General features: G+C 43.7%; 3 protein-coding genes across 4 annotated transcripts in view; 1 reads left to right on the top strand and 2 right to left on the bottom strand.

Annotated features, from left to right (window-relative positions):
- The first annotated feature begins 3,662 nt into the window (after nucleotides 1-3,662).
- Nucleotides 3,663-21,115, top strand: CCT2 (chaperonin containing TCP1 subunit 2). The gene is made up of 16 exons (XM_082742900.1): nucleotides 3,663-3,810; nucleotides 4,559-4,633; nucleotides 4,736-4,801; nucleotides 5,405-5,516; nucleotides 6,048-6,124; nucleotides 6,236-6,348; nucleotides 7,160-7,362; nucleotides 9,457-9,557; nucleotides 9,749-9,876; nucleotides 11,906-12,009; nucleotides 14,979-15,098; nucleotides 15,461-15,589; nucleotides 15,789-15,892; nucleotides 16,177-16,276; nucleotides 17,255-17,396; nucleotides 20,832-21,115. Exons 1-16 carry the CDS (start codon nucleotides 3,808-3,810, stop codon nucleotides 20,860-20,862), a joined length of 1,608 nt encoding a protein of 535 aa, XP_082599026.1. The 5' UTR covers nucleotides 3,663-3,807; the 3' UTR covers nucleotides 20,863-21,115.
- Nucleotides 21,116-25,194: 4,079 nt separating this feature from the next.
- LRRC10 (leucine rich repeat containing 10) lies at nucleotides 25,195-26,294 on the bottom strand. Its single transcript, XM_082742919.1, has one exon. It carries the CDS (start codon nucleotides 26,234-26,236, stop codon nucleotides 25,397-25,399), a length of 840 nt encoding a protein of 279 aa, XP_082599045.1. The 5' UTR covers nucleotides 26,237-26,294; the 3' UTR covers nucleotides 25,195-25,396.
- Nucleotides 26,295-52,804: 26,510 nt separating this feature from the next.
- Nucleotides 52,805-63,011, bottom strand: part of BEST3 (bestrophin 3) — a 68,995-nt gene continuing 58,788 nt past the window's right edge. For both annotated transcript variants that reach the window (XM_082742878.1, XM_082742879.1), the window contains one exon: nucleotides 52,805-54,898. In XM_082742878.1, coding sequence (XP_082599004.1) covers nucleotides 53,956-54,898 — 943 coding nt within the window. In that variant the 3' untranslated portion in view covers nucleotides 52,805-53,955. The remainder of the gene's footprint in view (nucleotides 54,899-63,011) is intronic.

The raw sequence follows: 63,011 nt of genomic DNA, 5'->3' as shown, positions 1-63,011 counted from the left end.
GTCCTTGGCTCAAAAGTTTAGAATCGCTTTTCTAATGGGGGCAGTGCCCTTCTGTCCTGCCCCCACCCCAGAGAACTAAGCTCTGAGACAAATATAATAAATTCTTCTGATACTTCTAGAATGGTACTAGCTGTATACCTTAGGAGAATTAAAAAAAAATAGTTACTCCAATTATTAATAAAAGTGGTATGATAAAGACACACAAAGGAAGGGCATCGAACTCAAAGAGCAGAGATTTTCTTTTTTTTTTTTTAAGATTTTATTTATTTATCAGAGAGAGAGAGGGGGAGAGAACAAGCACAGGCAGACAGAATGGCAGGCAGAGGCAGAGGGAGAAGCAGGCTCCCCGCTGAGCAAGGAGCCGGATGTGGGACTCGATCCCAGTACGCTGGGATCATGACCTGAGCTGAAGGCAGCTGCTTAACCAACTGAGCCACCCAGGCGTCCCAAGAGCGGAGACTTTCAAGAAAAACCTAGAGAAGATAATCCCTAAGGTGTTTGATGAGAGTCTTCGTAGATTTAGAGCAGGAGAGGAAAGAATGTCTTAGGGAGAAGGAATAAGGTACAAAGGCCCAGTTGTATATAACTATACATAGATCATGATTGTTCATTGGTGACAAGGGGTTCCGTATGGAGCATAGATTGCAAAGGCAGGGTGGGGGATAGAGGAGGAGGAAGAAATGAGAGCACAAAGGTGTAGAACAGGAAGGAATTTTTGTTTTAATCTGAGGTGAGAATTTGGAGGATTTTAATCATTGGAGGAACAATAGTTTAGAAAGATGACTCTGGGGACGCCTGGGTGGCTCAGTTGGTTGGACGACTGCTTTCAGCTCAGGTCATGATCCCGGAGTCCCGGGATCGAGTTCCGCATCGGGCTCCCACCTCCACGGGGAGTCTGCTTCTCCCTCTGACCTTCTCCTCGCTCATGCTCTCTCTCACTGCCTCTCTCTCAAATAAATCTTTAAAAAAAAAAAAAGAAAGATGACTGACATCAACATAGAGGAACACTGGAGGGTGTGACATTGTAATGAAGCAGGGAGATTGAATTAGGCTCTTGTAAAAATGGAACCTAAACTGGATAAATGCCTCTTAAAAGGCATTGTTGAAAGAGTACAGGCGAGGTACTGCTGTGCAACAAACCACCCTAAAATATAGTGGCTTAAAGCACCAAATCCTGCTATTTCTCCCATTGCTATAGCTATAGATAAGGGTGAGCAGACCTTGGAACCCACCCAAAGTTACAAGGCTAGTAAACAGGAGCTGAAAACCAAACCCAGGCAGCCTGGTCCCAGAAGCTGAGCGTTTAATCCCTCGGGGACAAGGGTGACACCAAAGGAAGTTGGAAAGGTGGAAGAGTCAAAAACACATGCAAAGGGGAAAGGACAGATTGCCTAGAGTCCCAAAATAAGAGGTCTCCTGGTTGTTTCTGTCCTAGCTCCAAATGTCCTAGTTCCTAGTTTCTGTCCTTCATCCAAATGCCCCCGGCTTCGCTAAATTCCAGAAGGGAGGGGCATTGATTGGTTTCTCCATCACTCACAGTCTCAGGCTTGGGTAAATCTCAGGCCTGTGGGAGGAGATAATGTTTCCAGGTTAAATGATTTGGTCCACAATGAAAACAACCCTTTTTGATATTGTGCAGGCATCTCAGCTTCTCACTGTGACTCTTCTCAGTATGTGCTTTGGGATCTGCCCATTAAAGTGCATTTCCTGCAAGAAGAGCAAGTTTCCAAAATCTTGGTTTATTTAAAACAGCAATTTGTCCAATCTGAACACCACTTTTCATGATGGACCTTAAGAATAGTGTAAACCAGGGTCAGCATATTTTTTTCTGGAAAGGATCAGATAATAACTATTTTAAGCTTTAGGGGCTAGACAGTCTGTCACAACCACTCTGCTATTGTATATAATTCTGTATCGCGCTGAGTGGGCTGGGGCAGCTGGCTGGCTCAGTTAGAAGAGCATGTGACTCGTGATCTCAGGGTCATGAGTTTGAGGCCCACTTTGGGTGTAGAGATTACTAAAAACAAACAAAAAAAACAACTTTAGAACTATATATATTAAACAAAATGGGTATGCTTGTGTTCCAACAAAGCATTATGAACACCAAAATACAGTTTCATATAACTTTAATGTATCATGAAATAGTCTTTTTTTGCCCCAATCATTTAAAAAATGTAAAACACAGGGGCGCCTGGGTGGCTTAGTGGTTAAGCCGCTGCCTTCGGCTCCCGTCATGATCTCAAGGTCCTGGGATCGAGCCCTGCATCGGGCTCTCTGCTCAGCAGGGAGCCTGCTTCCTCCTGTCTCTCTGCCTGCTTGTGATCTCTCTGTCAAATAAATAAATAAAATCTTTAAAAAAATATATAAAACATATTCTTAACTCTCCAGTCAACCCCTGATGTAAACTAACCCTCTTAAAAAATATCTGAAGAGCTAAAACAATTAAAAATTGTAAACATCTACCCATTTTTAAAAAATTATGTCACCATACAGTACATCATTAGTTTTTGATGTAGTGTTCTATGATTCATTGTTTGCGTATAACACCCAGTGCTCCATGCAATCCATGCCCTCTCAATACCCATCACCAGGCTCACCCATCCCCCCACAACCCCTCCCTTCTAAAACCCTCAGTTTGTTTCCTGGAGTCCATAGTCTCTCAGGGTTCTTCTCCTATTCTGGTTTCCCCCTTTCATTTTCCCCTTCCTTCTCCTAATGTCCTTCATGCTATTCCCTATGTTCACAAATAAGTGAAACCATATGATAATTACTTCCTCTGCTTGACTTATTTCACTTAGTGAAATCTAAGAATTACCAGGAAGTCCAAGCATTTGCTAAGTGATCAATTATTCAGAGGGAGAAAAGAGTATCAGTAGATGATATAAATTTTTTTTAAAGCACATTTTACTGTAACCGTCCTAGGCAGTCAATTTAGAGTTAAGTAGAAAATTTTGTTTTTAATAAACTGAAATATTTGGAATCAATCTTGGTCTCTACCAACACATTATGTAAAAGTATATTAGTCATCTCTACTAGTGGAGGGGAAAAGAACGAGTGAAATGTGATACATGAAAATGAGCAAGCAGGGCAAAGATAAAGTAAATGTCTCCATCAAAGTTTACAAGACTTTGTCCTAGACAGTCAACGTCCAGTTAAAAGACACTTTTTAAAGTTCAATGAAAGGACTGTAACACTTCCTCGTAACTCAATAAATAACGTTTAAAATTAAAATCGCAATAGAAATATTCAGTAAGGTAACCGTAATCCCAGAACCTCCACAAACTGAAAAAGCTGAATGCGCTTGCTTCTGAGGAAAGAAGTGGTGAGGTCGGTGAATTGTTTTTCGTTATTAGCATATAACACTTTAAACTGTGTATATGTGGTACTTTAAGGCAAATTTTTAAAGATTAAATTTAAGAAAAATTAAACATCCGAGCAGAAACTCCGTTGTTATAGCAACTCCGCGGCGCAGCTTCCCTTTTGTTCTTGGGGGGGGGTTCTACTCCCCGGCTCCACCCCATACGTCAGATCCTCCCCTCCCTCTCGTGCGGAGCGGATGCCGCAAGGGGCGGAGCTTTCCGAGTCAAAGCTCCGCCCCCCAGCGTGATGAGCGGCGTTTCGACCGCGGTCCTCCACTCAAAACCGGCTCGCCCTCCCTTCCCCCAGAGGGCGGTGCCAGGCCGGAGCTGCGCGCCCTCCGGGGCTCCGCCCCATGCGGAGAACGTGTGCCGTCATTTCCGGCTTCTCTTCCCTCTGGTCCCGGGCGTGAGCTGAGGAATTCGCGTGTGTGCCGAACTCCTCGGAACCATGGTGAGCCCGGCCCCGCTGGCCATATCTAAACCCTGCCGCGTCCCGCCGCGCCCTGCCTCCCGCTGCCCCTTCTGTCCTCCCACGGCCGCAGGCTCCTCATGTTTGTCCCGGAGACCGTCGCACATGGCGCGGGCCGCGGCGTGAGGCCTGCGCCGGGCCCGCCGGCGAAGCCCTCCACACCTAACGGGGAGGTGTGGGCCTCCATGCCAGTGTCTTGTGCCGACTGGGCCTCTCCATAGTTTCAGGACCCCAGGCCCGGGGGTCAACCTGAGAGGAGAAATTTCTAGTGCCGCGGGCGGGTCGGCGCGACAGGCCCCGCCCTCACTCCCGGGGCGGAGCCTGCGGCCGCGGGGCTGAAAGAGCTGGAGGGTGAAGATGGAGGCGAGTCGGCCGCGTTGCTTCGTCCGCCTGGCGGTTGTTGGCGCGAGTGGTCTGCACCTCCTGCCTGTCTTATCTTTAAAGTCATCTTCAGTCTTGCCGTTTTTAACATTCTTCTTGGTGTATAATTTTTACTCATAGAGTACTTGTAGACCCAAAGGCAAACCCTCCTTGCTGTACAAGTTGTATAAGTCCCTCACGCCCCCTTAGTGAATGAACGTCCCAGTGACGGAGAACGTCATTTCTTTGAAAAATTACGCTGTGCTATAAATTAAATTTCTTTTAAATATGTACGTGTATTTCTGGCGGAATGTGTCTATAGGCGTTAAATAATCGGTATTCAAACGGACTGTTGATTTTTCCCTTTCAGGCGTCCCTTTCCCTCGCACCTGTTAACATCTTCAAGGCTGGGGCTGATGAAGAGAGGGCAGAGACGGCTCGTCTGGTAAGCCTTGTTCTCCCATTCTTTTAAAGAGCCAGTTGAACTTTAGGAATTTTAAGACGGTAAAATTGATTTTTACTTTTCAATCTCTGATTTTTACTCCAGTCTTCTTTTATTGGTGCCATCGCTGTTGGAGACTTGGTAAAGAGCACATTAGGACCTAAGGGCATGGTAAGAAAAACAAAGAATTTTTGTGTTTTGATACTGATTTACAGCTGTTTTTGGAAATCTAGTTAATAGCTCACTTTTTTGGGATGCCTGTATGCATAAGACATGGGTATGTTCTCATTCTTAAAAATCAAAACAGTACTCCTACAGCTAAAGTCCCCTTGGATCACCATCCTCAGTCCCCTCCCCAGTGACAGCCATAGTTATAATTGGATGTAAGTCTTCCTAATACTTGTTTTTATGTAGATATGTGTGCAAATTATGTATTAGGTGTTTTTTTAATAAGTATTTTTACTGTAGGTACTTGTATTTTTCTGTAGGTTGCTTTTTAAAATCCCTTTTGCTGTAGATTTTTATATTTTATATTTATTCATTTGTTTTTGCTAGTACAATGCTGAAAAACCTTGTTAGTGTCTCCCTGTTACAGTGTTTTCAGGGACAGACACCAGGGTTTGCTTTTGGAGTGTATGCATTAAAAAAGTCTGAATGGATACTGCCAAATTGCCATCCAGAGTATTTACACATTAGTAAATGAGAGTACATATTGACCCATGCATTCTTGACATGTATTTATATCTTAACTTGAATCACGTATGTTCTTTTTAGGATAAAATTTTGTTAAGCAGTGGACGAGATGCCTCTCTTATGGTAACCAATGATGGTGCAACTATTCTAAAAAATATCGGTGTAGACAATCCAGCAGCTAAAGTTTTAGTTGGTGAGTCTGAAAATGATAAGATTTTATTAATATTTTTAAAACACATTTTTAAGTAGGCTTTGTTGACTGACTACTTGCAATTAATTGATGTCCCCTTTTTAATTATTATTATTATTATTGTTGTTATTATTATTAAAATATAAGCCTCTGTGGTTCCATGCAGTTTTTAATGATAAAACATGTTCAGAGTGAGAAGTTCCAAAGAGTTTGTCAGGTGAGGAAACCTAGATAAGTGAGATTCTGGTTGGTAGTGGGTATGTTTGGAGAATTAGTTGAGCTATGGAGAAGTAATTTAGAATGTATTTAAAAGATTCTATTTATTTATCTGTCTGTTTGTCAGAGAGAGAGTGCACAAGCAGGCAGAGTGGCAGGCAGAGGTGGAGAGAGAAGCACACTCCCTGCCAAGCAAGGAGCCCGATGCGGGACTCGATCCTAGGACCCTGTGGTTTAATTGACTGAGCCACCCAGACGTCCCTAGAATGCATTTGTATCAAATATAAATGAGTTAACTAACTAGCTTCTTTCTTCTAGATATGTCAAGAGTTCAAGATGATGAAGTTGGTGATGGCACTACCTCTGTTACTGTCTTAGCAGCGGAATTACTAAGGGTAAGAGTATCTGAGAAACTTTAACCTCATTTTATTGTTTTTTTACTCGCGTATCAGAAGTAGTCTGTTAGTGTTTTCTATTGAAGAATGTTTTCTACTATTTATTAATAGGAAGCAGAATCTTTGATTGCAAAAAAGATTCACCCACAGACCATCATTGCGGGTTGGAGAGAAGCCACAAAGGCAGCAAGACAAGCTCTGTTGAATTCTGCAGTTGATCATGGGTTAGTATACCAAAATAATAGTTTTAAATATTTAACATTCTTTTAAAAATAGGCTCAGTGCAGGATGTCTGAAAAACAGTGAAAAGCATACACAAACATGACTCTATTGCCTCATCCTGCCCCAATAACAAACCCCCACATTACACTCCAGATATAGTTTGGGTTTCCAGCTTTTTGTAGGTAAAAATCACGAAAAAACAAAACAAATAGAATCATTGCATAATCATTCTAACTTAGTTGATCAATAAGCATATATTTGGGTGTCAGTATTTTCTGCAGTAGTTTAATAGGGGTATGCATTTGTTTATGTGACTGTAGTGTAATTTACCTATCTATAGTCTGTTTTAATAAGTTTTAGATTTATAATAATATTTTTGACAAACTTCAAGAATGTTTCAAGAAGTATAATTGCTGGGTATAATCACATGTATGTATTTTATGGCATTTTTATTTACAAGTAATCTTTATTTTCATTCTTAATTGCATTCTTAATTCTTTATTAATTTCATTCCTTTATTTTCATTTCTAGTATCTGTAGAGCAATACTTATTTATCCATGTCCTTGAAGAATTTGGTATTTTGTTTGCTTGTGTTTCTCTTTTTGTGTTTCTTTTTTTTTTGCCTGATTGGTGGGGAAAATCGTTTCCTTTAATTTTGCATTGTTTGATTACTTGAACTTTAATTTTTTTGCTATGACTTTGAGCCCTGACTGGGGTGAAATTATCTATTGACAAATATTTTCTTGAAAAGAAAATTAGGATTGATACCTTTGAAGAAACAGGCACGAGTCTTTTTGGTTTTTCTCTTTTAGTTCTGATGAAGTTAAATTCCGCCAAGATTTAATGAACATTGCAGGAACAACATTATCCTCAAAACTTCTTACTCATCACAAAGACCATTTTACTCAGTTAGCTGTAGAAGCTGTTCTCAGACTGAAAGGTTCTGGTAATCTGGAGGCCATTCACGTCATCAAGAAGCTAGGAGGAAGTCTGGCAGATTCCTATTTAGATGAAGGTATATATATATGTATATATATGTTGAATATGGGAAAACAGGCTTTGATCAGACATTGAGGGCTATATAGTGAATCTTGGGTTTTAGCTAGTCAGGATTTCAGAAAGAAATCCTGGTTTCTTTCTTTACAAAGAAAATTTGCCTTTAAGAATACAGATGGGGGGGGGTGCCTGGGTGGCTCCGTGGGTTAAAGCCTCTGCCTTTGGCTCAGGTCATGATCCCAGGGTCTTGGGATTGAGCCCCTCATTGGGCTCTCTGCTAGGCGGGGAGCCTGCTTCCTCCTCTCTCTCTCCCCCTGCCCTCTCTGACTACTTGTGATCTTTGTCTCAAATAAATAAATAAAATTAAAAAAAAAAAAAAGTACAGATTAAGGGCACCTGGGTGGCTCAGTGGATTAAAGCAAGCCTCTGCCTTCAGCTCAAGTCATCGTCGGGGTCCTGGATCGAGCCCCACATTGGGCTCTCTGCTCTGTGGGGAACCTACTCCCCTCCCCTGCTTGCATCTCTGCCTGTTTATGATCTCTATCAAGTAAATAAATAAAATCTTTAAAAAAATACAGATCATATTGCAACTATTTTTGTCTTTTTAATCCATTTATTATACTTTGTGCTTCTTTTCACACCATCCCAGCATTTCTTTGATAATCTCTAGGTTTTACTTAATACCTTGAAGTTTGTGCAGTCTCTAATAAAGAGAAATGGTGGTTTTAGTAAAAGTCAGCTCTTTTCAAATGGCTTTTTTCAGGAAGAGTTTGTGTAAATCCTATCATTTATTGGTAGGTATTGAGATTACAGTTCTTGGTGTTCTTAACAAGTAGTAATAAGTCTTAGTAACTGCTGTTTCCTTAGTAACAGTGTCTTTTGTTCTTATAATTTTTCAAAACATCTTTATATTGCGTTTACAAAATGGCTTATGGAGTGGAATGTGTAAATGTTCTCTTTTATAGAGGAGAAACAGGAACAAGTTGTGCTTTACCAGTGGTTTGTACTCTAGGTTTTGCTATATTTCTATTTTGCTTCTTTTAAAGATTTTATTTATTTGAGAGGAGAGAATGAAGGCTGGAGTGGGGTGGGGGTGGAGAGAGGAGGCACAGAGGGAGAAGGAGAAGCAGACTCCCTACTGAGCAGGGAGCCCAGTGCAGGGCTCCATCCCAGAACCCTGGGATCATGACGAGCTGAAAGCAGGCACTTAACCAACTGAGCCACCCGGGCACCCCATTTGTCTCTGTTTCAGAGGAGTAACAATTCTAAAAACACTGTTGATTTTACATGCAAGGGCTGTGTAGCATTTTTAATAGAAGCTAATGGTAAGGTAAGATAATGAGAACAAGGATAGCTACCATCTTGAATGTTCTGTGCAAGCATTCTAATGGGAATTTTACTTAAAATCTCATTTATTCCTCATGATGTTGACCTAGTGTTTGAAAATTAGGTTCATCTGATTAGAGCAGAAACCCAAGATGATAATGTCTTAAAAAGGAAAGCGTTATGTGCATCTAAAAGAAGTGTGGAGAGAGAATTCTAGATAGGCCCGTATGCTGGAAACTAGTGCTGTGATTAACTCTTGTTTTACAGATGAATAGCTAAGGTTAATTTGTGTAGGGTTCCTCACCCACCCTGTAAGCAGCATGGGCAAAACGGGTTAGGTTCGTTTGACTCCATTGTACATATTGGGGGGGGGGGGTTGTTTTTCATTTTATCACCAGTGTCAGTTCTTTAAAAAGTTCAGTACTCTCTAGCAATACCTCGTTTTCCTGAATCTTCATCAGTTTTCTGTTGTTAGTTTTAAGCTAATGAAAGTGGGCTTACCAGCTTTAATTACAGTCCACACCTGTGTATTGTGTATGTATGTGAAATAAAAGTTTCACATGAAACTTTTATTCTTAAGGTTTACTCTTAAGGTTTATGCTGTGCCCTTAGATTTCTGCCTGCTAAATTGATTTTTATGGTCACTTGCATTAGTGGAATGCTGTATAGGTTCTAGGGATTTAGGTGTATTGGACTTAAATGGATTCTTTGAAAGAGTAATTTGATAAAGCAGAGATAAGGATTTATCAATATAGTTTTGAAGTATTTACTAAAATCTGTATTGTAGGCTTTCTGTTGGATAAAAAAATTGGAGTAAATCAACCAAAGCGAATTGAAAATGCTAAAATTCTCATTGCAAATACTGGTATGGATACCGACAAAATAAAGGTATGTTAACTACATTTCTTAGAATTCTAATTGTTAGCTGCTTTATGAATTCAGGCTGTGAAGCAGTTGCACTGAAAAAACCTAGAATATATTTAAATACATAATTTTAGTGTCTTTACATAAAAGTATTTATGTTGTGGGATTCAGGAGTAATGAAAATGATGCTATTTTTATTCTTTCCTTTGTCTTAGATATTTGGGTCCAGGGTAAGAGTTGATTCTACAGCAAAGGTTGCTGAAATAGAACATGCCGAAAAGGAGAAAATGAAGGAGAAAGTTGAACGAATTCTTAAGCATGGGATAAATTGCTTTATTAACAGGTCTGTATGTGCTTTTGCTAACAATATTTGTAATAATCTAATGATTTTTGTCTACAAAGGCATTTGCAAATAGTTCATTTTATTAGTGACTTGTTATTTAGGAATGGTAATTTTCCTACCATTCTACAGCAAGGCATTTGCATCACCATTTTGGTGATGTTTTAGGTTAATACACTTGATCTATTTATATTAACAATGAGTTTTCTGGTCTGGCAGTTACATTGTAGTTTTGGGCTGTTATATACATATATTTGGTGGAGAGCTTCAGTTCCATATTTAATGGTGGGACTTTGAAATAGCAAAAAGCTAATAGCAAAGAAATAAAATAATGAAGAAATGAAAAGTAATAGTTTTAGGGCTTTAATTTGTATGAAAAAGTATGTATAATGTTTCCCATGTTTTCTTTCTTAATTGTTAGTATCAAAGGTGTTTATGGATTTTTTTTCCAAAGGTAAAGCAGTGGAAAATTTTTTTCAGTAAAACTAGAAAAGGCTCTATAAAGTCATGACTGTATCCAGTCCAGTAGCCTGAGGCAGCATGATGTGGAATCACTGTCTAGGTGGCAGGCAGTCTGGGCTCACAGCTTTCTTCCATGGCTCTCTGGCCATTTCCTGCCTTTGGGTTCCTGATATTACAGGGTCAAGTACCTAGGATCCAGTGGTACTGTGTGCTACCTCATATCAGGGTCTAGAGTGGGCAGCAGAGGAATCTTGTTTGCCCCTAGAAGCTCAGGCTGGAGTTCTGGCAAGAAGCCCTGACTGCTTTGAACTGTTTGCTCATTCCCACATCAGGGACTTTGTGTCTAATTTTCTCTCTGCTTAGATCTCTCAGATTTTAAATGGTGAAAATACCAAGAGGAACAGCCTAATTCTAGCAATGAAATGGCAGTGGTTAACTTTGACAGTTAATATTTGGTGAAAATCAAATATTTGCGGGGAGATGGAGAGAGAGTATCCTAAGCAGGCTGCATGTCCAGCATGGAGCCCAATGGGCTGGATCCCACGACCCTGAGATCATGGCCTGAACTGAAATCAAGAGCTAGAAACTTAACTGACTGAGCCACGCAGAGGTCCCTTACATTGATTAAAAAAATTTTTTGGCCTTTTTTTAATGTCCCATACTTTTAAACATGTCATTTTTACTCTTATTAAAAAATAAGATCTGGGGCGCCTGGGTGGCTCAGTGGGTTAAGCTTCTGTCTTCAGCTCAGGTCATGATTGCGGTCCTGGGATCAAGCCCGGCCCCCCCGCACCCCCCCCCCCAGCCCCCACATTGGCTTCTCTACTCAGCGGGGAGCCTGCTTCCCGGCCCCACCTCCCTGCCTGCCTCTCTACATACTTGCGATCTCTCTGTCAAATAAATAAATAAAAATAAAGTCTTAAAAAAAAAATAAGATTGCATTTTGGAAAATAGGAAAGTATAAAGAAGGAACAGAATCTGAGGTCTAACCTTCCTGAAATTCTTTAATTAAGCTGACTTGTGTATGTATGTATGTATGGTGTTCAAGTTTCAGTTTTTCACTTAGCTGTGAACACGTTACTAACTTTTGTAACTTGCCCTTTTTTTAACCTAACAATATAAATTTTTACTTAAAATTAGTTTTTATAATTGGTAAACTCTGTGTACACCGGCACAGTCCTAGTGAACATTGAAGTCATTGGCAGGTTTTGCCATTCTCTGTAAAATTTTTATACATACTTTCACTAAAGATTTTTAATATCTGAATATTCTTGCTGTAGAGCCTTAGGAGTGGAATTAAAGCTTGGGAACATTTATATGATTTTTGATGCATTTCTGCTACATTGGTTTTCAGAACTGTGGTCTAGTTTACTGTATCAGTAGCAATATAAAAAAACAACTTGCTTGCAGTGCTAGCATGGAGGCACTAAGTTGTGTAATTTATGTATTATTGTATGTGACATTTCTAATTTGTATTTATTTGGTAAGTAAAAATGGTTACATGTTTTTTAGTCTGATGTATTTTAGACTTGTGAAATAACAATTGCAAACGTTTTTATTTTATTTGTAGGCAGTTAATTTATAATTATCCTGAGCAGCTCTTTGGTGCTGCTGGTGTCATGGCAATTGAACATGCAGATTTTGCAGGTGTGGAACGCCTAGCTCTTGTCACAGGTATGGGAAAAAAGGCATTAATTTCTAACGCTAAACACTCTTGGATTTATTGATGGTTAGTATATGTAACTTTTGAGAGTACAAAGAAATACTTTAAGGGACTTTGAATAAAAATATTCTGAATTCTGATTTACAGTTTTTTGACATCCTTAGATACCAAATTATCTGTCGTATTTGCCATAGGTTATGGTTACCTTTGTTACATTGTTTTAAAGATAGCAGATCTTTTCTCACAAACATACAGGACCAGTGTTCCACTCCTAGTCTAAAGAAACTAACGCTTGAAAAAGGACTCTCTTAAGGTTTATCTAGTTTATTCGTTTATTTCTGGTGCTGAGTAGTTGAATGCCTTGTGCCTTTTGTGGTAGTAAGTTGTAATAATAACTTCATTGAACACTTGTTAGAGAATGGATCAAGTGCTTTTAAATATTGTTTTTGTTAAATTTTTTTAAATTTGTGGAAGTAATGTGGTGCCTGGGAGGCTCAGTGAGTTAAGCATTTGCTTTACGCTCAGGTCATGATCCTGGGGTCCTAGGATTCAGCCGTGTATCCCATCTGGCTCCCTGCTCAGTGAGGAGCCTGCTTCTCCCTCCTCTGCTTCTGCTACTCGTGTGTTTCCTCCGCCACCCATCAAATCCTTTTTAAAAATTGTGGAAGTAGGGGCGCCTGGGTGGCTCAGTGGGTAAAGCCTCTGCCTTTGGCTCAGGTCATGATCCCAGGGTCCTAGGATTGAGCCCCGCATTGGGCTCTCTGCTTGGCAGGGAGCCTGCTTCCTCCTCTCTTACTGCCTGCCTCTCTGCCTACTGTGATTTCTGTCAAATAAATAAATAAATAAAATCTTTTTTAAAATTTAAAAATAAAAATTGTGGAAGTAATGTTGAAATAGTGTGAAACAATCCAGCAGTGAATAATGAAAAGTTAGTATCCTGTAATTTTCTTCAGTAGAGGTATGAGTTTCCTAATCCCAGTTATGTGGAATAGAAATGTATTTATAAGTAAGAAATGTTTACGCCAAAATGACATAGTGTGCAAATTGATTACTTTTTTATAGTAATAGTTTTTAAAGTAACTGCTAAGTAGCCCTTGAAAGACGAAGTTTTGCAGCCTTTATTTAATTTTTAGGCCCTTGATAATGAATGAATGGGTTGGAAAGTTGACTTGAGATCTTGCAATGAGAACTAAGGAGAGGGGTTTGAGATGTAAAGCTACTAGGAATGTTAAATTCAGTTTTCAAATGCCATAAGTATTAGAAATAAAAAGTATTACTAATTACTGTAAAGAGTAGAATTGGTTTCATCTCAGAATAACTTCTGAATCCACTTTTAATATTTTGAGAAGCGTGTCTTCTGACCTAAAAAGAGGTATTTTTCTTTGATCAGTTACTTTGAAGTGGGTTTACTTGGTTTAATTAAAGTTCTTTAAGAGCTATTACATACTTGATGCTTAAGGTGATAAAATTTATGGTGTAATTCCTCCCTTAAGGTGACAAAATTAAAGGTAATGACATAAATGTGAATGATAGCACATTAATGGGATAAGTTGATACCATAAGAAGTTGGTACATGAATTGCCATGTATATTCAGAAGAAAGAAAATTCACTGTACCAAGAACAACCCACTGCAGAGTTGACCCCAGGGTGCCTCTCATCCTTAGTGTATGTGTTGTCAAGGTGTATGAAATTGGTTCTTATAAATGTCTAGAAATACATTGTCAGCAAATTCTACATAAGTGAGTGAATTTAGGATAAGTGAAAATTCTCATAAACCAGATCAGTCTCATTTGGGGGTATGGTGTCCTAAATATCTCTTGTGTCTCAATCTAGAACACACAGCAGTCTTAGGTTCAGGCCAGTCAGAAGTCAAAAAGTCAGCTAAATAGATGAGTATAAATCAGTAGAGTTGGAAAGACCAGAGTTTTAATAAATTTTTTGGAAAATAGATACATAGTACCAACTCTTCAAATTTACCAATAAAGAGTAGGAAAAGAGGGATTGGTTGTTGATGGTGGAGGGAATCTACTTTATTAAAAAAGAGTAAAGAACTAGAAAAAGTGGAAACTGAACTTTGGCAGTTAAGAACCAGGGAAGGAAATGGCTGAATCTTTCAGCTTACACTGCGGGAGATGCAGAGAAAATAGGAATAGAAATAAAACCTAAAAATAAAAAATTTGCTTTTTGTTTTAAAAGATTTTATTTATTTGAGAGAGTGCATGGAGAGCAGCAGAAGGGGAGGGAGAGAGACAAGTGACTCCATGCTGAGTGTGAGCCTGGTGGACCACTGGATCTCACCATGACCTGAGCCAAAACCAAGAGTTGGATGCTTAACTGACTGAGCCACCCAGGCGCCCCAAAATAATTCACTTTTTTGATACCTCATTAGGTTTGCTCTGGGGTATTCTCAGTTACATTTCCCCTTTTCCTGGGCCTTATAGGGGCATTGTGAGAATTCAGTTAGGATTAGCAGGTGTCAGGTGTTCCTGTCAGCAGTTTCTAATGGCTATATCTGTTGACTTAATAGAACTAGTCAAATGCTTCATGTTTTGGGAAATTGAATCATAGGGGTACTGGTCTTGTACTAGATGAAAAGAGAATTTGAATTTAAATTCAGACTTAAAAGTAAATGTTAAAGTCCTAATTTAACCTTTGGGAAATAGTATTATATAGTGTGCATTTAAATCTAAAGATAGACTACTTGGATTTGAATCCCAGCTTCACCATATATTTGTTTGAGTTGTATAACCTTGAATAAGAAACTCTAATATCTCTTTGTCTCAGTTTTTTTACTTCTGTATCAGATAATAGAGCATCTCTTACCAGGGTTGTTTTAAAGATTAGTCAGTTTATATGAAGTGCTTCAAAGAGTGCTTGGCATATGGTAAGCAGTCAGCTTAAAATCTGTTCATTAGTTCTCTTTAGAAAACGAATTTTAAACATACTGTGCATTTAATTAATATGTGTTTATGTTCATAGGTGGTGAAATTGCCTCTACCTTTGACCACCCAGAGCTAGTGAAGCTTGGAAGTTGCAAGCTTATTGAAGAAGTCATGATTGGAGAGGATAAACTCATCCACTTTTCTGGGGTAGCCCTTGGTGAGTGATTATGTAGATCCTGATAAGGTTCCTAAGTCTTTGAGAGGCTCTGTTGATATTAAAAGAAATAGTTATTATATTTACTAGAATATGATGTATCTTAATTCCTGAGAAGCATAGGGTGCATGTTAATTTCAGTCGAGGTCAAACTCATGTTAACCTTGCCTTTGTGGACAGTGTGTATTCAACATGATTGTTTGTGAACATGGATAATTATCAAAAAGAATGTGTAACAGCAGAGAGGACACGTTAGCTTTTAAAACCAAATAATAATCATAACCAGTATCTACATAAATAATAGAAGGCAAACTCTTGTTTTTTGTAATCACTGTGACCTGAGAATATTTTTCTTTTAACTTTAGGCGAAGCTTGTACCATTGTTCTTCGTGGTGCCACTCAGCAAATTTTAGATGAGGCAGAAAGATCTTTGCATGATGCTCTTTGTGTTCTTGCTCAAACTGTGAAGGATTCTAGAACAGTTTATGGAGGAGGTAAGTGTTTTAAAAATATTAAACATGTTTTATTCAAGTATATAGTAATGGTTTTGGCTTTAATGATTTTTAGAAAATTTATATGTAATGCATTTGCATTTAATTTTAAAATATTTGACATGTCTAAGGGAAATCAGTAAGTCAGTGTGTTGGAGATAACTAAACATCATAGTCCTTGGAATTTCATTTTCATCTGCAGGCTGTTCTGAGATGCTGATGGCTCATGCTGTGACACAGCTTGCCAGTAGAACACCAGGCAAAGAAGCTGTTGCGATGGAGTCTTACGCTAAAGCACTGAGAATGGTAAGTTAATAAAGACATCTGAACTTACACATTTGTGAGTATTGATAGTTCTTTAAATGAATACATTTTTCTCTCTTGGACATGTTTGCTAATTTTTGGCTTTAAGAAAAAGAACTGGTTCATACCACTTAAATTTGATTCTGGAGCTTATCTTTATGAGCAGTAATTAAAAGGAACAGTTTTACATTGTTCCTAAATATATAATTTTAAAAAGCTGTCCTAGTTTAGACTAAATCAACTTTCTTCTTGTAGAATAGTTACCATTTGTCTTTTTCACTTAACAGTTGCCAACTATCATAGCTGATAATGCAGGCTATGACAGTGCAGACCTGGTGGCACAGCTCCGAGCTGCCCATAGTGAAGGCAACACGACTGCTGGACTGGGTAAGAAAGCGATTGTAGACATAAAGAGTAACTCTTTACCAAAATCTTTTTTTTTATTTTATTTTTTTATTTTTTTTTTATTTTTAAGATGAATTCTTAGGATAATCATAGAGAAGATTTCTGTGGTGGTTGCCTCTGTCACCATTGTATTTCCTAGGAGAATGTTTAACTTCATGTTCTCAACATTGTCAGAACTGTTCTTCCATAAGGGGTATAAAACTAGTTAGAAGACTTGTAATTTATTATGTGGTGACTATAGGACTTAAATTTGTAAGTAGTACTAATATCCTGAAATAAGTATAAACTTGATTAAATTCTTACATTAAATCCTGTTCTCACAGGAAACATATTATGAGGTATTCTGGAGTGTAGTCTTTACATAGATAACAGTGGCCAAAAGGGTAAATTTAATTCAAATTGAAAAATTTCCCAGTGTACTATCCCAAGACACGGGAATAGTTATTAGAGGGTAGATAATCCTGCCACTGGAGAAGAGAGATATAATGAATAATTAATGATCTTTCAGAAGGTAAAGTACTCTTCTCACAAGAGGAGAAGTAAGTGACTTTTAAATTCTCTTCCAGTTCTTAAGAATCCATGGTAATTAGCGATGAGCACATTTTCTGTAATAATTTTATTTATATATATATATGTACACATAGGCACGCACATGTATATCTATGTATACAAAAAAGGTTATTGGAAAAGGTCATTGAGTGTTCTGTGTAAATTTTCCATCACCTGAGCTAGTTATCCTCTGTTAGTACAGATGATCAGTAGTTGAGCTTTTAATTTTCTAAAAGGTTTTTCTTGAATGTTAGGCTGATGAGAATGCACTAAATAAATTGAGCGGTTGAGTCTTGTAATCCCACTTTTCATAAAAGTATTAATTTTACTTTTACTTAATTTTACTAGAGATTTTGATAATTTATGTTAAAACTATTGTTGCTTATTTAGTGAATACGTCTCTCTCTTCAGATATGAAAGAAGGTACCATTGGAGATATGGCAGTACTAGGTATAACAGAAAGTTTCCAGGTGAAGCGACAAGTTCTTTTGAGCGCAGCTGAAGCAGCAGAGGTGATTCTTCGTGTGGACAACATTATCAAAGCAGCACCAAGGTATCATAGCACTGTAGTAGACATTTTTTAGGAAGCAAACAATAGGTAATTGCATGTATTGGGTAATTGTAATTGATAATAAAAGGCATTTCTGCCCAGCTAAAGTATTATGCACATTATTTAAAATACATAGTCACAACTCTTAGATTTAAGTCAGGAAAGCATAAAGGGAAAGACGTATGGGTGACATGGAGGAGCTCTTAGGATTGAAAGGTCACATGAGCCAAGCTTGAAAAGCCTGCATGGGGCCAAGGGCTGTAGTGCTAAGAACAAATGTCTTTTCCCCAGGCTGAGTCTGCTCCAGTCATTTTCTGTCCTATTCACTTTTCATATAGATTATCTTAAGCTCATAATGTGCTGAGTTCCTAACATGTTCCTGTTTTTGTTTAGAGAGAGAGCAGGAGTGTAGGAAGGTACAGAGGGAGAGGGAGAAAGAAACTCTGTCAGATTCCTCGCTGAGCTTAGAACCCTATGTGGGACTCAGTCACACAACCCTGAGATCATGAGCCAAAACCAAGAGTCAGATGCTTATCTGACTGCTACCCAGGGGCCCCTCTTCAGTTTTTCTAAGTTGTTAGATTCTTTCAGAAACTCATTCACACAAAAAATGGTTACGTAGCCAGAAAATCTTAACTTTTGAAGATTCAGTCAATAATTTTCATTGTTCTTACTAGTACTTATTAAAACATTAAATTTTGCCTGTTGTGGTGGTTCAGGGAGATGGGAGACAATGGTTGCTTACACCAGGAGATATGGAGGTAAGGGTGGTGAGAAGGAGTTGATAAAAGATTTTGAAGGTAGAGCCAGCACAATTTGATTGTGGTTTGGGTATAAGGTGTGAAAGGAAAGGGAATGGAGGATAATCTAAGGTTTTTGTTGGGATAAGAAAGTTTCTTTTAGATGAAGAAGACTTTGGGAAGGAGGTTGGGGGTGTCAGTCTTGGGCATTTGAGCTTTCCATTGAGAAACCAGTTGGGTAATCAAAGCTTGAAGTAGAGAAGCTTGAGCTGGAATTTTAAGTTCAGAAATTGTCAGCCTACATGTGTTATTTAAAGGCCATGAGACTGACAGTGTTCCCAAAAGAGGGAATGTAGCTAAAGGAAGGAAGGGGTTTTAGGTTCTAAAGATACTTGAGAATTCCATTAATAAGTTTGGAAAGATTCAGAGCAAGTGGCAGAGGACACTAAAAAGGAACATGAAGTACAGATAAAGGGTAATTATTAACTGGGTGATGGATACCTGGGGATTCAGTATCGTATCTTTGCTTTTTTGTACATTTGAAATTTTCCGTAATACAAAATTTTAAAGGTTGGGAGCATGGGTGCCTCTGAGTTAGAAGGAAGACCAGAGAATGTGTGTCTCAGAAGCCAAATGAAGAAAGTGTTTAGGGATGGGGCATGATCAACTGCCATAGCAGTACAGATATATTGGCCAAATAAGATAAAAACTGAAAATTGACCTTAAAAGATTGGATTTAGCAACAGAGGCCATGGGTATTCTTGACAAGCAGTTTTGTAGAGTGGAGGGGTCAAAAATCCGAAGTAGGTGCAATGAAGCCAGGAAAAGAAGTATCAGAGGATGTGTATATAGACTGCTTTCTTGAGGAATCTCTTGTGAACAGAAGCAGAGGAGTGGGATGGGAGCTAGAGGACATGGGTCTCGACTGTGAACAGTTAGTTAGTGCTGTACGTGGGAGTGATCTTGTAGGGGGGTGATGGATGCAGAAGAGGGAGCGGCCTGCTAAGTAGCTGTGAGAAGGAATGGGAGCATGGAGAGCTCATCCCTGGGAACAGGGAAGGAGGAGCACTGTCAGGAGATTGCACCTTAAATGGACTCTGTTACGAGGACTCTCTTTGTGCAGCACCCAGTAGCACCCACATCAGTGGCTTGCTTCTGTGAATGGCAGCTGTCCCTTTATTATTAGAAGAAAAGAGGAGAAAATAGTGATTTGGATGTGGAGAGAAAAGGGGAGTGGTATTTAAATCTACTGTGGTGTAGTGGAAGGAGGAATGGGCTGAAAAATCTGAATATTCTCTACCTCGGGTACTGGTAGGGTAGGGTAATGGGGAATGGTCCTAGTTTGGAATGGAGCACTGGTGCAGGAAGGAAGGAGTTGAAAGTTTCTTAGAAGCTGTGCCAGCAAAGATGGTAGAGTGTGGTTCTGTTTTCTCCTGCCTTTAAGCATAATGATAGCAAAAAGAAACTGAGGTCCATTAAGTTTTCTGGCTTGGTGGCAAGGTCACATAACCACACCCACACTCAGAAATCTTTCCATGACTTGGCACCCTCAACCACATTTGAAATATGCACTAAGATACCTCATTTGATCTGAGACCACTGTTTTAGTGTCTTTTTTTTTTTTTAAGACTTATTTATTTGACAGAGAAAGCACACAATCAGGGGCCCAATGTGGAGCTCCATCTCAGGACCCCAGGATTGTGACCTGAGCTAAAGGCAGCCGCTGAACTGACTGAGCCACCCAGGCGCCCCGGTTTAAGTGTAAATTAAATTTAGTAGATGTACTCAGTAATTTTCAATAAAGAAACATGGGTAATTGTGTTTAACTCAACCTTCTCAAAGGATTCTTTTGGACTCTTTCATATTTAACCTCCGGGGGATTCATTTTCCAGATTAGTTGCCCTCTGACAGCTGCTGGAGAACTTTTTCTGTATTGGGATCTTTTAGCATCCTTAATTATATTCCCATAAGCTTCCAGGGTTGGAAGATCTTTTTCTTTATATGGTTCCAGTATGCTGTACTCTCTAAATTTGTTTTTACACTTTTTTTGCTTCTCTAAAATGATTGTTACACTTGACTCTAGAAGCAGTGTTTATTTAGGTGTAAAGTAAAAAAATTCTCTAGTACCTTGCCATGCCTCCTCACCAAAGAATAAAAGTTTAACATCTAAGATGTATGTGAAGGGCAGTGTTTTCATACTTAGATGAGTAAGCTGACCCTGTCACTAGCCTATCTACTGGCATTCATTTTCATTCATTTAGAAAAGTGATACAGAGATTCTCATCTAGAGGCCCCAAAGCCTTGTCATTTTACAACTTCTGATTAAGAGTAAACTGTCTTTGTCTTTGACTAATCTAGTAAAATGCCCTAACACATTAGTTGTAAACATGAATTAATCTTTTTCTGGAGAATATGTATATGTTAAATAGGGTGTTTGGATGAGAAGTTGAAAATTATTAAATACCTACAGGTCTTCACATTCCACAGATTCTGTACTGTTTTCTTACTAATATAGTAATAATTGAGAGATGTTAGTAATGAGATAGAAATATCCTTGTTATAAAGAATTGGTTATGATCGTTTTGATAAAATTTAGGATTTCAGCTGTGTTTGTATTTTATATAAACCTGTGGTTACAATCATGCTTTTTAATTTTACCATTGCCTTTTCTTAAGTGTTTGTTTTGTAATACTTGCAGGAAACGTGTTCCTGATCATCACCCCTGTTAAACATTCCCATGTGCTGTTGAGCTCTGGACCAGTTAGTTCATAGCAGAGTTGTGTTTGAAAGACTTCGACCTTTTAAAGAAGACTGTGGAATCGAAGTTTATCTGTGGCTCTTATATCCTTAAGTTTGGACATTTAACTGACCTTCTATTTTAACATGGGTCTAATTTATTTGCTGTTCATTTTCCATAAAATTCAGTTGATTTAAAAGTTAATTTCTCATACTGTGCATCAAAATAAAAATTTGAACAATTAATTGTTCTTAGTGGTTTGTACTTATTTATTTATTTATTTATTTATTTATTTATTTATTTATTTATTTTTTAAAGATTTTATTTATTTATTTGACAGAGAGAAATCACAAGTAGATGGAGAGGCAGGCAGAGAGAGAGAGGGAAGCAGGCTCTCCGCTGAGCAGAGAGCCCGATGCGGGACTCGATCCCAGGACTCTGAGATCATGACCTGAGCCGAAGGCAGCGGCTTAACCCACTGAGCCACCCAGGCGCCCTGTACTTTTTTATTTAATGGGAGCAAGTGATTATACTCTCTCAGTATGGAGTTGTTCGGCTTATCTAGTGGTTGATCTCACACGTTTATGAAATAATGATCTTGTCAAGTCCAAATCAAATGTGATAAACATAGATTAGTCTCTTGGTTTGTAATCATATATAACCTTTATTTGCTGTTTAATTTTGTTTAGTGAAAGTATCTTAAAGTTTAGTTCCCAATTTAATTTTGTGTCATCTAAATACTGTGTATTAACATAGGACAAAATGATGGTTTCTGTTACTTCAGGGTTTAAAGAGTCCTGTTTTAAAAGTTGTTACAGGCTGCTGCTCAAGCATCTTTGATGCTTTAATGGGTAATATTGTCTCACTTAAAAGAAGATGGATATGGTTAGATTTTAGACATGGATGGTTTAGGATTTTTTTGTTTTTGGCAGATGGATTCAAGAAAGAGTGGAAATAGGGATAGAGGTGTGTACTGAGTTAATGGTTTAAAGGTGAATTTAGGTTTGGAGGTTATTAATGCGTCAGTGTATAGCAGAATGCCCAAGAAATGAGAGAAAGCCTAGCTGTAGGTTGAGTTCCTTAAAGGTATCTCTGCTACCTTAATGGAGAGAGATTTTATTCCCATAGAGGAACAAAAGGATTTTCAAAGAAATGCTGATAAAACAACCTGTTTTGTTGTGTTTTTCTAAAGAAGGCTCTACATAGGGCTGTTTGAACCCTGACCCTGAGATCAAGAGTCACATGCTCTACCGACTGAGCTGGCCAGGCGCCCCTAATCTGTTTCGTTTTTGTCCAAAAAGTTTGAACATTTTAATACTACTTTTGTAGAAGCTATTAAAACTGGGAAAACTTGTGGTTTTTTTGTGGTCCTGGTGTATATCCTCCAACATTCACATAAAGGAGAAACTTCCTGAGATTATCAAAGAGAATTGTACTGATTTTTTTTTTAAGTACTTTATCACGTCATAACATCATTTTTCATCTCCACACCTCTGGTGGAACAGGTGAGCATATCACGACACAGAAAACCTACAGAGGTTTCAGTAGAAATAGGTTTAAACATCTGTGCTGAGGGTACTAGATAGTTTGGAGTAAGATCTTAAAAGGATACTTGGGCATGTTTTCTCCAGAGGTCTTAAAAAGAATACACCTTTAAGTATTAACTAAAAAGAGGTGGAAACATGGGAGCTTTGTTGTTATATCCAAGGATACACCCATGCCTCTTCTCTTTGAATTCATAGCCATTGAAGCCCTTACGTTGTTATCATAAACCTAGACTATCTCATGATCATGAATTTTAATGTCTTCTCAATCAGAACTTAAATAACATAGGCCCCCGTGTTCCTGTAAGAATCTTAGGATGGAGTTTCTTGTAACTCAGGAACAGTAAATATGGCAGCAGTGAGTTTTTCACAAAACTTGGGACATTGAAGTAGAGATTTGGAGTATAAATAGTAACCACATGAAAAATTGTTCAAGTTCTTGGGCTTTTTAAGTCTATTCTAAGTAGCTTTCAGTTTTTCTTTGAAGGTTAATATGTATACTCTTTATTCTCCTTTTACTGTCTTCAAGCAAGGATCTGGTTTTTGCCTGCTTAGAGGCCACTGGCCCACTTTCCTTGCTGACTGCCTCACAGATTCCTGTGGTTTAACTTAGGCACAGGCAGGATGTGGAGATAGGGAATTGATATTTTCTTCCTGATTTTGCTCTTTGTCTCTGGAAATGTCTGCATCCTTGTGAGACCTATCAGTGCTGTTCTGCTGGTAGCCCCTTTCTTCATGCCTTTTAGCTCTTAGAAAATTAGGATAACATTGCTGTTCCCTGTTCATCTAGCTTCATGAGTGGTGACTGCTGCTCATAGCCTACATATCTGGCTGTCTCAGTACTATCTTGATTCCTCCCATCCCGTCACGATGTTGTTTAGTAATAGTTCCTTAGGATTCTCTCTCCTTCTGCCCCCCTCACCCCATGTGTGCACTTGCGTTCTCTCTCTCTCAAATCAATCTTAAAAAGATTTTTCTGATACATAACATTTAGGTTTTGGGACTTTTAAAATTAGGAGAAAAAAGTTACATTTGGTGGTGCTTTCTCCCCTTTTGAACTTTCTAATTATGTCAGAATTTTAAGAAAACATCAGAGGGTTGTGGAACTGTTAATATGCACTTGCATGGTTACTTTATAAATAATTTATTGAAATCCTGTAGCAAAAACATTTTTGGGTAGCTAAATCAGTGGTGAAATCTTAAACATATTGTTTGAGAAATGTTTGTTGTATATTAGAAGAAAATCTCTTGACTGTGTGCCAAATGTTTATAATTTGCATTCAGTTCAGAGCAGTTAGCTCATTAGACGAGCAGTGTGTACACGTCAGCTGGTGTCACACTTGTTTGATGGCTGCAGCCTACAGCTGTATTGGAAAAGGTGGGCCCATTAATCTCAGGAGGAGAAAGACAGGGTCAAAAGAAAAAGCGCCATCTATAAGGCTGACTATAGATACAGCCCAGAGGGGGTTTTTAGCATCAGCTGAGTATAGTTTGATTTCAGTCAAACATGAGAAAATAAACTGTAAATCCTAGCTGCCTAATAGAAATCTGGACTGGTTACTAAAGGACAAATATTTGACAGCCTATGACATTGAATGATTAAAAGGATCTCTTGGCAGTCTAATCAGTGGGTTGTAGATACTCTGCATAGTGGGAGGTAGCAATAGGAAGAGATTGTGATACCAAACTTTCTTCCTCTGGTTTAGCAAGAAATATTTATAGTAGGAAAACATGAAAATAGTCTGTGCAGTGTCATTTTAGGACCAGACTTTGCTGGGCAAAGATGCTTTTACAGCAAAAGTAACTAAAAACTAAACAAAAGTTTTAGTAAAGATTATACTTTTTGTGTCCTTGATGGAAAGGTTCAAGAACATTAAGTACTATATTAAATCACCCATTGTGACAGCAGCATCTTTAAGGTTGATGTATTTGTGGGAAGAAGAAAAGTTCACAATTTACATATTAAAAAACAGCCAAAATATCTAAGCTCTACACTGACCATCAAAAGTCCCATTTTATCTACAAAAATCAAAACAAATCAGAACAAAGGCTGTATATATGGCTAGAGTCAGAAGTGTCCTATGTATACCACAACCTGCAACTCAGATTTCCAGATGCTTGTTTCAAGTAAACCTTTTTCACCTACTATCTTTATTCTAATACAGCTCTGGAAATGTGGTTTCCTCGATGGAATGGGATTCAGTTCTGCTCTGGTTCGTGACTGTGAGTAAACAAGGGCTGTGCTCTACAGAGGCAGGCAGGATTACAACTGGGCTTGCTTTTGATAAGACCACGTTGTTTACTGTCTGGATGACTTCTAGCATTGTAGTAACAGTAAGCGGTTGAGAGCAGACCTTGGGTCAAACCCCTTAGGGATAAACCAGCTCAGTCAGCGTGAACCTCTGTCAAGTGTGAAGTGGCAGCCAGACTCCATCAGGAGGCATTTTTCCATCAGAGGTCTTCTCGGCTTGCACTGAGCTGCAGGGAAAAAGCTTCATCTTGAGCCTTTGCAACAGCACCGAGTCTCTGAGTCTGACTGACTAGGTGGAACTGTCTTAAAAAGTGACCCAAGTTAGCAATATTTTCTTATCACTTACGGTCATTCACAGTAACACCGATATACCCTGCAAAGAGCTGGAGCCAGGCCACCAGAACTCAGGTGAATTCTTTAATAAATACCTTATTTGAGGAGGTCATGAGAATCATGACCAGCCATTTCTGGAGAGGGAGAAGGACAAAATGTCCTAGCACTTGTTCTTCAGTGTTTCAAAATATCTGTTTGGAGAAGCTGATTTTCTTGCAAAGTCCTCATGCTCCCCAGAGCACACAGCTTCGCTTTGGTAGAGATGTTGGCCAGAAGTTTTTTGCAAAGGCACCCCACATGTCCCCGAGCAATTCTTTGCACTCTAAAGGAGAGGTCTCCAGAAGGTCTCCAGAAGACACTGGAGTTGTGTCCTTGGCCTCGACTGACAACTGAAGCATTCAGGAGTTGGGAGGAAGAAGTAGAGAAGGCAGGGCAGGTGCCTCTCCATCCTGGCTTTCCTCCTGGGTCAGGGCATAGCGCCTGGCCTTTCTGGGGTCAGGCTCTGGCGTCTCCTCGGCCCATCTTCCTACACGGCGGACCCCTTTGGCCACCTTGGGTGCATTCCTGCAAGGATTATGGTCATAGATGACCAGCTTCAGACTTGACAGGTGAGCCAGGCTGGGGAAGTAATGGATACTGTTCCTGTCCACATCAATCACCTCCAGGAAGGGCATGTGCAATAGCACAGCGGGGAAGTCAGTCAGCAGGTTGCCTGAGAGCCAGATGGTCCTCAGCTCCTGGAGGCGCTGGAGTCGGGCTGGCAGCAGACGCAAGGCATTGGAGCCGGCGTGCAGAGTCTTAAGGAGCCTCAGCTCGCAGACCACATCTGGCAGCTGCGTGAGGCAGTTGGCCTCGACCCACAGGGTCCGGAGATTCTGGAGCCGGCTCAGCTCACTGGGGAGGTCGCAAAGTTTGTTGTTACCCAGGTAGAGGATGCAGAGCTGTTTCAAAGTACACACCACCTGAGGCAGAGCCTTGAAGTTGTTGAAATCCAGGGCCAAGATCTGCAGATTCTGGAGCTGCCCCAGCTCCGGAGGCAGGCTGTTGAGGTGGTTGTCACTCAGGTAGAGCTTGACCAGCTCCCGGAAGGAACACACGTGCACGGGGAAGCGGCGGAGCTGGTTCCCACTCAGATCCACCATCTTGTCCGTCGGCATCTCCCGGAGGTCTCTGACCAGGTAGCTCTGGCAGCAGTCGGCGGGGACGAAGGCCACCAGGGCCCGGACGGCGTTCCCCATGCAGAGGGTGGAGGCACAGAGAGCCCCAGCCCACTGACTCGCTGAGGGGCTCCCCCGGGGGAGGTGGACTGCCCAGAGCCCCATTCTCCTCCCGTCCTTTATAACCTGGGATTGGCCTGACGAAAGCCAGTCTCTTCAACAGAGAAAAGTGCTCCTGACAGCCACTTGAGTGTCGGGTGACAGCCTGACGCACAGGGTCTGGGAGGCCAGGTCTGATTCGCAGACTCACTTTCAGTCACCTAAGCTCCTGTGGCCTTTATCTACATTTTTTTGTTCGTTTCAAGCTGAAAATAGCTTCACTGTTTTTTCTAACGATAAAACATTCAGACATTATATGAATGTGCAACAGAAGGAAATAGTCCTCTTGCCCCAGAATAAATACTCTAAACATTTTAATGTCTTACTCACGGGTAAATACTGTAAACATTTTAATGTACATCCTCTAGCCTTTTTGCTACAAGTAACCAATTTATTTTAAAAAAATTTACTTACACTGTTTAGGAGTCTTTTATTGTAACATATGGACATATTTTTGTGTTTGCAGGTATCTACACAATTATTTTAACCACCGGTATTCCATTATACGAAAGCATCGTAAGTGCATACAGGTCTCTAATATCGGGCACCTAGCTGGCTTCCAGTGATCTCGTACAGCAGTGTGAGCAGTCATCCACTAATTTCCCAGGACATGTCCTTAGATGTGTTCTTGGGTCAAAGATACACATCTTTTAAAGGCTTTTCCTTGATAGTGTTCCTCCCCACCCCTACCACATCTGAACCGGTGTACATACCCTTCCCAGGTAATGGTTTTCCATAGTTTACAGTTTGCCTTTGACAAAAGATAAGCAGAAAAGAGAGAAAGGGTAGGCCAGCCTCCTGAAGCTTATCTCAATGAGGATGTATTTCTCCAGCCGTCTGTGGCAGAGAACAGCTAACTGCATTTCCTTCACAGTGTCCAGCCGTAGGAAGCAGCTGGCCAGTCAGGACAGGGCCTAGTACTGGTCTCAGGCAGAGAATCTAATTCTGGCCAGTGGAATGTGGGCAGAAGTGCTACACGTCTCTTCTAGGCCTGGCTCATATAAAACAAACCTTGCCTTCCTGCACACTGTTTTTCCCCATCTGCCTGCTGGATATCAACACCCAGGGTGACCTTAGAAGCCACCGTGTAGAAGTCACATGTTGAAGTTGGCAGGGCCTTGGTCATCCTGGATCCCTGAATCAGTGCTAGGATCAGAACACTTCCCTGCCTCCCTGCACACATGTTCCCTGTCACCCGTTGGATTTAGATAAGTGACAAATAAACCTCACTTTTGTTAAGCCATCCAGATCTGAGAGCGTATGGATTACATTATCTTAATGAATAGAACATTCGTTAAAAATAAGGAGGTAAGTCTACGGAGACTGATATGCAAAGATATTCAGGATAAGTGAAGTGGGTGGGGCGAGACTCCTTTCCGAAGTATTTTATGAGCCCATCTGTGAACAAATATGCATATATTCCTGTCTATTCATAAAAAGATCACTGAGCCATAAGAATGAGATCTCTGGGGAATCTGCCTAAAGGTTTTGGGGTGATCCTGACCTTTCCATCTTTCTACAAGTATCCTCTTGGGACTGTCTGAATGTTTTTTCTCTTTTAAACTATAGACATATATTTTAAACCTATTCCAAAAGAGATAATCCATCAGCCTGCCTGCTGTATGGGTAGAGTGCTAGGGTTTGGGGCAGGCTTGGCATACTCTTCACTCTCCTCCAGGGCCTTTACTGCTCAAATTGCCCCTAACAGCCTGAGCGGAGCAGGAGAAGAACATTCTGCGTGAACGGCTGTACCAGAGCTCTCTGGTGATGCCGCGCCACTACCCGCCTTTCTTCTCAGTCACAACTCAGTCCAAAACTGAACGTCCTTGGACTTTCTACACATTGAATGTCAGAGGCTATTATCTTGAGCCTTCTCCTTGCTTTGTTGATTTGTACTATAATAACTAGCCTCTCAACAAGGACTGTGCTTGGCTTCTATATTTAGCCTCCCCACTGGTGACCACAGATGGTCATGGAGCCACTGCTCTGTTGCCCCTAGAAATAACGAGAACAATGATTGCTACCTGTTACTATTATTTGTAACTAATCTGCTAAATACGAAACACTGTGCCAGGTACTTTCCATCTACCATCTCTTCTCAGAACACCTGCCAGATACATTTTTTAAAAAAGATTTATTTATTTTAGAGAGGGAGTGACCTGGGTGGGAGGGAGACAGAGAGAAGCAGACTGTAGAGCACAGAGCCCGACACAAAGCTTCGATCCCAGGACCTATGACCTGAGCTGAAATCAAGAGTTGGTGCTCAACTGACTGAGCCACCCAGGCACGCCTCAGATAAATATTTTTTATCCCCCATTTTCAGATGAGAGAACGGAGGCTCCAAAAGTTTTCCTTATAACATCAGATATTTATCGAGCACCCATTGTGTTCTAGATGCAGGGGATCTTGTGGCTAACAAGATAGCTAGGACTCTAGCTCATGAAGTGTGCAATTCCACCAGAGCGGGCATGGTGGTTTCTCTTCCTGGAGTGACAGTCCCACCAACTGACAAACTCTGCCCTCACAGAACTTCCATGCAGCACTTTTAATGTCTTTGTTGTTGAAGATTATTTATTTGACAGAGGGAGAGCTCACAGGCAGGCAGAGGGAGAAGCAGACTCCCTGCTGAGTAGAGAGCCTGATAGGGGACTCGATCCCAGGACCCTGGGATCAGGACCTGAGCTGAAGGCAGATGCTTAACTGAGTCACCCAGGTGTACCTCCACTCGGCACTTAAATACCAGCCCCTAAATATGAGCAGGTAACTAAGGATAACACTATGGTTGAGAAAGTTCTTCTTTTTTTTTTTTTTAAATCAAAGATGGAAATGGAAATAAGCAGAATAAAAGAAAACAAAAATAAAAACAAAAAACAAAAATAGTGGAGAGAGGAGAGGATTATAACTAGCCATACTACAGTATTTTCATAGTTTGCCCTGCCCTCATTTTTCATTCCTTTGTACTGGGTTTTAAGTGAATAAAATATCCCTTAGGAAGCACAGAGGGTTATGGATTAACCATTAACCAATACACCATGACTGGTGGATTGACCCACTTCAGTGGTTGTCCCTGGCAAAGGGACAGCTTGCAGATTCAATGGCATTTCATAGGCCTACATGACCTCTTCACAAAAGACCACATCCTCTCTGGCTACAGATGTCTGTGAATACATAAATGCATCACATGACCCCTGTGAGCCCAGAGGGCTCTGTACTGGTTGATCTAAGGGACAGGTAGGAGATGTTCAAGGTTCAGTGCAGCCAAGAACTGAAGATGGTGAGAAGTCTCTGAAAGGGAGTGTCAGAACAGTGTAAGAAAGCAGCGGTTTAAAGCAAGAGATGGGGGAGACAGGCCTGCTGCTGACAATGACTGGTTCCTGGGAGGTTTCCCAAGGGCTTCATGCTCACAGCCCCCCACTCCTTAAGGCACATAGGGCTGTGATCTTGAGGCTTCAGGAGAACAGCACTGACTGCTTCATCTCTGCTCTCCATCTGCTGTTCTATCCACTGTGCCCTTACCAGCCTCCACCTACCCATTTCCCACCTGTCGGCCACAGCGCCTCCTTGTGGCGTCAAAGCCCCACCTCGAATCTCAGCAGGGGCTTCTGAGTCCCGCAGAACGAAGCCCGGACTCCTCAGAGAGGCGTACAGGACCCTCCAGGATCTGCCACTGCCCATCTCTCCAGTCCATTGAGAGCTTCTCTCCTCCCCTGCTGCCTCCTGGAGTTCAATCGAATGTGCTACCTGTCCTGCATCAGAGGGGACGTCCCTGCCCCCCACCCCATGCAGCCCCCTCTGCCTGGGATGCCCTCCTCAAACCCCAGCCCTCTCCACTATTCTGATTTCTGCTGTTGTACCGTGTGTTATGTCCTGACCTCTCAGATGGGGTTTCACTCCATCTAGTGATTTTACACCATGCTGATGATACTTTCCTATAAAACTGATTGTCCACTTCCATGAAGGGACTATAATCCCCATGAGGAAAGGTTTGCTGGGACTGCCTTCCTGTTCAATCTGTCTGTCTCCTGCTCCGTGCCTGGCCCCTGGTGGGTCCTCAGCAAGCCACAATAAATGAGCTGATGCTAACTGGCCAGTGAACTAAACCTTTTTTTTTTTTTTTAAATTTTATCTATTTGTTTGACAGACAGAGATCACAAGTAGGCAGAGAGGCAGGCAGAGAGAGAGGAAGGGGAGCAGGCACCCCTTTGAGCAGAGAACCTGATGCAGGGCTTGCTCCCAGGACCCTGGGATCATGACCTAAGCTGAAGGCAGAGGCTTTAACCCACTGAGCCACCCAGGCGCCCTGAAGTAACCCTTGATTTGCAAACAGAAGATATTATTTTTAAGTACTAAAGACAGCACTAAATATAGGAAGGAACACAGATGTGATTTATTATGCTCATCAGTACTGCTATAGAGAGTACCTTGTATAAAAAACCTTGAGTTTAACACACACCTGATTGTACTTACAATGTATTTAGAATGTGATATATAAGTATAAAGTTTCACATTATAAAAGTAATTGTTGGGGCACCTGGTGGCGCAGTCAGTTTAGCATCTGACTCTTGGTTTCTGCCCAGGTGGTAGTCTCAGGGTCATGAGTTCGAGCCCTGTTTTGGGCTCCCACTCAGCATGGAGTCTGCTTGAGTTTCTCTCTCCCTCTCCCCTGCTCATGCTCTCTAAATAACTAAACTCTTTAAAAAAATAAAATCTATGTATCTTGGAGTAAGTCCAAGGTTAGGCCTGAGAATAAAGGCTTCTCTTTTCCTATCACCCCCAGCTTCACTAGGTCAAGATCTTCTCACATATATATCCCCCAGTGTTGTGGTAATTGTTATGGGAAATAAGAGTGTCTTCTACCCTTTTTACTAAGTAATACAGAGAACTAAGTAATATAGAGAACGAAGTGTTAGGGTCTGTACTCGAGTCTTTTCCCTCAGCCCTGAAATGTTCCCTTGAAGCAAAGTGTGTGTGTGTGTGTTACATGTGTACACATCTGTGTGTGTGCACGCATATTTATGTGTGCATGCATGTGGCATCCGTGTGTGGTGCACACGCACATGTGTGTACATGTGTGTTTGTATGTGTGCATGCATGCACGTGTGTATTGTGCATATGTATCTGTGTGTGCATATTTGTGCGTGCATGCATGTGGCACGTGCACGTAGCCGCACGTGTGTGTGTATATCTCTGTGTATGTATCTGGCGTGCATATTCATGTGTGTGTGTGTGGCTGCATGTTTGCACATGTGTGTGTGCGTGTGTGTGTGCGTGGCATGCATGCATGTGGTATATATGCCGGTGCGTGGGTATATGTGTGTGTGTGCACAGACGTGCATGTGTGCCTATGTACATGTATGTGGGCCCTTGAAAATGCTTTCCGGCCAGCTCCTCATCTTCCTGCCTCAGCTTAGCGAGCATTTCCACCCTATTTAGTGAGGCTGTTTCCTTTCTACAGTGGTTCCCCACTGCCCTTCCCACCCCAGCCCATCTTAGCTCTTATCCCAGTTTGCGATTGTTTTCTTTCTTAGTTGTCTTGCTCTCCTGCAGAACTGTGAAGTCCCTGAGGCCAGGGCAGTGCCAGTTGCATTCACTTCTGCGCTCTTGGCATAAGGACAGCGCCTCAGACAAAGTGGGCATCAGTTTATTCCACAAATAAGTGATGAGCTGCAGACAGAATTCCCCGCCTTCCTGGAGCGTCTGAATGAAGGAAAGAAGGATGCGTTGCTCTCAGTTTGATAACAGAAATTCCAATCACTAGCAGCCAGTGACTCACAATGTATGTTGAGTAAATAGATTTTTTTGCTACCACTGATTATCACGGAGGTCAAAGAGAGTAGATTCTGAGAAAGACTCGGATTTACCCAGGATAGTTGGAAGAACCCGGAACGGAAGTCACAGTCACTGGATGGCCAGTAGGATGAACAACTATTCTGAACCTGCCCGAGTGCAGTGCTGGGATGGAAGCTGAAGGTTTCCCCTGAGATTCAGCCCATGACCCCAGCACCAGCCGAGTACCCCCCCCCCCCCATGGACAGGTCTGACGGTGGATTCCCAAGCAGCTCCCAAGATACTCTGTCAAGTTCGCTAGATTGTCTCTCAGGCTTGAACTGCTGGAATCGGTTCAGTAGCAACTGCTGAGCCAAGACAATTATTCTGAGAAAAGGGAGCTTCCAACGTGAGCAGTGCCTTGAAACGCTGGCCCTGAGGGAGTTCCACAGACTCCCGCCTCACTGGAGGGAGAGCCAGCTGGAGGGGACCAGAAGTGGGACTGGCAGCCGCCTCACAGCCTGCAGGTGAGTGAAAGGACCAGCTCAGGAAAACGAGCTGGTAACCCTCAGGAGCCAGCTATGAGGGGACACCTCTTCTGAAGCGGGCTTCCTCGAAGGCTGGTTCAGAGATCCTCTGCTCCCTGCTGTGCGGAGGGTAGGATTTGCCACCAGAGCACGGATCAGGACTTTCTACTTCGCTGGAATGTCTCCCGACTCTGCCTGTAAGGCAATAGGTCCTCCCAGTTTGTCAGCCTTTGCCTATGGTGTTTCTCTAGGGGTGATCTTGCCCTTCAAGAGACAGTTGGCAACGTCTGAAGACATTTTTTGTCTGTCATAACTCCGAGGGCGCCGGGCATCCCGTGGATGGAGGCCAGGGTTGCCGCCAAACCTTCTACAGTGTACAGGAGAGCCCCCACAACAAAGAATTGTCTGGCTCAAAAAGTCACCGTTGCAGAGGTTGAGACGCCATGGGCCACATCTTAATGCCAGCCAGCCCTTTCCAGGAAAAGCAGCACTGAATTTGAAAATGCATACATTTTAGCTAGTATTTTATCTTCTTGACTAGAATACACATTTTTCAGCCATGGGAAAGGTTTTCTTTCATTTTAATAAGATGGAGTAGGATGGCATTGAAAGACCCATTGTATAGCTATACCTTCGAGAAATTCCTGGCATTCTCAATATTCTTAGATTTTTCTGACAAGTAAAGGGTTGATAATGCGAAAGTAGCATTGGAAATTGGAATTGCTTGTAAACTTTATAAAGGACTCATGAATTCTCTTTTAAGTTGCTGGGTTTTTTCTATGTTTTGTTTTTTGCAGAATAGGGGTCAGGGGGTGGGTGAATCTTTAATGCATTTTCCAGTAGAAACTGGAAATTCCAGTTAGTCTACGAGAATTGGCTTAATCCATAGAACAACAGAAGTGCCGGGATGATATACAGTGGTTGCATTCTTACTGACTTTCAGGTATAAGATGGTTTCCATGAGGAAATGGATTCTGAGCTGCGGCACAAGCATCAGGACTAGCAGCCAGAGGGGCTTTCAGAGGATGGTTGGTGCTACTGAATTCTGGGACCACCCGGAGCTGAGCCCACCGTGGCCTCATGCGAGCAGGGTTCCATTAGCAAGGAAGAAAGAAAAGGTCAGGTGGGAAACCAGCAGTGCCTGCCATGGGCACATCTAGCGTGTATGGGTTGGTAGTTCGGTGGATCTGGGATAGGATTGTAGTTCTAGCATTTCCTGTCCTGTGGCCTTGGAGAGGTCGCTGAATCTCTTTGAAAGTCTTTCTACATTTGTCAAATAGAGATGATAAGAATGTCATGGTGAGGACTGAATGATGGTAAACGCCCGGAACATAGGAGAACCTTAATACAATATCGGCTTTCCCCTTTCCCACTGCATGCTTTGTCTGTTATCAGTCAATACTGGTATGATGTCACGTCTTTAAGGAATGTCAGTATTTGCCCAGGCTCCAGTCGCATCCCTAAAACCACGGCTAACTTAGAACCTCCTAGAATGGAGGGAGCAACCTCATAACTTTTGCAACCAGTGAGCTGTCAAAAAGCCTGGTGAGTAGCAGACAGCCACTGAACAAGGACAGTGAAGCCGATCTTGGAGGCTCTGCTGTGCCTTCCGCTCATCATGGCATGGAGAAGTAGAGAACTTTGGCCCAGCCAGAGGCTATGACGTTGTCTCTCCTTGACTGTCACCTGCCATCCCCCAGACCCTGCTGAGCTGTCACTGGGATGGGACAAATTGAAACTGAGGATTGGCCTGACCATTCAGGCTTGCTCATCCCTCTCTAGCTTGTCAGAATTTCTTTGATCCAAGGAAAGCCCGGCAGGCCTCATCTTGGAGAAGCAGGGACTCTGGAGGAGTTTGGGAAAGACCACCAGCCACAAGTTTTTGCTGGAAGCTATTTGTGACATTTCCCTTAGGAAGTATATTTACATTTAAGAATGACAGAAGAGCAGTTAATGTGATTTACCAGAGTAGATTCTGTGAGTAGACTGGGGGCCTGGGGACATTAGCCCTGAAAGGTCACAAACTAACCTGAACTCCCCAGAGGCCTAGGATAAGCTGTGTTTTTCTCTTTTCTCTTGTTGGAGAGTTTCTCCCATCTACTTTCTTCTTCTTTTTTTTTTTCTTTAAAGATGTATTTATTTAATTGAGAGAGAGAGAGAACATGAGCAGGAGGGGCAAAAGGAGAGAATCCGAAGTAGATTTCACACTGAATATGAAGCCCGATGCCAGGATCATTCTCACAACTCTGAGATCACAACCTGAGCTGAAACCAAGAGTCACAGGCCTAACCCACTGTGCTACCTAGGCACCTCTTTCCCATCTACTTTTGGAGGGAGGACTAGCACTCGTTCAATATTGCCCAATCAACGGTGTCGTTCAGATTGTGGGGCTCGATTTGAATCCTGCCTGCCTAGTTAAGAGTCACACTGATGGGAAGGGGGTGCTGTGGGAAAGGCCCCTATTCGGACTCCAGGAGTCTGTGTTGGAATTTCTTTAATTGCTGTATGCCTGTGGGCAAGTTGTTAAACTTCTCACCCTCTCCTTTCCCTCATCTGAAGATGAAAGGGGTTGGACCAGGTGGGCCATGACGTCCCCATCAAGCTCAGCAGCAGAGACCTCCCACTGCCTGATCTCAGTGTCCCCACACACAGTGTAACATTCAGCAGGGCAAATGGAGGTTCATTAGGGTGCAGACTGTGCTTGAGAAAAACGTTATTTTTGTTTTAGTTTAAATTCTGGGACACTAAATTAAAATGGCAAAGACCTTGACCCGGCCTTCCTTTTTTTTTTTTTTTTTTTTTTTTTTCTCTTTTGCATATCTCTGCCATTCCCTTCTCTGAGCCTCAGTTCACTTACTTGTACAATTGGAGTAGTCGTACCCACCGCATGGGGTTGTCACGAGATAACGTGTTTAAAGTATCTTGCACATTAGAAGACGCTTGAAAAATGGTTGATATTATTATTCTTTTATTATTAGTGTTATGATTAGCTATGGGGCTGGGATTATTGCAGGGAGCCCTAGTGGCCAGCTGTTTCTCTCAGTTCCTGAGTCCTAACTGGCTTCCTGGTTCGGTGCTGGGAAGACCCAAAGCCCACTGGGCCAATTCTATATCCTTTTGGTCCACTATACACTCTCCCAACTCTTCCCCTCACCATGGCGTATTTACACAGAAATTAATCCTATGGTCTCCCATATGGATGTTTTGTTTCCATACAGCAAAAACAGCTTTGTATTGACCTTGAATGATATTCTTTGACATGTTGGCCAGATGGTCGTTGTTTGAATAGCATCTGGCAATGGCTTATGTCCCCCTTCCAGGGGCAGATAGCAGCCTCAAACCAGGTTCCCTCTGCTGGAGGAGGAGGGAGCATTGATAAATCCTTTCCTTGAATGCTTTGGATGGCGGTCCACAGACGCGCAGAAAATGAGCCCTAAGTCAGGCAAACCCGTGGAAGTGGCTCCACAGTTGCCGGCGGTACCTTGGGTTGAGCTCCTCTGTCAGAAGCACGGCCCTGCAAAAAATGCCTTTCCCTAAAAATAGGGCAGTTGGAGGTGTGGTTCCCCCAGCAGACTGTCTTCCCAGCAGCTTCGCGACAGGCCAGCTGATAAAACCGTCTACTCCCGGTGCCCCAGATGGCTCACAGCTGTCCTCCAGACCAAAGGGCCCTGGGGACACCGGCCTTGCTCCACATGTCAGGCGCTTTTCATCAAACACGACGTGTGAAGCCGGAGCCGGCGTCATCAGCCTGTAAGGCTTGCCAGAACCTCTAGAAAGGATTAGGAAGTGTTGGCAGCCGGAGCTGGAACCACATTCCAAAGCCCAGAGATCTCCTTGTTTCACTTTACATGGACAAGGTTTTTTTTTTTTTTTTTTTAAACTTCTACCAAAAATTGGATTTTTCTACCACCAGAAGTTGGGGGATAGTATAACATAGTGGTTAAAGACGGGCACTCTGGAGCCAAACTTCCTGGGTTTGAAGCCTATTTCTTTTTCTTTTTCTTTTTTTTTTTTTAGAGCAGTTTTATGGTCATAGAAAAATTGGACACAAAGTACAGGAGTTCCTACATAGCCCTGTCCCCTGCTATGGACATCCCATATGTGGTGGTACGTTTGTTAAGATCAGTGAGCTCACAATGACCCATCATTAGTATCCAAAGTCTGGAGTCTAACTGGGGTTTACCCCGGGTGTTGTATATTTATGGGTTTGGACAAATGGCTAGGGAGGCGTCCGCTATTGTAGTAACGCAGAGAGTAGTTTCACTACCCTAAAAATCCTCTATACTCTGCACACTTGTCTCTCCTTCTCCTCTAACAGCAGAATACTGATCTTTTCTTAAAGATTTGTTTACTTATTTTAGAGAGTGTGTGTGTGTGTGTGAGCTGGGGGAGGGGCAGAGGCAAGGAGCAAGACCCTCCAGCAGACTTCCCAGTGAGCACAGAGCCCAACCGGGGCTCGACCCTGTGACTCTGAGATCAGGACCTGAGCCGGAATCAAGAGTTGGGTACCTAACCCACGGAGCCACCCCGGCGCTCCAGGCAGCCACCAGTCTTTTTACTATCTCCATAGCTGTGCCTTTTCCATAGGAATCATGGAGTCTGTAGCCTGTTCAGATTGGCTTCCTTCACCTAGTCATATGCCTTTAAATTTCCTCTACGCCTTTTCATGGCTTGATTGCTTATTTATCTTTAGTACCAACTAATATTCTGGTGTCTGGATGTATCTTAGTTTATCCACTCACCAACTGAAGGACATCTTGCTTCCTCTCATGTTTTTGTGTTTATTTTTTATTTTTGGCAATTATGAATGGAGTTTTCAACTTCTTTGTGTAAATGCCAAGGAGTGTGATTGCTGGGTCATATGGGAAGAGAATGCTAAGTTTTGTTAGAAAATGCCCAGCGGTCTTCCAAAGTGACTGTACTGTTTTGCCTTCACACCGGCTATGAATGAGAGACCCTGTGGTCCCACAGCCTTGCCAGTACTTGCTATTGTCAGGGTTCTAGATTTTTGAAACTTTTGATCATCTGAGACAAGTCCCTAAGCCTTGGTTTCCTAGTTTGTGAAATCTGGAAAACAGCGCCTTTTATTATTGGGTTGTCGTGAGGATGAAATAAAGCCACCCACACAAGGCATGGTATGTACACTCTCAAGAAATATTAACTGTGACGTTTGGATTTGGTCGGATTTCTGTTTTCAAAAGCATGTGAGATTCTTGGGCACAAAATGATGTTTCTGTTGGGGCTGGGTTGCACATAACGAGAGTCGGCTCCCCACCGTTTCCCACACTGAGGACTTCCTGTTGGGTCTCCTTTGAAGATGCTACACAGTATATACCTGCCTTGTTCTCCATTTACGGGTGAGGAAATTGCAGTTCAGAGAGGTTGCGCTGACTCAGGAGAAGTCACCCAGCTAAGAAGTAGAGTCAAGTGAGACTTCAGCATGAGATCAAGGGACACCAAAGTCCAACACTTAGCCCCTTGTGACACCGCCTCTCCCAACCTGGTCTCCTTGCCAACCCACCTGCATCTTTGGCTTGGAAATTAAGATTCACAGGGTTGTAGTCTTTCCAGCCCATTCTCTGGTGAAGTCAGAAGCCAGGTTCCCATGTGAGTATTAATTAACCCCAAACTGGACAAAGGTCAAAATGGTGATGTTGGGGTTCAGGTTGACTGTTCTGCTCTTCTGAGGGCTCGGCCAGTTTCTAGTGTTTGCCTATGTTGCTGCATGTTTCCCCCACCTCTTCATTGGCCAGCTCCCACTTGCCCTCAGGTCTTGGCTACAACATTATTTAATGCAGTGAGACTTCTGGGTCAGGGGCCCCCTTTTGCTCTTTTAGCACCCTGTCTTTTCCCCACTGTAGCTCTTGCCACCCTGTATTAATTACACTGCTGTGTCTGGCTCCCCTACTAGGGTTAGCACCATGAGTGCAGAGACGCCAGGGGTCTTGTCTGCCCAGTTCCCATGATGACACTGGACCCCCAAGTTGGGATTAACAGGTATTAGTGGAATGAATGACTGAATGACTAGACATAAGGGGTTGGTCCTGGACTGCAACACTGGATCTGGTGGGTTTTTTTTCCAGACCAGTCTGGGATATTAGAATTGACATCCCACCTGAGGCATTCACCATGGTGTTTGACTTGGGATAATCCAACTTCTGGGTTTCTTCTTCCTATTGCAAGAGCAAGGAGCGCAGTGAGGAATGCCATGGGTAGGGGTGCTTCAACACTCAGGTGGACTCTTGAACAGCAAAGCTCTTCTCCCCATCTCACCAACTCTGTGCACAGAGCATGAACCACAAATGGGCTTAATACATTCTGTGGCCCCTTATATTCTTGGGGTAGGGGTCCCAAAATGCCCTTCCTGGGGTCTCAACTGGAGATAAATCAGTTGGTACATGGTGGTTTGGTCATATTTGTTGTCAAAATGTAAACATATTGCTCTACTGGTTGGTAAAGAACTGTTGCCCAGAGTGTGCTGATGCCCCAGTTTCTCTGGCCCTTCTCCTGAGATCCCTTACCTCCCTACAATTCAGGAAATAGGGCGGTAATTCTGGTGTGACAGGAGGCCCCCAAGACCCCACTTCAGCTCCACAGCTGGTGTCATACTTCTTCAGTCTGAGTTTTTACATAATTTGAGTATTACCCCTGGTAGAGTCCTTCCTGTGTTATTGGGAAATGGTCGAGGGAAGAGGGGAGAAAGGGGAGGAGGAGCAGGGGAAGATTTTAGCAGGATGTCCATTTCCCTGGCATTTGCATAGAACTAAGAGGATGTAGGAATTGGGATATCCCAAATGAATGAGGAGTGGTCTCCAGCTGCCTCTGTATAGACAACTGCTCTCCACGTTCCTTCAAGGAGCCGCCGACCTGGAGAATAGCCACCATTTCTTGAGCTTTGATATGTGCGCAGTACTCAGATAAACGTCCATTGACCTCTCCTCACTCCTCTTGGGGAATCTGAACAGTTACTCTGATCTTCCAGACGAGGAAACGGGCCTGAGAAGTTCAGCCATGCTCAGCTTGTTGAGCTGGTTCAGGGGCAGAGTTGGGAGTCTGACTGAAGATGCCACAGCTCCACAGGGACTGCGCTGGAGGGGAACAGCTTCTTTCCAAGGCAGAGAGAGGCACAGAGACTTCTGGCAAGAAGAGCCACTTTCCAGGAAACAGTGCAGAAAAGTGAAACAGATTCACAGAGAGGGCTGCCACAAGGCCACGTCCCTTTGGTGGCCAAAAGCAAACTCGCCAAAAATCCCAAGCCCTGGAGGTGGCTGCCTGGGGGCTCCCCCTGCTGAGAGCCTCTGTGCTAACCTCTGCTGGGAGTGAACCAGGCTCCAGCCCCCGAAGTTCGCCCTCAGCACCTGCCCTGTGGGCAGTGCACTTGGCTGACTGGCCGTGTGACCTGCCTTGAGGTTTCCCATGCTCAGTCTCCGTAGCACCCCTGGGAAGTACGCTTGCACAGGCTGGGATATTGCAGAACTCCTGGCAAGGAGCTCTAGGTCAGATTCTTCCTGGAGGTCCTAGTAGATACCTGTTGCTTTGACTAGGAAATATGAAAATTTCATCAGAGAACAAAAATTCTTTTCTTTTTTCTTTTTCAGATTTTATTTATTTATTTGACAGAGATCACAAGTAGGCAGGAGGCAGGCAGAGAGAGGGGGAAGCAGGCTCCCCGCTGAGCAGAGAGCCCAATATGGAGCTTAATCCCACGACCCTGGGATCATGACCTGAGCCGAAGGCAGAAGCTTTAACCCACTGAGCCACCCAGGCACCCCTTGAGAACAAAAATTCTTGAAGAAAGGAAATCTTTAAGAATCTTCTTTAGTGAAGAATTTGCACTAGACCTTGATTTCAGTCATGAAAAAAAAGATGGATAGGAGAAAAAAAAATTTTTTGAAAAGAAGCATGTTAAAATGCTAAGAGTTGTTCTGATGTGTGGCAATGTATTTTTCTTTCCATTTTCCCAGAAAATAATGTATTTACTTTTACAAGGAAAAACATACATGTTTATTTGTTTAGTTTAAATTCACCCTTTCCTTCTGCGATGGCTTATGTCTATCTTGAGGCATTTGAAAAGGATGGCCAGGAGCAGACCAGCCAACCAGCCAACCTTCCTCTTTGGGACTTGGAGAAAAATCATCTGAATGCCCTGAACAATTTCCTCATTTGTGAAATAGGAAAATAGTGAGCTTGGTAAGGTTAGGATGAGCATTAAATGGCATTAGCTGGGTAAAATTTTCCTTACAAATCTGGCTCATGGTAAATGCTCGTGAGAAGTGGTAGTCATCACGATCACTAATTGGCTCCTGATGTCATTAGTTATTCTCAGGAGCATCAGTGTTCCTGTGACCAGCAGAGGGCACTCCTGGCCCCAGGAGTCCACGGGATGGCCTGACACCAAGATTCCACAATTGTGTGCCTGTCCTAGGTGGAGGGATGTGAGGAGACAGTACCCAAGTGCCTCTGCCTTGCTCATTGGTCTCTAAATTCCCAGCCATGTGTTGAGATGAAAATTTGTGTTACAGCTGGCAGGGCTGACCTTCTCTAGCAGTAACAAAAAACTGACCGCGCTGCTCGCAGAAATGCGTATGAGAAGGATTCCGATATTTCCTGTGGAGTTCAGTTCGGCAAAGAGGGCAAGCATTCTGCCTTCAGGACTGGAATCTCCTGGGGAGACTGGTGTTCTCCTGGTCACTGGCTCTGGGAGGCCAAGTGGAAAGAGGGCCACACTCTCTGAGCTGGTGACTCTAATCTCTCTCTCCAGCCCTGACCTCTCCTCTAATCTCTAAACTTGTCTGATAGCCAGCTGTCATTTGATGTGCCTACTTGGATAAGGTTAAGCATACCCAAAATAAAACTGTTCTTCCTGACTACTAACCACCACCACCACCAACTACTACAACAAAAACAAAAGTGAGCCCATACTCTCAAAATGTCATACATTTGCTAAACAAATATTTCTTGCGTGTCCACCTAGGGCCAGACAGTGGTCTAACCTCTGGGGAGGGGTCACAGCAGTGAGCAGAGCAGGCTTGATCCCTTGTCCCCGCCATTATGGGGCTATATGGATAGAAGCCAAATGTCTGTAACAAGAAGTGGATTGTGCTGCTTCACTGTGCACTGGTAGGAAACACACACACACAAAATTATAGTATTATACTTGCTTCTGGGTGCACATTTGAGTAGGGCCATGTGAAATTATGACACTTCAGTGTAGAGAGAGAGAAGGATGGTGAGGGGATCAGGAAATGTAAAGATTATCTGGCAAGATTTGCTTTCAAGGAAAGGTGAGTGTGTGTGTGTTCACGTGTGCAAGAGTGCGCATGCGTGTGGGAGGCTTCTAGAGACACAGCATAATGGCATTCTTCAAGTGTCTGTGGTCCTCACAGTGGAGAAGGATGGACAAATTAGGTATGGAGCCAGAGGGGGTATGGGAATGGTGAGATCCGGCTGGCAGGAGGCAGCTTTTGGCTCAGTGTGGTGAGGGCCATCTACCGAGCGAGGTGGGGGAGCATGAAAGGGTAACCTTGGGAGGGGCGAACTGCCTTTCACTGGAGGGTTCTGGCTGGAAGAATCTTGGCAATGCTACTGTAGAAAGGATTGTGTCATGCAGTGGGGTCCTGAGCTAGGCGACACCAGAATTCCTTTCCCACCCCGCGTTCCTAGGAACTGGATTTCTAGGATCCAGTTTCCAGGATCAGTGGTAGAGAGACCGAGGGTGGATGCCTTTCTGTCACCAGCCTGGTGCCTGTGGGATATCAGCAGCCTCAGAGGTCTGTTCCTCAGTGTCCTGTCGATGAAGAGACTCTATTCCTTAGTGTCCCATCCATTCAAGGAGAGAGGAGCAGTTGGATCTGAGGGTCCCCCAAATATGGTGACAGCTGACGCTCCCTAGCTCTGCTCAGGCCAGTGTGTCAAACTTTTTTTTTTTTTAAGATTTTATTTATTTATTTGGCAGACAGAGATCAGAAGGAGGCAGAGAGGCAGGCAGAAAGAGAGGAGCAAGCAGGCTCCCCGCCGAGCAGAGAGCCCGATACGGGGCTTGATCCCAGGACGCTGGAATCATGACCTGAGCTGAAGGCAGAGGCTCCAACCCACTGAGCCACCCAGGCGCCCACAGTCTTTTTTTTTTTTTTTTTTTACTGGGGCGGCCTTGTCTTCTCTGTCTCCATCCTGATCTACCTTCCCACTCTGACTAATGTCCCCAGGCACCGAGCCTGGAGGGGCTAGCGGAACCACCTCCCTGATCTCAGACAACAAGCTCATCTTTGTTTTCCCTCTCGATAAGACTCTTAGATTTTTTCTCTTTGGTAAACAACCTATTTAAATGTGAACCAAAGTTTTCAGAAACAAATTATGTGTGACTGGGCTGTCCTTAGTTCCAATCTGGTAATACCTTTGGATTACAGGAGGGCGTGTTTGGCCTGCTGTTCAGAATAAGGAGGGGGCAGGCCACAGAAGGCACTTGGGTTACTGAGTGGGCCTGGGAGATTACGTGGGATACCCCTCCTCATTTTTGCCTTTTTCCGTTTTCTCCCACACCACCCCACACTTCCTTTATTTTCTTCTTTTTCATCTTAGACCAGCAACCCCAGCTCCCAGTAAGCCTCCTTCCCACCCAAAGCCCTTCCGTGCTTTGGAATGCCTTCCTCCGGTTTCTCATCTTCAAGGCCCTTTCTGGTGGTGGGACTGGGGTGACAGGGGGCCGGCAGTGCCATCCAGGCAGGGTGACCTGAGACTGATGGGGGTGTCCTGCACCCCGGTGACCAGAACCTGGTTCCAGGAAGGACCTGCCTGGCCAATGGTCACTCCTGGGGTGAGTGTAACTGTTTTTTCCTTCTTCTTTTTGGCATAAGATTGGGACTCCAGAAAGGGGCACACTGATTTGGGGTGACTCAAATGATTAATACAGAGAGGAACCCTGCACATCCTAGATGTGACCCTACTTTCTCTCCAGGCCCGTCTATGTCCCACACTTCCCCCCCAGAGGCAATTTCTAGTGTGTCTGAGAACCTTCAGCAGCTCTCACAGATAAACATCACCATGACCCTTGGTTTAGGTGGATAAAACCGGAGGGTCTGACTAGGGTGGGGTTTCCTGAAGTTCAACATGCTAAAATGCTGCCACCTGGAGGCAGGTCTGGGCCTCGCTGCTGGAGAAACACCTCCACCTTTCCTTCCCCTCTTGGGCCTTTGCCTCTGTCAAGTGGAGTTCGCTATAGGCTTTTGTCAACTCAGTTGAAGGCAGGAAATTGAAGAAGTTATGTACTTCGATCTTTGACTCTGGAAAGGAGTCCTTTCTATGCCTTCAGGGAAAACACCTTGAACATTCTCAAATCTTACTTTTGCTCTAAAGTCAGGCCCACTTCATTAAATGATAATAAAGGCAGTTAACAATTATGAAGCCATAACTTTCCATCAGGTCCTGTGTTAATTGCTTTACATCCATTATTTCATCTGACTTTTAAAACAGCCTAGGGAGGAAGATACGGGCATTGATGCCATTTTGTAGTTGTTGAAACAGAAGCTAGAGCAGGTCAGATAAGTTGACCTAGGTCACATAGCTAGCAAGTGTCTGGGCCCGACCAGAACCTTATTCAGAGAATCAGAATCAGAGCCCTTATTCACCATCCTGTTTAATACTAGGAGGAAACAATAATGGCAGCAAACATTTATCATGTGCTTAATATATGACACACAATATACTCCGAGTTTTTTCTGTACCAACTCATTTAACACGAATAATAACAATAATCATTACGATGATCCCCATTTTATCTCCGAGGAAACCAAATCACAGAAAGGTTAAGTAACTTTGTACGAGCAGGGGTGGGTCCAGAATTCGAGCCCACACACTGCGTGTCCCAAAGTTCACCTTCTTCCCGTTTATGTTCTCTACTTGACAAAGGGTGATTAGGCTGTATTTGAAGCTGAGTTTTCTGAGGGGAAAATAAAGCATAAGCAAGAGCTCCCTCTGCCCCCCTGTGCCTCTGGTGCCCTGGGCCCTGCGGAAGACCACGGATTTGTCTCCCATCACCTTCCCTGGGGATCCACAGGAGCGGGTGTGTCTGCTGACACTGACAGGGGAAAGGGGCGAGCACTGGGTTGCGGAGCTGGGTGCCCACATGACTCCCATCTGCTCACTGGGGGTCCTGGAGTCCCTGAGGGATGTGCTTGGATGCCAGCGGATTGCAGGTCTCCCTGTGGATCTTCGCAGTGTCGTTTGCAGCAGAATGGCACTGCCTGCTTGGGGGGCTAACAGCAGAGTGGGGTTTGCAAAAGCCATGCACAGGGGTGGCCTCAAGTATCAGAGGTCAGGCAGCTGCAGAGAACCCCCCTGGTGGCTGGGGGGGGGCAGACTCCAACTCTAAATGTTGACGGGACAGAGGGAGAGGCTCCTTTCCAATCTGATGCTGGGCTTCTTCCTCATTGTTCTCCATCTCCGCAGGGCCTCCCACAAGCTCTCTGAGCATCCCTTGTAGTATGTTCTGAGGAAGGGTCCTTATGGCTGTTAGAGGTTTCTTCCCCACACCACCAGGGCTTACCAACTAGGGCCTCATTGTTTATTCTTCTACTAGTAGGGAGACCTGCCTTTTTCCTTACAGGGGTGAACTTAGCTTTTAAAAGTTAAAAAAAAAAAAAAAAATTAGATATCCTTGGTGTGCCTGGGTGGCTCAGTCAGTTGAGAATCTGCCTTTGGCTCAGGTCATGATCCCAGGGTCCTGGGATGGAGCTCCAGGCCAGGCTGTCTGCCCAGTGGGGAGCCTGCTTCTCCCTTGCCCTCTGCCTGCTGCTCTGCCTGCTTGTGTGCAGGTTCTCTTTGTCAAATGAATACATACAAATCTTTAGAAATTACATATCCTTTTATCCGCCCTCTCTGCGGAGCTGCCCTTGTTACCCCGTGTTCCACACCACTGGCTCGGGAGCTGACCTCAGACTGAGGTCAATGGCTGGAAATAGCAGGAGGGCTCCAGGCAGCCCCCCCTCTCCCCATGGCAAAAGACAGCCAGCCCGCCGGCTACTATGAACAGCAGCTAGAGTTTCTCCAGTGGGAACGACACACAAATGACATGCTGTTCCTGGGTTGTCTGGATCTGACATCCGTGCAGGGCCTGCTGCCAACGGAGCCTGGTCAGGCGTGGCCAGCTAGTGCCAGAGTCCCTGCGTCCAGAATGATTTGCCCTGTCAGTGAGCCAGGGAGAACACCAAGCCTGTCCAGCTCTCCCGGAGAAGCAGGTCAGGAGGAGGACGGAGTACAGGTTTATCATGTGCGGGTGGTAGCTAGGGGCTGCTGGAGTTTATAGTAATACATAGGCCGAGGACCTGCCACCACTAACTTTGCATCTTCTTCCCCTTTCCCTCTTGGCACGGATTAGGAGCTCACGGTGGTTGAGGTCTCCGTGGAGCTGCGGATGTTTTGGTAAAAGAGCAGCCGTTTCAGGTCACCCCCCAGGGCCAAACCAAGTGAAGCAGGCCCAGGCTAGGGCGGTAGGCGGTGGCGGAGACTGTGGCCCACTGGACAATCCTGGACAAGCAAGAGCTGGGAGGAACTCAGACTCAGGCCACCGGCCACCAGTTTCCGCTGCGGACCAAGGTCATATATCCAGCTCGGGTTCAGACCGTGGAACTGTTTTAAGTGCTTCTGCCCTTGCACTTTCCCTTCGCTGGGCTTCGGGGATGCCCTTGCCCCGATCCTTGGGTAATGACCCCCTCGCAGCGAGTGTATGCAGCGGCGAGGCGCCCAAGTCAGCACTAATGAGAACACCGGTAGAGTGGAAATGACCACGGAGAACCTCTCACGGAGCGGCCACTTTATCAGGCTGTTTCCCCAGAAGCCCGCGTGCCGGGATGCTGAAAGTCAGTGGAAGGGTTTCAGCAGAACCACAGACGACATGTGGCTTCTGTTGAGGAGACAGAGTATTCGAGGAATTCTAGGTCTGTGGCTTTACACGTGGGCCTCAGGACGGGGCTGAGGGTGGCCGTGAACACCCCGGATCCACCCATCTTGGAGCAGAGCCTGTTCCAGGAGGGTGAAGACAACGGTGGAAAGCCCCGCAGGTCCCGGCTGTAACATCTGCCCCTCGGCGGGTCCCCAGCTGGACAGGGATCGCCTCTGGGATCCCATCCGCCTGCCTTTGAGCGTGGCGGGAGCCTGAGCTATCCTTGCAGCACAGACCTAGGCGGGCGCTCCCCGCGCGTCAGGCGTGGCTCTCACAGTTCGGTCTCGGCCTGATGGAGGACATGGCTTAGATCTCGTGGGTTTCTATGCGGTCGAGTATAACAGGAGTTTGCATGCTTCAGGCGTTCCAATGGGCAAATCACTAGTCAAAAGACAACAGGAGGGAGTGCATTTTGGAAACGGTTTGTATTTAGTGGGGAGGAATTGGAGTTTGATGGAGTTGAACTCAGCTTTCTCTTCTCCTGTTCATACCCCATCTTTCTTCTCTCTCAGATGCCACTTTCCTTCAGACCAGTGTATCTGTCTTACAGGAAGTACATGGAACTTTATAGACTGCTCGCTTAGAAGGAGGCGATGGGGGGACCTGCCTCAATCTATGGAGGAAAATAAAACTGGACACCTACACACCACTGTAAAGATTCATAGGAAAATCTAAGAGAGTGGGAGAGCATCCTGACATAGGGGCCAGAAGGATTTCTTATCCAAAACTGCAAAAGCATTAAAAACAAAACAAAACAAAACAAAACAAAACAAAACCTTGATGAACTTGATTATGTTAAAATTAAGGATTTCTAGTCAACAAATAACAACAAGGCAGACACTTTTAATAGACACTCAAAGGGTTAAAAAGATTGTTGCAATGTCTAAAACCATTGTTTTAGACTGTCTCCTATTGTTCTAGAATATAGAAGGAACTCCTGAAAGTCAACAAGAAAAACATAGAAACGCCTTAAGTAAAAGGGCAAAGAATTTGAAAAGGAAATTCAGAAGAGAAGTCCCAAAAGAATTAAGAAGTATATAAAGGGATGCTTAACGTCATTAGTAAATCAGGTAAATGTCATACAGTGATCAGGAATACTTAATGAGCAGGTAAATGTCAATTAAACAAGGAGTAGGTGTCACTTTACGCTTGTTAGACTGGAAAAATGCAAAACATAGGTAGTGCCGAGCATGGGGCAGGGAGAAGATGGAGGGGAGAAACCATGGGTTGGGGAGGGCCAGCCAGCGCTGTGGGTCTGGAGCGTGTCTGGCAGGAGGGACTCAGGTTAGTATACTCAGACTCTGTGACTCAGTGACTGTGACTCCCAGGTATGGGGACCATAAAGGAAGCCTTTGGAGGAGGAGCTAACCATGGAAGGGAGGGAGGCAACAGGGAATAGATGAGTGAGAAAGAAGACATCTCAGAAGATGCCGGAGTTAGAAGCAACAGATGGGAGGTACACAGGGCGCTTGCGGGGGGACCTTAAAAACATTGTAGGGAGTAAATAAACACATGAAGAAACAGATGAGAGCTAGAACATAAAAATATTCACCTAAGTTAAAACTTGCACCCAGATGGAGGTTGTGTAAGAACATTTGCAAACAAAGGGCTTTACGTTAAACAAATTAAAATAGTTCAGAAGTGAGCAGGATTGGGGATGAAACAAACATACAAACAGGAAGAGAAGGACAGATGATGTGAGAGTCGGAGGGCCTAACTCCCACCCACTTCCACCCGCCCAGCTTCGTGGTTGACACAGCAGTTGCTTCACGAGTGACTGTGAATAAAAGTCATAATAAAAGACTGGTGATATCATCCAGGACGACGCTAAGTCTCTGATGTTATTCTCCTGGGAACGCTGGGAAATCCGTGATGTCGCTTGGCCTGTGGGGAGGAGGTAGATATCCTACTCATTGTAACAATTCTCTACTGAAAAATATCCCTTCTATACAAAGTAAAATGCCAAATTATATTTCTAGAAGATATGGCTTATTTGTTTGATCCTCAGGGAGACGTAGATAAAGGCTAAAACTCTCCATTATCTAGCAGTGCATTGGCGCACGTTCTTATGTAATGTTTGGTAGAATATATTGTCACCACCCATTCTGTGAGCCACACCGCCAGGCTAGCAATGGCGTTTGGCCACTCTTCCTGGTGAAGAGCCATCCAGGGAATTCTCTCAGGGCAAAACTCTGGGTTCGTACCCACTTTTTCTGGATTTGGCCTATTGGCTCCTTCAGCATCAGGGAGAAGTTGTGCCCAGCTTGCCGCTGGCGCTCACCGCTGGAGTTCAGCCAGTGGCTGAGTTCATCTGCTGTTCCCTAGTCCTCACTCTTCTTCATCTCTCTTCGTTAGTCTCCCCAATGGTTGTCTCATTTTAACCTTCCTATTGGCCCCAGTCAGAGTTCCTGACCGCGGTATTTGTGGTCGGCTAGCTGTTGTGGTGGTCTGTCCTGTCCAGTGTAGGATGTCTAGTTTAGCAACATCCCTAGTTAGTCGCGCCCCCCAGTGTGACAACCCCAAACATCTCCAGAGATTGTCAAATACCTCCGGGGCGGGGGGACAAAATCACCTCCAGTGGAGAACCATTAGCTTACACACACCGGCGTTTCTGTACACGATCTGTTTGAGAAATGTTCTTCCTTGTTTCAGGGTATAAGATGCTGCAATCTGTTTGCTGACTCTATTCGGTAAAAGTTTAAAACCAGAAGCTCCGAGAAGATGGGTCCAGGTAACCATCCAGCCACATCTACCTGTGGCAAAAAGGTTGGGGCCCATTTCCTGAATTAATTCAGAAATAAAGCAACCACCACACAAAAACGGAAACCCTTGGTCCGAGTTAACTGAGTCATGAGGGCAACTGTGGTTCTTGGGCCGCTGCGTTCCCGGGTCGGTGCCTTTGTTTCCTGTTTGCATTAACCACAGGCGTGTGCCCCGCAGAGGTGTGAAGGGAGCTGGGAAGAGTGGGTGCCAGTGTGCCAGTGGGTTGGGAACCTTCTGGATTCTCTAGGATTTGCAATAGGAGGACAAGGCGGGCATTCTCAAATTGGTTCTTTTGACTCAGTGGCCTTTTTGGTGGGAAAACTGTCCCCCAAATTAGGGTTGGTAGAACTAAGAAAAACAGAATGCATGTGAAAGGACTGAGGATCTCCGTGAGATAGTACGATAAGATGAAATGAAGAAAATCCTTGGTTATGACTGTTAATACCACCCCCCAGCACTTCAGAAAATGTTTGTTGTGGGTCACGTACGTGATGATTTGATGAGGGAAGGGCAGGTGGAATCAGATTTGAATTTGGCTCTTGCTTCAGGGCAGTTGCGGTGCTTATTCCAAAATACCCAGATTTAATTCCAAAAAGAACCAGGTTTGGGGAGATTAGCTGCCCTAAGGCGGTCCTCTGACTTCAAACCAGGAGTGCGAAATCCTCTAGAATTATAGTGGAAAGAACAGGAGCAACTAATGGTTCCAAGTTCCACATTTTGGCTGAGGAGATTGGTGCAGAGACTGGGTGGGGGAGGCACTCATCACCATGGTGATAAGTCTGGCGAGAAGTGAAGGAATGACAAAACACTAGAGAGAAGGAAGACGGGGGAGATGCTGGGAAGTGTAGGAAAGAAAAAAAAAAAAATGAAGCCAAAAGAGAACTGACAAGTTTCTTGAATGAAAGAGATTAGAATCCTCGAGAATAAAGGGACCTCAACAAGCAAATGGCCAAAGTGGAAAGGGGCAAGTCCTTTTTCCTGCAGAATCATGGGGTCATCAAGTTCAGCCCAACCCATCAAGACATTGCTGCCTGGGACTTCCAGCCTTTTCTCATAAGCCCCCTCAACCCCTCCCAAGGACCAGAGAGATGGTGCTGAGAAGAGCCCATTTCACAGATGAGACTGCGAGAGCCATAAGGACAGGGGCTCGTTCAAGTTCATAGAGCTACAGGGGCAGAAGTCACAGGCCGGTTTTGTACTCCTTAGTCCATTACACCACATGGCTGCCTGGGCTCAGCGGATTCCCAGAAGGTAGATGTTATAGTGAGAGGATTTTAGAAAAATGATTGAGGACTGAATCAATTTCTCTGGAGAAGAAGCTAGAGAGCGAAGGCCCTGAAAATGAGAACATGTGAGGGGATGCCTGGGTGGCTCAGTCGGTGAAGCGTCTGCCTTTGGCTCAGGTTATGATCCCAGGGTCCTGGGATCAAGTCCCGCATTTGGGCTCTCCTCTGAGCGGAGGGCCTGCCGCTTACCCTGCTTGTGCTCGCTGGTGCTCTCTCTCTGACAAACAAATAAATAAAAAATCTTAAAAAAAAAAAAAAAAGAGGATGTATGAGTCTTTAAACAAATGGACAATTTTACATTTCTCCATTCCATTTAAACTGTGTTTTCCATGGCTTAGCTGAACCCAGCTGTTCACGTGACAGTTAAAGAGGGGAGAGAACAGCCTTCTTAGTTTTGTGGGGGGCATCAGGGGTCATCCCTGAACTCTTGGATGACAGAGAAGAAGTTCCACTGGCCTTTACCTTCCCTGATTTGTGGACAGGACATGGCTAGCTCCTGTGGGCTGAGAGAGAAGGGGGTAAAGGGGTCTTGGCCTCGTGGCACTCTCTGGCTTTGAGGACTGCATCCGATGCATGGGAGAGCCTATTCTAGGGGTTGGACGAGCCAAAAAGACTAAGCCAGCAGGCCAGGTGACCATTTATGTAGGGGGTAGAAGTTTCCAGAGCTCAGGAGAAATTGGGCTACGCAGGCAATGAAATCAGGCACCAGAGAAGAAATTCTTTTTTTCTTTTTCCAGCTTTGGTCTGTGTTGGGTAAAAACCCGTTTTAGAATGAATAGAGATTTCTTCATCTGATCTGGGCTAGCTTGAATTTATTGCTGAATTCAACCACATGGGCTCATTGAATGAGTCATTATTCAGCTTTCAGTGCAAGGAGGAAACAGGAGGCCCCCTCAGAGTCTGATGAAGTACTGAGGAAATTAAATAGTTCTCTGGACAAAGGTACGTAAGTGATGGATGGAAGCAGAGATGAATGAACACTTCCCTAGTCCAGAAGAGTGGACACCTGGAGTCATACATTCTGTTCATGTGTCATTTATCACCTTGGATATATGAACAAAAATTGCTTATATTTTGAAAGCAGCTAGGTAGAAACTTGTTTGAATTTGAGCAATAGATAAAGCCAAAGAGAAGAGAATTTCAACTTAAGTTGAAATAGCCAAAAAAAAAAAAAAAAAAAAAAGCAATTAGAGGCTGGGGGAGGGTTAGGGCTGGCTCTCAGCTGCGTTTATATCGGGGCTTGATCACATAGCCCTTACAACCCTTTGGGAATATCAGTCCCTTCCCTGGTGCTAACCCTCTTGACCCACATAGAGAACCATCGATGTATAGTATTTCTCCCAATATTATTTCCTTTCAGTCTTTGGAGAAAATCCAGTTAAAGTAAATGTCACTGCTGTCATGCAGCTTGGGTGGCCCAGTTGGATGCAGTGTCTTGTAAAAATGTGCTAATTATAACATTACATGTTGGGAGTGGTTGGGGAGAAGGGTTCTGACTGCTTTCTTCTGTCAGAAAAATGAAGCGGATGATGGCTGGGCTCAAAGTGGGAGCAATGCCCTCCTGTATGCGTATATAAAAGACCGGGTAGGAGCACCCGGAAAGCTCAGTCAGTTGAGTGTCTCATGAGCCACGTGAGTGGCTCAGGGCATGGTCTCGGGGTCATGGGATCGAGCCCTGCATTAGGCTCCACGCTGAGTTTGAAGTCTGCTTGCGATTCTCTCCCTCTCCCTCTGCCCATCCCCCACTCTCATTCTCTCTCAAATAAATAAAGTCTTAAAAAAAAAAAAAAAAAGACCAGGTAGACTCAAGCAGGAAGCACCCAGACAGAGGGCCTGCCAAGGCTAGAGGAGTTCGAGCATGGCTTCCTTGGGGCATCCTCCAGAACTGTGGGCGGGCGCACGGCTGGCTGATTCAGGGCCTCACATATGGCTTGACACAGTGAGGGCGCGCCCAGGTTAAGAGGGTGGGCTCTTGAGTCAGGTAAACCTGGGTTTGAATCTGAGCTCTACCCCTTTCTGGCTGTGTGTTATAAGTCACGCTATTTTGCTTTTCCAACGACTCTGTTTTCTTCATCTTTAAAATGGAGAGACTAGTATACTGACCCATAGAATTCCTGTGGGGATTAGTGAGATTCTCTGTCAACTTTACAGGCTGCTGCCGGGACCCATGTGTACTCGATAAGTGGTAGCAATCAGGGTTATTTTATTTATTAAGTCATATGTAGTCAAGCTTTGCCATACGACAGAGACAGTGAGAGCAGCACTCCTAAGACATGGCCTTCTCCACACGAAGTCAGAGGCCCCAACGAACTGCCGCCCCCAACAACTCCTTGGAGGGAACTGGTCAATGTCCTGTCCCCATCGTGCCGTCCTGGACCCTCTTAACCTCCCAGCTCCAATATCTTACCTCATGCCAAACAACCTGGCAGACGCAGTAACTGGTCTCATGTTGTGACATGACTGGGATTTTAGCTTAAGAGTTCGTGTTAAATACACTCAAGCCTTGTTATTCTTTGGTTCCATAAGCATTTGCTTATGAGATTCCTTGTCCTCTTGGCTTCCGATTTCTCCAGTGTTCAAGACCAGGGGGTGGGTACAGAAAGAATGGCCATGGCTGCCATCAGCCCCCCTGCCCTTTCCACTGGAAGGCTCGAGTGCGTCAGGTTGGACTTGTGGACATCTTTGATTGCCCTGTGGGAGGTGCTGCCAAGGCCTCATCGTCTGCAAACCAGGGCAAAAAGTAAGGAGCAGAGTTTGCAACAGAAAATAGTACAACCTGAAAGGTGGGACAGAGTAGAAGGGAAAGACAAAAGGATGAGAGAATAAAAAGAAAACAGAGAAAAAGAAATGGAAAGGAGGTGGAGGTTGTAATGCTGTGAAGCTTAAGAATCAAGAACGGATCGTAGTTCGAGAACGTGGTAGTGAGACGGTTAGAAAGCCTCAACGAGTCCGTATTAGGAAGGAGCTTTTGCAGCATTGTGTGACCCATCTCCCTCTCTTTATGACTGAGGAGTTGAAGAAAAGAGAAAAAGTGGGGAGGAGAGCAAACTTTGTCTGTCTGGGGGCAAAACTGGGGGACTATCGGCTACAAGATCCTTTCCAAAGGTAACATCATCTCTGAATTATAAGCCATAGATATATTATTAAGATTCCTTGTTTGGTTAAGATAGGTTGCTGTGGTCTGTGTGACTTCTGTGAAAGTCACCTTGTAACAGATGATGTGAATGTATTTGATTTTCTCAGTTCTCAGAAACTAGGATCATAATGCCCTGTAGTTTTAAGTAGCTTATATAGTATGAAGGCTTTTTCAAAAGTTGACCAGTCCTTAGGTATGTTTTGGAACTAATGCTGGAAGTAAGAACCTCAGCTAGAACCCGGTCCTAGAGGTTCTGGTCTTCCTTTGGGTGGTTCCTCAGCTGGCTCGTTGTTAAAATCTATGATATCTGTTTCCTTGGTGTCCAGGTTTTCCATTAAATACAGCATATCAGGAGAGGCTCGAGAGCCAGCCACGATGTTGATTCCACTGGTCTCTGAAGATGTTTCTGTGTCAGGTAAGAGAATGGGCTCAGGGCTCATGGGATCTGGGCGGAGGTCCACTGGGGAGGTGTAGCTGGACTCCAGGAACCCCGGGAGGCTCCACCTTTTCAAGAACTTGTCATCATTAGGGTCTTCCCCAGAGACAAATGTGGGGACATTTCTTTCATCTTTGGCAGAACTAGTCTGGGGACTGGGGTCCCTCGGAGGTGTCCTTTTCTCTGAGGGGCAAGGAATCAATCCCACGGGGACTTTCTGCTGTCCAGTCCCGCTTGGCTCCACCCCAGTAAACTCTGCACTCTGGATGGAGGCCATGGAGCCATCGGACGCAGGCACTGATGCCTCGGCCACTGTGATCAGTACCTCAGGCACCTGCGGCATTTTGGTGGGGGAGACCCTCACACTGGACTGTGGACTCAGGCTTTGCAAAGTGCTCGTCCGGCTGGTCTCCCTGATGGTGGACAGCTCCCCCAGGCTGGAGTACATCTTGATGCTCCCCTCTGGGGAGCAGGTCTGGTTCGGGGTGCCTGGGACACGGTGGTAGCTTCTGGAGGGCACATCCAACAGATCCCTGGCTGGGCTGACATCACCGCTTGGGGGAAAGAACATGGAGCTGTCACTGGCCTGCCGGCTGTAGCTTCTTCTCTGGGGGCTGGAGGGGTGTTCGTGGGCGCTCAGGAATCTCTTGACTCTCCTAATCATGGAATGGCGGTGGCCGTGCTTCTCGTAATTCCACAGCCAGTCCTCGCCAGGGAAGTCGGATCCGGACAGTCTGAAACATACAACGACACAATGCAGGCAACTCGGCTTTGGGACCCCAACCCTCCGGGAGGTGTCTCAGAATTAAGGAGAGTCTGGAATGTTTGCATTCCAGATCTGGAAATGGAGAGGATTTTAACCTGAGAGAGTCTAGCAGAGATTCTCAGAACTTTTGGTCCCAGGACCTTTTTAAACTCTGAAGCACTATTGAATACCCCAAAGAGATTTGTTTATGTGGGTTATGGCTATTTTACTGCATCAGAAATAACTGAGGAATATAAAAAAATAAAACCCACACATACAAGAATGTGCAAGCACGCATTCCATTAACTGTGAAGTGATGACATCATCACGTAGCATGGAGCCTCTGGAAAATTCCACTGCACACTCAGGAAAGAATGAGAGTGAAAAAGGTAAATAACATTTTAGTGTTGTTAGAAAAATAGTTTTGACCTTAAGGACTTGGGTCTTGTGGGGAGATCCTAGTTTTTAGGGATTCCCAGCACTTCCCAGACCATACTTTTGAAAATCACTAATTTAGAGATCTGAACATTAATCAAAAAAAGGATACAATGTGCGTTCCTTCAGCCTTTTTACAGGTGAACTAAGGCCATGAACTAACGTGCATGAACCCCCCAAAACAATGGATCATAGCTAAATGCAAGATCCTGCAAAACACAGCTGACATTTACATTTATTTAATGAAAGGAGGTCCTTTCATTAATTAATTCACTTAATTACCATGTTCATTGTGTAAGCTGGTACTATTATGATTCTCACTTAACAGATGAAGAAACTGAGGTCCAGAGAGATTCCTGAGGGCTATGTAGCCTGTGGGAGCAGAACTCAAATCCAACTTCAAAGCCTTTGTTCTTAATCCCTTTATTATATAGAGTCTGCTTCAGGGGGGTCAAGTGTTAAGGTAGGCCTGGGAGTGGCCGGGGGCGATGCAGATTAATGAGTAAAACAGTCCTTGCCCACAGGTAATTTGTTACCATCCCTGGTCTGCTCACCGAGGGTTAAGAAAAAAGTAATGTGAACACTGTGGCAAGAGCACAGCCACAGAGGAGGGGTGGTGTGTGGCGTGTGGCCTGGCCATGCGGCCGGGCTCTAAGCAGCTGAAGTTTGATTGATTGGGTAATGTTGCATTTTCAACATTTGGGACGTAAAACAAATAACCCTATCCTTTTGAATCTTCTCCTTCAAGGCTGAAATAAAATGGGTAATTGGGATAGGAGTGAAAACTATGCTGTAGTTAGGCCAAGTCCGGCACAAGTACATGGTGCACATACGGTCTTACTGAGGTTCAAAGTTAATCCTCAGCCTGAAACCACACATGCTCGTACTGGCTCTGGGAGCACCCATGCTCCGATGGCACGGTCCAGGATTCGTGAGGCCATCCGTGTGACTGTCGGTGTGGACGAGATGCCTGCACAAGGCCAGGTGCACTTTCTGTGACCCAGAGGGTAAAGTTGGAGCAGCACAAAACTGGTGTAACCTGAAAGGGCACAGTGAGCAGCAGAGAGAACGTCGTCGCTCCGTGTTTATGAATAAAAGATGGCTGAGTGAGATGATTAACCAGCTGAATGTCCTGGGACGGCGTCCGGTTACAACCTCGTGCTGTTCTTCTAAAGCCCCAGCAGGGCTCTCGACTACCCGATAGCCTCTGCCCCGCCCCCGCTCCCCCCACCCCCGGCGCTGTGCCTGGCTCCGATTCTCTTACACACGGACTCCAGAAACGCAGACTCATGCCTCAGCGGCCTGGCCGCCCTCCTCTCCTTGGATTTCCTGAGGTCAGATCTGCAGTCACACTTCAGGAGGGCACTTGGTTACACAGGGCACCCAAGGAGGGACAGTGCGATCCTTCACTAAAATGACCACGCTGGGAATCTGAGGCGGAGCTGGCGAGCTCCCTCAATAGGGTGAGCCTCTGTCCTCCATTTGGGGTCTTTACTTTTTATTGGGGACTTTTCTTCATTGAGTCCTCCTGAACCACACAATCCTGTAAGAACAATAGTATCTTCCAAGAAACCCGGCTGTACCATCAGTACTTCAAAACTTTGTAAGCCCTAAAAGGACACAATTTTCTAATGATGCACTGATGTGAGGGACATGTATATTCAATGGGGGCAAGAGGATTAAGGCCCTGTGTCACCAGTTAGAGAAAAACAGAGCGGCTGCAAGGCGCAGACTGCAAAAGGGCAATGCTCTTGTTCTATTAGTACTGATTCAACTGACACCCGGCAGGGCTGCCCATGAGATCCCTCTGCACCTTCTTGCCTCAGGAGACTGGTGTGGACGCATGAGATTTATCCGCTTACCCGACTCAATCTATGTGAGCACTGGTTATGAATAAATTGGGTGCACAAGTACTGTATCACATCATTTAAAAGGCAGGAGAAGCTTGTATATAAATAGCTACATTTGAAGGTCAAGTAAGCTTTCAAGCTGGTTTTGACATCAAGTAAGAATCGAATGGGCAGAGAAGGGACTGAGCATTCCAAGTGGAAGAAATGACTTGAGCAAATGAGACAGGAGAAACTCTAGGGTGTTTATGAGGAATGGGAGATACCTGAGTTGTGTCAAGAGCAGAAGAGTGTCAGGCAGACAGCTGAGAAGATAGCCTTGGACTGTGGTATGGAGTCTCACATGCTAGGTTGAGGGATTTGGACCTGACCGCAGAGGTGGGTGGTTCTGGACTGTCTTTGTGGATGGAGGGCATGAGTAGCCATGTGCTGTTTGGTTGTAGTGTGCGAGCTGGAAAACTACATGGAAAGCAACACTGATGAGTATGGTCATCCAGAAATGCTTTGGATGAGAAACATGACACAGGAACTTTCCATGCTGTTAGTCTGGAGGACCCAATAGGGGGTCCTTGGAGGAACACTTGGCAGCCAGGATCTGGGTAACTGATGTGGTGAAGGAGGCCTTCCTGGTGTTTATGTTCAGTCCAGAACATAAACTGAGACTCCCTAGCAGGTGTACCTAACGACCTTTCCTCCAAGTGTTTCCATGTGTGAATGTCTCACCCCCATCTCCTCTCTCCCACAGTCATGGTTCCCAATATGATGGCAGAAACCACGGTCTGAGAACAAAAGGGTTTAAAGCTTTGAGTACACGGAATGGAAAACATTAAAGGTTTTTCATTTCTCAGTTGGGGAGGCTTGGATGTACCTTTTAGGTCCTTTTAGACTTTTAGACTTTCTTCTCCTCCTTATTTGGTTTTTGAAGTGTCCCTTTTGTATAAATGTTAGTACAATCCTGAGGCCCAAATATAACACCACTTAAAAATGCCTCAAAACAGTGATAGCGGAAACATTATATTGCTTTACATTAGAGAAGGTCAGCTGAAAAAAGTCTTAAGTTCTGGAATTTGCTTGGAGTTAGATAGGCAGGTAATTAGAGCTCAGAGGACATTCATGGAAAGTGCCATGCAGCCATTAGTGTCCAGAAGATGGAATTTGAGTATTGCCTCTGTGGTGAGGAAAATGATTTATTTCAGGAGCTTACAGAGCCAGGATTTCTGCCGCCTGGGCTGACTGTAACCAGCTGTGTGACCTGAGGAGAGCCACTTAACCTTTCTGTGACTCAACATCTTACTCGATAAACTAGGACAACAGTACTTTGTCTACATGCCTCACAGGCTGTTGGGAGTTCAAAAGGAGCAATAGATGTGGAAAAGCTTTGATGAGTAGACGACATGAAAAGGACTCTGTCAGTGACTGGCAGACTGTCAGAGGCAACTTCCAAGTCATCGCTGACTTCTCGCACCTGGTTGGAGGAGAGGATAGTGTCTGCCCAAAGGTTACTCCCTTTTCTCCTCCCAGAGTATATTTTACAAGTGTTACTATACCTTAGAGCTGCCAACTGACAATGAACATCTTAGAAGGGAGGACGCTGACATGGTTTAGACGAGGGCACTGAAAGAATGGAGAGGAAGCATGGGGACAGGAGAAACTAGGTTCCTCTGGAGAAGGAAGATGGGGCTGATCAGGTGGTTTTCGTGCCACTGGCAGACGTGGCCCAATCCGGCAGTAAATTCCGACTACGCAATGTAAATCATCAATACGGAAGAAATGATATTAAGGAAGGTCGTGCCAAGTACCGGGCTCTTTTCGAAGGGGTAGAGAAGAGGAAGTGGGGGACAGAGACTAGGTTCTGTTAAGCCAGTCAGGCTAGTTGGAGCTAGCGGAGCCAAGGAGGGAGAGCATGCACTATTTCTACAGGTCACACTGGCGCCAGGATTGGATGTGTTCTTATTTCAATCTCAGCTGTTAAAAAAGATCAACAATCCACATTTGCAAGATATCTGTTGAACACCGACAACACCATCAGCCCCACAGTCTCCCTTTCCAGTGACAGATATCTGAGGGTCTGAGCAGCAGTGATTTAATTAAGGGCTCTTGAGAAGCTGCTTGAGCTGGTCAGGGCGCTGAAGAACACTGGTCACCTCCTGTTGCCATAAGAGGCAGGGGACAGGACTGCTGGAGATGGCGGCGACTTTCAGAATTCTTGGGCTGTGTCTGATATGGCAAGACCAAAACAGCCCTAATGACTTGAGAGGTTTAGTGCATTTTTTTTTTTTTTTTTGGAGCAAACTTTTTTTTGGAGCAAACTTTTTACAAACCTTTCTCACGTGAATGATAGGTAAATATAGAGCTTCAAAAGATTGAAGGGTAAAAGTAGATGATGCTTGCCTTTTTTAGTCTGGGCCATGTTTTTTTTTTTTTTTTTAATCAGCCCCCAGATTTATTAATATATAACTGACATAGAATATTCTGAAGTTTAATGTGTATGATGTGATGATTTGATACACGTGTGTATTGTGGAATGTTTGCCACAAAAAGGTTAGCCAACATCATCCCCTCACATGGTCGCCATTTTTTTTCTTGTTGCACCACATTTTAAGTGGTATTTTGACAACTTAAATTCAATTAATTTAGGTCATTTTAACAGAATTTTAATAAAGAATTTAGGAAACTCATATTTAATATGATGAGTTCTACTTCTCACATCAGATTTATTGTGTTCAAATTGCTGGTGTTACTCAAAGTCAGGCAGCTGCCTTGGAGGGAGATGATAATTTGCCTGAAAATCTATCAGAGCAGCAGGAGCACATGTGGAGGAGCATTTATTCACAGCAAAGCAAAATGCACTTTTCAAACCCATTAGAGGTGAAGGTTGTTATTTATAACCTTCTGCACTGCAGAATCTTGTCAAAGCGGTAGCCCAGGATTTATGAGATGGGAAAGGTAACTCTCATTCTGTGCTGGGAGGTGTGGGGAAAATCCACTGTGAGGAAAATCCAGCAGATAGAAGGCTGCATTCACCCAGCATTCCCCCTACTCCCTTGCTGGAGGACAGTTTCTAGCAGTGGCACATCACGGGAGGTTTGCTGAGCCCAGTGAGATGCACGCGGAGCTGGCAACCTTCCCTCTACCTTTCTCTTGCCTCCTTGCTAGTTTGAACCAAAGATTATGGCAAATCTGGCAAAAGAACAGGCATATCTAGCCTTCTGTTACCACTCTGGTTATGCTCACTTGGCCTCCATGGAGTGACACAAAAATAAATTGTGGTCCAACATGGGGTTCACTTATGGTCCCCCACATTTCCACACCATTGTAGTCTACAAGAGTTTTGCTAGAAACAGAAATTAAGTCATCTATACCTCTTATATCTTTAAGAAGGTGAAAACTGAGTGCCAATGGTGAAGCCATGTTGGCATATGGAAGAATCGCTGAGAAAGTTCTAAAATTACCAATTTAATGCCATCTCCTTGGGAGGTTCCGTCTCTCCACCCTTTCTGGTACATTAAGTGAAAATCAATGTACCAAGAATACCTTTTTGTTGAAGTTAGTGATTTAGAAATTGAGATATTTTGGGTGGTTTATAACCAAGCATGCAATAGTATACATCAGCCTGTGTATTTTTTTTATAAAGCTAAAATATTTTAATATAGTTAGCTAAGAGAGGATTACTGCCCAAAACACCCATCTAGAAGTATATTTAACACAATCTAATAATTTGCTTGTTAAATACAGATTTTGGTATGATAGAGCTACTATCATTAAGAATACATCTGACTGTACTGTGCAATCCTAATGCTTTGTGCACATTAAATATATATGTATAATTGCAAAAAAGTAATTATATTATCTCTACATATTCGCAGAACCTTTGGAATAAAGATAGATAAGTAAATTAGTCAATAAATGTTCAATAAACCCCTCAGCTCCCAACGAGAAGAAACTTACAAACGTGTATATTTCTCCTCTTTTCTTAGTGCATCTCAAAATGACTTCATAGACACATTCCTTGAGATCACTCTAAAAGCGAGGAAGTGGTGACATATTTGGATCCTGGCTAGAAGCCCAATAAAGCAGTGTTCTTTAAATGGCGCTGCAGCCAGAGGTTCAAGGTTCTCAGGCTGAGAGCAGATGTCTACATCAGCAGGACACTGAGAGCGAGCACAGCCCCATGTGTACACACTTGTGTGATCCATTTCATAAGCAGCTAAAGTCCCTCTTCTCCAGGATTGGGAGTCCTTCAGCTGTTATGGATAGATGTTTCAGTTGGGTTTTTTGAAGGCCTTGAAGGGATTGCTCCTTCTTTACTCTTGGTGGTTTTGATTTTTAAGACAGGATTAAAGGGAGTTATGAGACTTCAGGTCTTTCATTTCCTCAGAGACTTATACATTTGCGCTAATGATAATTCCAATGCTTAAAAAAGAATAAGGATTTTGGAATGACTAATGGTGCTATAATATGAAAAGCCTTCTACCTCTAACTAGCTGTGGTAGGCTAGGCCTGGCTCTTACTTTTATTTTCTTTTTTAAAAGAAATTTATTTTCAGTAATGCTGGCTTAAGTTTAAGCATCCTAGGTTTTGTTTTGGTTTCTTAGACGTAAGTGTTTAGTAGCACTCAGAGAAGACCCATTTGCATTTTTGGGGTTTGGAGTGTGTTTTCTTCATGGGGGTCTTATGGACGACTCTTCTTAACGACCGTTTGCAGGTGTTCTTTTTATCTTGGTTAATAATGTCACCACGGTAAGGACAATGACAAATGCATTAATTAAAATGGCAGCCCTGCAATATATACTTTAAATATCTTATAGCTTTATATGTCAACTATACTTCAGTAAAGTTGAAATTAAAAAAAACAAAACCCTGTTACTTCAAATATACTAAGATTCCTTGCTATTTTTTACTCATCTTGGCTTGGAATTTACCCTTTGCTGGATCCCCGTATTCCTATCCTCTGTGCGAGCTCCTAATTTGTTCCTAAAGTGCACCTTACACTCCTCAGCACCAAGGAGCTTTGTCTGACTCACCGGGCTTGGTGAGCATTTCTTGATTGCCGTGTTTACCACATTGTATTATAACCAGTCTCCTCCTCGTTGTGTCTGTGAGCTTCAGAGGTATTTGTTTTGCTTTGGTTTTCGTTTTTTGCCTCTGCCAGGCATTTGGCATAAAACCTACCATATACCAGACCGTGAAAGTGTATTTTGCCTGGAATAAATGGACGCCTTTGTTGTGTATGTGAAGATACAAGGAAAAACACCATATTTTAAGTTTGTACTTGAGATAAAAAACGGGGGACAACTTGTTTTATTTCACTAATGTACATTTGGTAAATGTGTAGAAAATAGGGCAAAATTTTGAACATGTTCCTGAATATAGAGGAGAGAGGAATGGTCTCTAAGGAATTTCCTTTTTATGTGGAAATGAACAACGTGCCAAATATGAAGGACAACATGACGCAGAGTAATTTCTCAGGTTGCCCCTGGATAGCACTTTTGCTCAGTTATGGAAGGGCATTGCCTTGTTTTTTAGAATTTCTGGGTCATGGGAATTGTGCTCATAAGCGTGAAATATTGATATGAAAAGATAAGAGGACTTTTATTTCTGAGTTAAATCTGCTGGGAACATATATCCTCAATAGAATAAGAAAATAAAAAACTTACTCATCCAGGGAAGGATTTTATATGCACATTAAGCTGCAAACACTTGTCTGAAATGTTTGCAACTATACTATTTTGTCCCCTGGTCTTGATTCTCATGCAAAAGGCTCACTGGGTCATCATCATCAATAAAATCACCCTGGGCTACAATAATCCTTACTTTTAC

This window comes from Mustela nivalis, assembly GCF_964662115.1.
Source record: "Mustela nivalis genome assembly, chromosome: 7".
Lineage (NCBI taxonomy): Eukaryota > Metazoa > Chordata > Mammalia > Carnivora > Mustelidae > Mustela > Mustela nivalis.
The sequence above is the reverse complement of the archived record's forward strand: the minus strand, read 5'-3'. Positions and strand labels throughout refer to the sequence as shown.

What these genes read in the sequence shown, in the direction of transcription:
- CCT2 (XM_082742900.1), top strand. An exon ending in AATTCTGCAGTTGATCATGG is followed by an intron (nt 6,349 to 7,159) that starts GTTAGTATACCA and finishes TTTCTCTTTTAG; the next exon opens with TTCTGATGAAGTTAAATTCC. An exon ending in ATAAATTGCTTTATTAACAG is followed by an intron (nt 9,877 to 11,905) that starts GTCTGTATGTGC and finishes TTTTATTTGTAG; the next exon opens with GCAGTTAATTTATAATTATC.
- LRRC10 (XM_082742919.1), bottom strand. Translation starts at nt 26,236, where the DNA reads ATGGGGAACGCCGTCCGGGCCCTGGTGGCCTTCGTCCCCGCCGACTGC.